The sequence below is a fragment of the Ovis canadensis genome, chromosome 2, assembly GCF_042477335.2.
Source record: "Ovis canadensis isolate MfBH-ARS-UI-01 breed Bighorn chromosome 2, ARS-UI_OviCan_v2, whole genome shotgun sequence".
NCBI classification, from domain to species: domain Eukaryota; kingdom Metazoa; phylum Chordata; class Mammalia; order Artiodactyla; family Bovidae; genus Ovis; species Ovis canadensis.
The window spans coordinates 15,635,260-15,707,348 of NC_091246.1; the positions used below are offsets into that span (position 1 = coordinate 15,635,260).

The window sequence follows — 72,089 nt, forward strand, 5'->3', positions numbered from 1 at the left end:
CAATCTGGGGGAGTGACAAAATTATCTGCTCCAATCCCCCCATTAATGCACACATTAGACTGTTCCTAGTTTCCATTATTGAGCAATGTGCTAATGAACATCCTTTCACAAGCTTGTCACCAGGAAGCAAAGGAAATTGCATTTCACGTATAGTATTTTTTATTTCATATATTCTATTTCATATAAAGAGATATATAAGGGTAAAACTTATTTTCAGTGCTGAGTGAGAAAAGTATGCACCTCAACCCACCCACCCCACCCCACACACACACACACTCCCTGATTTAAAATCATTCTAGACAAAGAAGTCGAAAGAATACCACCATCAGGAGCTGTGGCTGCGTGAACCCAAGACAGCACGGAGAATCATAATAAGTCGTTTCCGTCTCCGCTTGCGAGGGCTCTGTACATTTTGTGTCCCCTTAGTCGTCATTTGGGTGAGTTCTACATATTTATGCTTGTTCTTTTTTTCATCTGTCCTCATAAATCAATCCCTGCAGTCTCCTAATGAAAGCCAGCTTTTCAAACGAAACCGTAGCCGGGTGTTTAACTAACTAAATATTGTTTTTCCCCCAGCACTGACAGAGAGGGGTGGGATGCGGCCTTGATAATTGTCCTCCCTTCCTCCAGCAACTCCAGGAAGCCACGTGCCGCCCCGGCACTGACTGACGGGGCCCCAGGTGGGCGGCAGCCGCCGTGGGTTTGGAGGGAGCGGCCATTGGGAGGTTTTCCTTTGCTGGCTGGACTTCGCCCTCTGCATCCCTGGGGATCCCCAGGATGTCCATAGGTCACCATTCCCTGGGCTACCCTTAATAAAGGAAGAAAAAGTGTGAAGCTGCCCGGAGTGGCACCTAGCTGGCCACATACCCTCGAGGCAGCCTGCTCAGCTCTCCTTCCCTGTCCTTCCCTGTCAACCTCCAGGCCCAGCTGTCACTGGAGAACAGAGGACGTCAGCACTTGCTGCTCGTCTTCCAGCAGCCTCCCACGGTGCCCTCAGGTGGCTACCCGTGTGGCCTAAAGGTAACAAGACTGACCTTGAACTTCATTTTGAACTGCCCTCAATCCTTCAACTGCCCTCACCATCTGCAGCGGGGCTTCTCAAAGTGTTGTCGCTGGAAACTTGTCAGAATTTGCAAATTCTCAGCCCCCACCTCAGAATAATTAGATCAGCCTCTCTGGGGGTGGGGCCCAGCCTTTAAGTGTTTGGAGGAGTCCTCCAGACGATGCTGATGAACACTCAGGTTTGAGAAGCACTGACCTGCATGGTGATTTCCAAGCTCCTAACTCAGACTCCCCAGCCCTCCATGCCCTGGCCCTGCCAGTGTCCCCAGCCCCCATCTCTTACTACTTTCCAGACAGAACTCAATGTCGCACGGGACAAACACACCCAGGTGGGTCTCTTCATATCTGGGCTTGCTGTTCCTTCCACCTACCATGTTCTCACCCATCTGCCTCCACAAAGCAAATCCCAACATTTTTTACATCCCAGTTCTGTGCTCTAGAAAGCCTGCCCTGACCTCTCCAAGAAGACAGGAAAACACCTAACATTTATAAGGTGCTCACTATACGCTGGGTACTGGTCCAAGAATTGGCTTTCATTTCTTTTTATTTTTTAGAACTTGACTTTCAAAAAAAGTTAAGTTTCTGAACTTCCCTGGTTGTCCACTGGTTAAGAATCCTCCCGCCAGTGCAGGGGACACAGGTTCAACCCCTGGTCTGGGAAGATCCTACATGCCATGGGGCAACTAAGCCTGAGAGAGGCAACTACTGAAGCCCAAGGCTAGAGCCTGTGCTTTGCGACGAGAGGCCAGTGCAGTGAGCAAGCCCCTGCTCGTCACAACTAGAGACCGCTTGTGAGCAGCAATGAAGACCCAGCACAGCCGGAAAAGAAAGAGTTAATCATCACAACAAATCTACCAGGAAGATATGATTATGACTCCCATTTTACAGATGAAGAAACAGAGGCCCAGAAAGCTTAAATAATTGGCTCAAGTTAGCTAAGAGGTGAAATTGACATTTGAACCCCCAGCCTTGTGGCTTTGAACCTTTTGCTCTAGTGCCTCCTGTGATATACCCATCCTGGCAGTTTCAGTGGGTCACGCTAGGCCCCCCAGAACACACCTGTCACCCTGCCTCAAAACAGCCCTTCAGGTGTGTGGAGAAAACTCTCAGGTCCCACCCAGAACTGCTCTTCCCCAGGCCAACACCCGCTGTTCCCTCCAGTGGCCTTCACGTGACTTGGCTCTGTAATCACAGCCGCCAGTCGGATCGCACAGCTGGCTCCGGGACCAAGGAAGCTTCCACACTGTCCTCTCACTGGCTGCCTTTGATTTCTCCGATTTCCTGTTTCAAATCACAGGACCCAAGCCTTTGCATCAAGAATGATGACATGACATGCATGCTTTCTGAAAAATCTCATTTTCTAAAGGCATTTCCTATTTATTTCCTTCCTTATTGAGGTCCCTCCCAGCCTGACTTGTATTTAAAAAGAAAAAAAAAAAAAGGGAAGAAAGAGGGGGAAAAAAAAACAAAAGAAATCTGCTTTTCCAAGCTCAGAACTGGCTGGCAGAGTGGCTGCCTAGGTCACCCTATGGATGAGCTGCTCAACCAGTGTTTCCCCAAACCACAGGCCTTGGAATCATCTATGCAAATCCAGCTACCAAAACTCCCTTTAAAAATGCCTCCCTTCACCACCTGAGCGGGCTTTGCGGCAGTCATGTCTCTTGGGGAATTCTCTGGATTGAAAGATCAGCCTTGGAACTGAAAGGACCAATTCTCATCTTTCCTCCACTTAGGAAGCCTAGTTTTCTCATCTTAGGGACCCATTGCTGCATCTTTCAAACACCCCCATGTTTCATTTCAAGGGAGTCTCGGCTTTGGGGTCTGATAAGCCTGCGTTTGAACAAAAGTTCCTTGTTATCTGGGCAACTTTGAAGACAGCATGGAACCTCTCTAATCCAGTTTTATCATCTGTAAAGTGGGGGTAAAGATAATGTTGTAATAGTGTCCTAAAGTGAAGTGAAGCGAAAGTTGCTCAGTTGTGTCTGACTCTGCAACCCCATGGACTAGTCCATGGAATTCTCCAGGCCAGCATACTGGAGTAGGTAGCCTTTCCCTTCTCCAGAGGATCTTCCCAACCCAGCAATCGAACCCAGGTCCCCCACATTGCAGGCAGATTATTTACCCACTGAGCTACAAGCGAAGCCCAATAATGTCCTGTGGCTGCTAAGTCACTTCAGTCGTGTCCGACTCTGTGCGACCCCATAGACTGAAGCCCACCAGGCTCCGCTGTCCCTGGGATTCTCCAGGCAAGAACACTGGAGTGGGTTGCCATTTCCTTCTCCAATGCATGAAAGTGAAAAGTGAAAGTGAAGTCTCTCAGTCGTTTCTGACTCTTAGCGACCCCATGGACTGCAGCCTACCAGGCTCCTCTGTCCATGGGATTTTCCAGGCAAGAGTACTGGAGTGGGGTGCCGTTGCCTTCTCCGAATAATATCCTAGGGCTGTGGTACACAGAAATGTACTCTCTCGCAGTTCTGGAGGCCAAGAGTCCAAAAGCAAGGCGTTAGCAGGCCTGCACTCCCTCTGAAGTCGCCCGGAGGGAGACCCTTGTTTGCTTCTTCCAGCTTCTGGTGATCCAGGTGTTCCTTGCTTTATAGCAGCATCACCCCAACCTCTGCCTCCATCTTCACTTCTCCTTCCCTTCTCTTCTGCCTCTATCCCACCTACCCACTCCCTGTCCTGGGAAGCTGGTCTCCTGAGCTAACTGCTTGCAGCTGGCCCAAGGCCAGTAACAGTCATATTAACAAACTATATGCAGTCATGCTCCAGGAAGCCCTCTTAACATAGACAGACCCATTCAACTCACATCAACAGTCTGGTTGGTATTTCACGGCAGGTGCTTCATTTACCCCCACATTACAGATGGGTCCATGCAGGCTGGGAAAGGTTATATCACTTGCTAGGCCCACTCAGCTGGTGTTAGTGTGTTAGTTGCTTAGTTGTGTCTGCCCTCTTTGTGACCTCATGGACTGTAGCCCGCCAGGCTCCTCTGTCCATGGGATTTCCCAGGCAAGAATACTGGAGCGTGTTGCCATTTCCTCCTTCAGGGGATCTTCCCGACCCAGGGATCAAACCCAGGCCTCCTGCATGGCAGGCAGATTACCGTCTGAGCCACTCAGCTGGTAACCGGTACCAAGTGAAGCTCTCAAATTTCCCTGAACTCTAATGTGTGAGCAAAGGGTGATGCTGAGGATGATGCCCGGCTCTGAGTCGTCTGGAGGTGACAAGAATGCAGGGAGATGATTGCCCAAGAGACACCATCACTGCCAAAGGTCAATATCAGCTTCTGCCTTTGCTGCTTGCCAGAACTTAAGTGTAGACAATGCAGCCATTCGCCCAGGCTGCATTAAGGCACCAGGCCACCTGAACCTTCCATTCATATCTGAATAACTTCATAGTTGATGTCCTTGTTTCAGAGTCTTGCCATGCTCTAAGGAGTCAGGTGGGAAATAATCTCAAAACCACCAGTGCCTGGCCTAGTATCAGTTCAGCTCAGTCGCTCAGTCGTGTCCGACTCTTTGCAACCCCATGAATCGCAGCACGCCAGGCCTCCCTGTCCATCACCAACTCCCGGAGTTCACTCAGACTCACGCCCATCAAGTCAGTGATGCCATCCAGCCATCTCATCCTCTGTCGTCCCTTTCTCCTCCTGCCCCCAATCCCTCCCAGCATAGGTGGCCTGATAAACTTTTGCAGGAGGAAAGGAAGAAGGAAGGTCTGCCTGGGTGGCAGGCCCAGTGCAGTTCAGATGCTCAGTCACAAGCTGTGTGGTATTAGGCATGTACCAAGCCCTCTCTGTGCCTCAACCTGGCAACATGTGGGCAGAGTAGGGTTCAGATAAGATGACTGCTCAGCCTTTCAATCTCATCCATTCTAGGAATCCCAGATTGTAACTCCTCTGTACCATCCAGCTTGTCTGAAGAAGATAAATGGACATGAAATAAAGCTGAGTCATGGAGTCCCAAACCTGTTGGTTTCTTCTGCTTTCTAAGCTGAGTTTTGTTGCTTTGGGCTTCCCAGGTGACTCAGTGGTAAAGAATCTGCCTGCCAAGCAGGAGACATGGGTTCTATCCCTGGGTCGGGAAGATTCCCCCAGGGAAAGAAATGGCAACCCACTCCAGTATTCTTGCCTGGGAAATCCCATGGACAGAGGAGCCTGGTGGGCTACAGTCCACGGGGTTGCAAAGTGTCAGACTTGACTAAGCGACTAAATAACAACAACAGTATATTGCTTTCCATATCAATAAGATGGAAGTAAGGATGTATATTTCCTACTTAGCTTTCCCTGCTTAGCTGCGTGATCTTGATCAAATTATCTAACCTCTTCAAGCCTCAGTTTCCTCATCTACACAAGGAAAAATAGCAATATCTATGTTATTGGGTTCAGCTTCCCAGGTAGATGAGTGGTAAAGAATCCAGAAGATTTGAGATGCAGAAGATTCAGGAGATGCAAGTTCAATCCCTGGGTCAGGAAGATCCCCTAGAGGAGGAAATGGCAACCCATTCCAGTATTCTTTCCAGGATAATCCCATGGACAGAGGAGCCTGGCAGGAGGGTTACTGTCCATGGGGTCACAGAGAGTCAGACACAACTGAACGACTGAGCATGCACATGTTATCCTGTTACTACTGCTGCTGCTGCTGCTAAGACGCTTCAGTTGTGTCCAACTCCGTGCGACCCCATAGACGGAAGCCCACCAGGCTCCCCCGTCCCCAGGATTCTCCAGGCAAGAACACCGGAGCAGGTTGCCATTTCCTTCTCCAATGCAGGAAAGTGAAGTCACTCAGTCGTGTCCGACTCTTAGCGACCCCATGGACTGCAGCCTACTAGGCTCCTCAGTCCATGGGATTTTCCAGGCAAGAGTTACTGTGAGTGTTACATATTCAGAGTCATTGACACAGCGTCAGGTACATGGGAAACACCCAAACAATATCATATCACCCAGGCCACATAGATTGCAACTCAAATGTAGTTCAGCCACCAAATCTTTCTTCAGACCATGTTGCTCGATTTGATCCCCTTCCTCAGTGTCTAAAGCTGGCCTGGGAGCATCCCTCCTGCTACCTTCCTGGTCCTCCCAGGTTGACGCTGAGGCCAGGAAGAGTCTCGAGGAGCTCGAAGCCCAAAGAAGGAGGTGGAGAGGGAGGGCCTGCACGAACCAACTGCCACAAGGGGACATGCCAGCAAGTTCCTTCTAGAAGTGGCTTTGGGCATTAACCTCTGTAATGAGGTAATCGCAGATCACTTGTGTGTGCATCCATGGATGCATGTGTGTGTGCATGTGTGCATGTGTGTGTTGTGTGGAATTTGTGGGGAGCTGCGTGTCCAAGTTGACCCGAGCCTGATGCTTCCTCTTCTGGGCTACATAACCTCTGCTAGTCACTTCCTCTCCCACAGCCTCAACCATCCTCTCATAAGCAGGGAGGGAAACGTTAGGATGATTCAGTGATATAAAGGGAAAGGGAGCTTAGAGTTCAATGAATAACTGCTTTCTCTCCTTAAATCAGGGCAGACTGAGAGTCTTGCAGATTGGGGCTGTGGCAGGGGGTGGGGGGTAGGTGGGGGGCATGTCCCAGACCCCAGAGCACCCCCACAATCCTATCAGCTAGGCTGATTTCCCTAGAGGGTAGGCTTGCTGGTTCATTCATTCTCTTATTCATTCAACAGTTACAATCCCTCCTTGAGTTGGAGGCTCTACATACAGCTGTGATTCACAGACAAACAAGACCTGACTCTCCCTGGAGGAGCCCACTGGCCAGTGGGGAGACGGGCCCATCCATAGATCATGGTTTGGCATCCAGTGACAACCGCAATGGAATCTGAGCGGAGGGCAAAGCACGCAGGAGGGAGAGGCTGGCTCTGGTGGTTGGGGGGGCAATAGGAAAGCCTTTGGAGAAGAGGAAGCCTTGCATCTGGGCCTCCAGGTTGGGGGAGCTCACACAGCAGTGGAGGGGAGGAGAGGATATTCCCAGCAGAGAGGCAGCTCTAACCGTGTGGCAGCCTGGAGGGCTGTGGGGTGTCAACTGAGCGATGGGGACTATTAGTGAGCAAGTGAGGTGAGTTGGGTCAGGAGCAAAAGGGGCCACATGGCCCTTGCCAAGGAATCTGGACAAAGAAAACCAGAGGCATAGAAGGTCTGACTTTGTCCACAGTGCCGTCTACAGGCCTACAGATCAGCATCACCAGGAGCTAGTTAGAAATGCACCTCCTTCAATCCTCATGTCATATACCTGAAACTTACACAGTGCTGCCTGTCAACTATATCAGTAAAATTAGGAAGAAAAAAAGTAATTTTTTTAAAGGAAAAAGAATTACAGATCTCCAGGCCCCACCCTGCATGGACTGAATCAGGAGCTATGGGGGGTAGTACCAAGGCATCTGGATTTTACCAAGGCCTCCAGGTGATCCTGAGGCAAAGTGTAGCCTGAGAACACTAACATCGAACGTAATAAAGATCTGCCTCTCTTCACAGAGCCTCTACTTCGTGGTAGACACTGGGCTAAGTCCTTTATGCACTTATCTGATTTAATCCTCACAACAAGCCTATGAGGTGGGTCTATCATTATCCCCACTTTATAGGAGATAAAACTGAGGCTCACAGAAGTAACTTGCTTGAGGTTGTGAAGCCACTAAGTAGCAAATCTGGGATTTTTAACTCAAACTGTGAGATTCTTAGGCAGCACCCAGAGAAAAGTGGTCCACCTTAGGAGTTTCTGATGCTAGGAGGTGAGAAGGAGCATCAGAGAACCTGAGATTTTCTGGGGCTTAACAACAGGATCCATTGACCTTGATAGATATGGGAAGAGAGCAAGAATAGACAAGGAAGACCCTCAGCTCCCTAGGCTGAGAAATTGAGGGAGTGGAGATACAGGGGCATCAGGGAAGAGATGAGGCTTCCCACTGATCGTGCAGAGCATAAGCGTGAACATGAACGTGAAGTCGCTCAGTCGTGTCCGACTCTTCACGACCCCATGGACTGTAGCCTACCAGGCTCCTCTGTCCACGGGATTTTCCAGGCAAGAGTACTGGAGTGGATTGCCATTTCCTTCCACAAAGGATCTTCCCAACCCAGGGATTGAACCCGGCTCGACATCAAAGATGCAAAATGTTCCCATGAAAACTGGAAAACAGGGGTGTTACCTGCCTCTTGGTGGGTGGTATCACCATAGGTATATTGGATCAGACTGAAAAGAACACTCGGCTCAAATCACTACAATATAGGGGTGTCAAATTTTAGGGGGGCTAAGTCACCCCAAGATTTATGAGTGTATAGGGAAAGGTTAAGGACATTGTTCCCACCATGAGCAGCAGTGAGGGGACCCCCCAAGTCTTTTAGACTCGTCCAGTTCCCCAAGGACACACAGACCTTGATGTGACCTTTCCCTGGGTCTCGAAAAGAGAGGGTGAAAAGCCTGCGCTGCCAGTGACAGAGCAATTAACACGGCAGATTCTAAAGCTTCTGAAATGAGAGGACCCAGGTGCTAAATTCATCTGTTCTAAAGATGAGAAAACAGAAAACCCTCTTTTGGTTCCTATTTGGGTAAAGCTGGACATAAATCATTCTTTGAAAAGGTGTCGTGGGTGCCTTTGGTCCGAGGGGCTCAGGCCCTTTCCAAACAGCGCCTCATTAATCCTAGCAAACACCAGGAGAGAAAGTCCGACAGGCGGCACCTTTTGTGTAACTGAACAGATGAGAGCTGGCCTCCAACTTAAAGACCCGGCCAGGTTCCAGGTGGACCTGGAACAAGACCTTGCTCAATGATGTTATGTTAGTTTAGCTACCCTGCCCTGTGGGGCTGGGGGAGGGAGGAGCTGTCAAGGAGTGAATGTATGTGGTGTGTGTGTGTGCCTGTGTGTACTCTCTGTGTGCTTTTAGCCTTCTTGATTATCTCAGTCCAGGGAAAGTAAGCGAGGCCACAGCAGCTGAAGGCTGGGTGACATGTTACTGGGAAGTTCATATTCCCTTTTGAAAATTCCGGATTTTTACAAAAGTATATATATACATATATAATCCCATTTTCTTGGGGAGCTTGTCCTTGATAAATACCTCTTGTTTATTTTTAGCCCTTCCACATGTGTGGGCTTTATTGCAACGTGTGGTTCTAACCCCCAAAAAGGGGGGGAGAAGGAGACAGGGAAAGGGAGTGAGGGGAAGAGAAAAGCGCAAACCCCAGCAACAGACACCCAAGGGGAGAATTTGCCTCCGCGGGGTCTGTGTGGGGACTGAGTACGGTTTGTTGCTTCAAAGTCAGAAAAAGATCTAAAAGTACCAGGTGTCCTAGAAACGGAAAAAATTTGATGTGATCTGTCCTTTTCTTTTTAATGCAGAAGGGAAAGGAAATAAAAGAGAAAGCGAATGCAAATAACGAGAAAGGGAGAAACAGACAGCGAGAAGGAAGGAAAAAACAAAGAAAAAGAGAGAAAGAAAGAGAAAAAAGGAGAGAGGAAAAGGCCGGCAGAGAGGCGATGGCGAGCGAGCGCCAGCCGCGCGGCGATGCCGCGCGGCGATCCAGCGCTCCCTACCCGGGATCGCCGAGCGCTTTCCGCCGCGGCCGCGGGCTCGGAGCTTTTAAGGGTTTCTAATCCTGGAAGGCTGTCTGACATCACCCCGTTTCTTGTCGGCTGATGTTTCGTACAAGCCTCTCATTTCCTCAGTGTTTTCAGAGCACCAATTACTGCAACAATCTCGTGTTTATGTTTGCTCTCTCTCCTGCCTCGCTGGCCCTCCGCCTGGAGCCTCTGCTGCTCTCCGACGCGGGGAGCCCAAGGGGGCTGGGGGGCGGGGGCGGGTGAGGGGGGAGACCTGGATCGGGCATTGCAGAAAAAGGGAGGGGTCCCCCTTAATTTTTTTTCATTGACTTCAGCACCATGTGATCAGGAAGTCTGGCCTCCCTCCATTTCCCCTCCCGACTAAAGGGAAACATTGTGTAGCAGCCGCCGCGGCCACTGGTGGGATGGCCTTCACCGCCTGACGTAGGGAGATAAAAATAACCGGCATATTTAAGGCAGGAGCAGGAATCCCGGCGCTCACACGCGGCCTGGTCAGTTCCCGAGGCCGGCCGGGCGCAGGGCCTGCGGGGAGGTCCGCGCGCGCTCCTCGCGCAGGGGAGCCGCCGCGAGCGCCATCGCTGGTGACCTGGGGGCCCGGGCCCATCACCCGGGACCGCCGAGCCTCGCAGGGTCCCCGAGAGAGGCCGGCAAGGCGGGCTGGTCGCCGGCAGCCTGGCTTGGGCCGCTGGCCTGGCTTCCTGGAGATGGGAAGATGCTGTGGCAGAGGGAGGGTGACGCGGAGCCTGACGCTGAGCCGGAAGGCACAGACTGAGCTGCCACTAAAACAGCCTGCCAGTCATACACACCATGGTCCACACACCCGCAAGTCCCCCTCTGCAGTCTCTTAAAGGCTGAACTGCTTGTTGCAAAGCAGGACTGGAAACAAACAAGAACCAGCTCAGCAAAGAAAATGGGGCGGATCCTTGCAGAGTTCAGCTATTTCAGAGGAGAATACAGACTTCCCAGGAGAGTGCGACCTAGCCACCCACCCACCTAAGGCCCCTACAGGTTTCCTCAGAACTCCTCACCACTGTCCTCCTTCTGACCTGTCCAGGGACCTAGAAGATTGAGGAAGTGTCGCTACCCCCAGATAAGTCCACATCCTGGGTCTCCCCAGAACAAGCCATGGGGAACAGAACTCTACCCTGTATGGCACCTACCACAAAGGACCCCGTATGGGAGGTTCCATTATCCCTATTTTAAATGAAAGGAAACAGGCTCAGAAGTGAAATGATTGTGCATGTCCCCTTCATGGGGAACACTCCCTGCCACCTCAGTCACCTCCCTCAACTGCATGTACATGGCCACATCGATGTATCATGCTGGAAACCACCTTCCATCTGTTCCTCCTAATCCCTAAAGAAAATTAATACCAAGCAAAACCATGTTAGTGGGCTTTCCACTGACCTGTGAAATCAGTTTTGTCCTTGCGCTGGGCCACAAACAAGTTTTTATTTCTAATTAATAATGGGAAATCTCTCAGCCTTCTGATGTCTAAAGGAGCAAGATATTTCAGAATTTCTGGCAGCTTTTCACCTAACTAAAGATTCTGAAGAAAAATGAAATGATACCCTTTTTTTTTTTTTTTTTTGGCATTACAGAGATAACAAATAGCTATTTTCTGGAAGAGGCAAGCAAGTTTCATTTAGGGGACTTGAGGAATTTGGCCACCCATGGGGATAGAAACCCCACCGTCTGCATAGTCATTGCCAGACTGAATGCCCAGCACACTGCCTGACAAAGTATTCAACCAGAATCCTTGGGCCAAGTGAAAACTGGGTTGTGCAGAAGTGAGGGGAAGCTCCCAGAGACATGCTCGGGTCATATGTGTTGGTCTTACTTGTGGCGACTGTAGAAGCGTGACCACATTTTTTGTAGTAAACCTAGGAGGATGACAGGGTTATTTATCCTTGCTTGGCTATAGAGAAACTGTAGCACAGAGAGAAATTACCCAAAGAAACACTGTTAGAAAGTAGTAGTGCTGAAATTCGAACCTAAGGAATCTGACTGCAGAAGCCAGGCCCTTAACCACTAGGCTAAAGCCAAAGAGGTGCCATGAGACATCAGAGAAAGGGGCCACCAGTTACTAAATAACCCTCTGGCTCAAGTTCCATGCTTGCTCCTGGGTTTATGGGGCTCATACCACATGTTCCAGGCCCTCAGACAGGTGAGTCCGGAAGCAAGGCAGGACCATAGGTTCTGTGTAGACAGTCCTACTTCTCATTGTCTCTACATTTCCCACCTCAACTCTCACAAATGCCTGTTCAACTGTCCCTCCTGAGAGAAGCCTTCTTGGGCCACTGCCAAATGCAGCTAGTCAACTTCCCTTCCCATCCTCCACTGGACATTGCTGATGACTGCATTAAATTACCTGTCACCTGTCACAGCTCCTCGCTCACTGGCCAGCTTTCCCACTGGTTGGAGAGCGCTGGGAGAACAGAATTAAGGTCTGGTTCAGCTCTGTATTCAGACTTGTATCCCAACACAAGTCCAGGGCGTGGTGGCCACTCACTAAATGTTGGCTAACTGGTGCATGAGTATGCATTACGCCTCCACTAGCCTCCTAACAATACAGGCTGCCATCATCGCCGCTCCCAATTTTTTCGACCTCAGCACCCCTCTCTGTTGCACCACGGAATTTGTCACAGTTTGTAATTCAGTCTGTCTCCTTCCCCTCCCCCGAGTAATCCATACATTCAGGAGCCACTTCTGTTTTCCCACCATAGTACTCCCTACATCTATTAAGAGGCCACACACATTGCGGGCACTCAGCAAACACTTGTGAATAAGTGACTGAACCTGCACTCTTTAGAGCGATCCTTACCTTTCCATGTATAATAAGTTTATTCCAGCGTCAATCATAATTGAGCAAAGGCACTTGAAATAATGTCACTGCCCAGATTGTATTCATAAAGTAAGTGCTTTTTGTTCGGTGACCACTTCAAATCCAAGTCTCATCCATATTGATGATAAGACTTAAAAGGGGGGGTTATTGAATGAGGTCCTTCTTCTCACACAATGTGGGCTCCAGTGACCACTATAGTTGGAACTACACACAGACTCCTTTTATGCCCCTCTGTTTTCATTAGCTCGGGTAACTTGCCAAAGAGTGATCCTTTTGGGCTGAAATTTTCCATGCTGGGTCTTGGCAAAAGGTGACTTTTGGGGGAAAGTTTGAATAAAATCCCTTCAGCCATTTTTTAGTTTGATGAGGATTTTTTTTTCTAAATGACATTTTTTTCTTGCTTTTAATTGGAGACATTTTTAGGACACAGGAAACTCCAAACCAGTTGAACTTTGAAAACTTGAAACTCATGTCTAAGCCCATCTAAGGAAACTGTGGGGTGATTTGGGATTCAAATAAAAATTTTTTTAATAAAAAAAAAAAGACTAAGAAGTAATTGAAAAATCTCTTTACAGCCTTAGCAATCAAGACATTTTTTTCCCACTTGGGCTACATAAGTCTTTCTGTGATTCTAGCAAATTGTAAAAGCTCAGAGCTGTTCAGAAGGGATCATAAAATTTGGATTTCAGTTCCTCTGCCATGACAGATGATATTAGGCCCCTTTTCTCTTTTGTCTCAAGAAGCTTCTCATAGTGTCATACTAGGAATATAGGATTTAAACTGTAGTCTCAGAAAACAAAAAAAAACTGAGGTTCCTGGAATGAAAGGACCACTCCTTTGAAGCCAAATCTACAACTCGCTTTCCAAAGCTTTCTTAGACAAATGCTAACCAAAATATTCTATCTTACATTGGACTTTCTCACTACTCACGTCAGTATCAGATTCTTGCTTTCTTATTCACTGGAAACTACCTTAGGCTAGCCATATGCTAGTTCTTACCACAGAATTACTTTCAAAGAACAGCAGTAGGCTGGAAAATCAGGAAGATCAGCGTTTGACTCTCTGCTCTGATATTTACCAAGCAAATACCTTAACCTCTTGAAAACTGAGCTTGCTCGATTGTTGAACAGGGATAATATTTACTCAGTAGTTATCATAAGGATTAATTTAGGTCCAGTGCACCCCATAGTGCATAGTACAGAATATGTGCTCAATAAAAGGCACTCTTTTTGCCCCTCCCCCATCAGCTGTGGATTCACATTTATCTTGTCGTTATATCACCTAGTTGGCATCTCGTGTCTCTGGTTCTCAGTTCATCCTGGTGTCTAGTACAACCTGAAACACATGGTCGTTGTTTAGCAGAGACGTTGTTGTTCAGTCATTCAGTCGTGTCCTACTGTTTGCAACCCCATAGACTGCAGCACACTAGGCTTCCCTGTCTTTCGCCATCTCCCGTGACTTGCTCAAACTCATATCCATCAAGTCGGTGATGCCATCCAACCATCTCATCCTCTGTTGTCCCCTTTGCCTCCTGCCCTCAATCTTTCCCAGCATCAGAGTCTATTCTAATGAGTTGGCTCTTAGTGGTCAAAGTTTTGGAGCTTCAGCATCAGTCCTTCCAATGGATAGTCAGGACTGATATCCTTTCGGATTGACTGGTTTGATCTCCTTGCTGTCCAAGCGACTCTCAAGAATCTTCTCTAACACTACAGTTCAAAAGCATCAATTCTTCAGCAGAGACACACAGGACAAAATCAGTGAAGTGCCGGCTGTTTCCATCAATGCTGTGTATTTCCAACAACACAGGCAAATGCTCTGTCTTTACCTGTTTCCTTGTCTTTCTCTCTTACCAGAAGGATCTCGTCCACCTTTGTAAACCCAGGATGTAGCTGGGTAAGTGGCTGAGTGGATAAACACACCAGTCAAGGCCTCTTGTTTCTTTACAGGATCTGTATCCTGAATCTTGGCCTCCGTTTTCAAGTAATTTTATTTTAGCTCAGGTATTGCCAGACAGCCCGGATTTGTTTGGCCTGCTCACTGACCTTGGTTGTGTATTCCGAATCAGCCGCATCTCAAATGATCCTCTCTCCTTGCAGTTTGATTTAGCAGAGAGCAGGCAGGGAACCTTCCACTGAAGTCCTTTGTTGGGGCTAAAACTGCCCCTGTTTGAATTTCCCTACTCCACAGACATAAAACCACTTCAAAAGAGGAAAGCACTGTAGGAACTCAAAAGAAAAAAGGAGGGGGACTTGCCTGGTGGCCCAGTGGTTAAGAGTGCACCTGTCAGTGCAGGGTCCGCGGGTGTGATCCCTGGTCTGAGAACTAAGATCCCACATGCCCCGGGGCAGCTAAGCCCATATGCCACAACCACTGAGCCCACGCAGCCTAGAGCCTGTGCTCCGTAACAAGAGAAGCCACCCAGAGAGGAGTCCGTGTGAGACAACGAAGGCCCAGCACAGACATAAATAAATACATAAGGTTAAAAGGAAGAAGGAGGGAAAGAGGAGGGGAACGGGGGAGGGCCCAGCTTAAGTCAGCACACCTCCACCACCACCCCAAATAATGTCTATCTGATCACTTGTTTATTTTCTTCTGCAAGATTGGGTGGCCTTCTTGCCTCTTCTTTAATAGTTAATTTTTTTTTAATTAAAGATAATTGCATTCCAACCCTGTGCCATTTCTTTCGGCACATATTGTATTTCATCCTCATCTCATTTTATAGGTGGGAAGTAAGCTCAGAGAGTTTAGGAAACTTGCCTCCAGTCAGACATCAAGATGCCCTGGTGCACTATAAAAGCCTCTCTGCTTTACAAGGTTTCTCCAGTATTATCCACCACTTCACGTCCTTCCCTTGTAACACCCAACCCTACACATGTGCTCGCACACACATGCACATACTCAGTTAATTGTGTTTCATAGAGTCGAAGAAGCCTTGAAACCAACAGGGGAGAAGAGTCCCATTATGCAAAGTGAAAGTGAAATCACTCAGTCATGTCCGACCCTTTGCGACCCCATGGACTGTCGCCTATCTGGCTCCTCCATCCATGGGATTTTCCAGGCAAGAGTGCTGGAGTGGATTGCCATTTCCTTCTCCAGGGGATCTTCCCAACCCAGGAATCGAACCCTATCTCCTGCATTGCAGGCAGACGCTTTACCGTCTGAGCCACCAGGGAAGCCCCATTATGCAAAGGATAACCCCAAATCCACTACAGGATTAACTTTGAGGGTGGAGGGGAATGCAATCAGAAAAGAGTGCATAGAAAGCTTCAGCTGTGGTTTGGTCCAGTTTTACCTCTTAAGCAGGGTGGTATTTATATGGGTGTTTCTTATTGGATTCTATAAATGTTCATTTGTCTTAAATGTATCACAATATGTTTTTTGAAGATTTAAGAAGTATCGCCTGGTGCTTACTCCCAGTTCTGGCCATTCACACACACACACACACACACACACACACACACAGAGTCATACTTAGTACACACTCATCCACTGACAATACACTCAAGCACCTCAAACACTACACGTAAACAGTCACATGTTCACCTACACATGTTCAGTCATAAGAACCCATACATTCAGGTAGACACACCCACACACATACAGAGCCTGCCACCACTACTCCACTCCCTGAGTCAGGCGCAACATGGTCCACACAGGGACCCTGAAACCTGGGGCACAGAAATGACACCAGCTGAGGGATGGGACCACAGGGCAGAGGGCAGGCTGAGGATGCACGAGGCTGCTTTCGGGGGCTGACTCAGCTGATGCCGCCGAGGCCGGTCCCCGGTCCCCGGTCCGCAGGGACCAGCGTGCAGTGTTCTCCCTCTGCAGCTCAGCTGGGAAGGGACAGAGTTAAAGAGCACGGGGAAGGCGCTGGTCTTTCGCAGTTCAGGGTGGGAAGCAGTGACTTGTGTGGGAAACAACCTCCTCGGAAACCATAGCAACACCCATTTGGCGGCTGGGATTGGACCCTGACCAGACATTTATTAAGCAGCCTCATAAGCTGTGGTCTCCAGAAGAACAATACCGAACTGATCAAATGTTAATAGCTTCAATCTGTTCCTCCTCCCCGAACTCCCGCCCCGCCCCCCTCTCTCCTGTCTTTGCCTTTCTGCTTCTCTGGCCTCAGCTGAAAACCACCTCTGCTGCTAGCCAGCCCAGAGCTCCAGTTCAAGGCCAGATCGTGAGGTGCAGGTGACTTAAGCAGGTCAACCAGGGAGAGACCCTGAGGGTCCAAAGAGGTGAGCCGGCCCCAGGAACATCTGATCTAGTCGTTCTCAAAGTGGCCGCCCTTGAGAATTACCTGGGAAACATGTTTCTGAAAAAAGGCCATGTGTGGATGCCACCCTAGTCCAGTTAAATCTGAATCTCTAGAGGGTGGTCATTTGGATTTTGTAAAACCCTCTAGAGAATTCTCATGTGCAGTCAGGGTTCAGAGCCCCTGAACTGCTCTGACTGTGCCCCCCGCTACAACACCAACTGTAGAGGTAGGAGGGGGGAGCCCAGAGAGAGAGAGGGACTGGCCCAAGGCCCCAGGGCTGGGGAGACACCCCTGAGAATGGAGCCCAGACATCCACAGCCAGCTTAGCTGTCTGTCCACTTGCCTGGGCTACAGCATTCCTTGTGAGTCTGAAAAATGTGTCTCTCCCCTTGACTCACCATGAATCCTGCTCTTTTCTGCCTGAAGCTGGAAAATTGGGGGGGGTGGGGTGTGGTACAGGGAGGGGAGGGATAAAATATATCGAAGGAGGATGCAAGGAAATGTAATTTTAACAAAACTATGGGGTCCGGATATTCAAGGAATCCCAACAGCCACACTGATTGCTTTCCAGTGTCTGCCACGGTCACACACAATTTATTCAGCAAATGACCTTCACCCAGACACCCAAGTCCCGGGCCCGAACCCCAGGAGACAGCTTCAACTCACTTAGTTCTGTCACTGCCACCTGCACTTGGCCTCCAAGCCATGAAGAGTTGACCTTGTAAGGCTATAGCCCGCACAGTCCAATTCCCTGGCTGATGCGCCAGTCCATGCCACCTCCAAAGCCCAAAGGCCTCCTAAGCAGTCTCCCTAAATAGGTGTATGTTCTCCAAGCCATCTTCACAGAGCCTTTTAAGTCCTGGAAGATGCTCTGTGTTTAGCCTTTGGGTTTCAGAAGAGTGACCAACCATCCCAGTCCCGTTATACCCAGGACGGAGGGGTTTCCCAGGATACAGGATTTGCAGGGCTAAGATCTGGGGGATGATGAAGAGGGGTGGCTGAGGATGGTTTCCCAGGTCTCTGTCCTGCACTGCCTGTGTGTTTTGGAGCCACAACTTGGAGGGACTGGGATAGGAGGGAGGGTAACAAATTCAGTTGTTGAGCTTGGGAAGTTAGGGCAGTATTCAAGTGGAGTTGTTGACAGCTAGGTTCCTGGTTCTACGGTCTGAAGCTAGAGGTCTTCACAGAAAGATGGAGATTTGGGAGCTATCAGCATAGAAATCGCCACTGTATTATGGGAGTGGATAAGGTGCCCAAGGATCAAATTAAAGACAGCTCACAGGAGAACTTGCATTCCAGCCTTGGGGAGTTCCAGTGTTTAAAAATCCGATAGGCATGAGTGAAAGCCACCAGGAGGCTGAGGAAGGGCAGCCACCATGGCAGGAGGAAAACCAAGAGCTTGTGATGTCTCAAAGCCTGAGAAGTACAGGAGTCCAGAAGGACAGAGCGGTCCATCATGTCCACTGCTGCAGGAAAAGTCAAACCAAATGGCAGGGAAATGCCTACTGACTCAGGAACATGGAGGAAATGATGACCTTCTCAGAAGTGTTGCAATGAGGGTAGAAGCATCAATAGATCAGGCGTGAGTGGAGGGAAGGGAATGGAGGCGGTAGACATAGCATAGGAAACCGATGTGGGGAACTGGCTGGCAAGGAAATTGATGGTGCAGGAGCTGGAGAGAGACATGAGGTGGACGGAGAGTTTGCTTTAAGATGAGTGATCTGATTGTGGCTAAACACTGATGGAGAGGATGCAAGAGAAAGGCTGTCACCACGCCTCGCCTCCGGCTGCACCTGCCCCACCAAGGACTCCTTGCTGCCGGTCTTTTGGGTAATTTTCTTTTGTCCATATCAAAGGGTGACCCCAAGGGGCCTTCCCTGCTCTGTGTTTACGCAGCCCAGTGTGCACACCTCCACCTCTGCACTCAAAGCCAGGTGGTTTCCATGTCGTTGGTTCTCCAAAGACAAGACGCTCGACTCAATTCTTAGCCCACAGCATTGGCTGCCTAGAGGATGTGCTCAGGAAACATTTGTGGAATGAATAAACGAACAAGCCCTGTTAGGAATGAATAATGATGAACTTCAGGGCGCACATGGGTGACCCTGAGGACAGTCTGGGCTGGCACACGGAGGGGTCTCTGTTCTCCAAGAAGTGCAGCCTTGAGAGAATCCAGTTCCCAAGGTCCCCGTTAGGGGCGGGGAGGCTGGGTGGAGTGGACCCCTCTCAGGGCCTGCCTTCCTCCCTTCCATTGTTCCTGACAGCTGCACGTGGAAAGTACAACATCCACCAGGGCCCATGTGTTCCCCCTCCTCCCCGCTCTCAGCAGGAAGGGAACAGATGGGCGTAATTTATGCCCAAGCCCTTCCCTTGGAGCCCTGGCACTGGGAAGAGGGGCTGCAGGGGCCGAGATCCACCCAGGTTCCACAAACTTCTCTCAGAATCTAGACAAGAAGACCGCAGCAGGGGCCAGATGGGGTGGGGTGCAGGAGAGGGCAGGCAGCGGAGGAGGAGGGGAGAAAGAAAGGGGACCTTCATTGTGTGTGACCTTGGCATTCCCACGCAGGAGCCACCAGGGTGCACGTGTCACCTTGGAACAATTCTGCAACAAATGGACTCTTGCACCTGCTTCAAAAGCGAGGAAACTGAGGCTCAGAGAGGCGCAGGAAGGGTGTCAGGTTCACCCAGCTGGAAACTGGCTGCATTGCCAGGATTCCGAAAAGGTCTGTCAGTTTGCAAAAACTGTCCTTGCTACCAGATGCCATGTCTTCAGGCCTCCCTTCACCCTCCCTCTCGTGGGCCATCTGGGTGACAGGCGAAAGGGACCTGGAGACAGAGGCTCCTGTAACTGAGGGGATAAGAGACACTGTAGAAATCACATAGACGAGCAGAAGCCCAGGCTGGAAAGATGAAGGGGCACCTAGAGGGTCAAGTAGCGAGCCCTCTTGGGATGGGCATTCCTTTGGCTGGCCTTTGAGGTCAGTCCACTGCGGGGGGCTGTCCTGCAGCCAACCCTCATGGCTAGGTTGGGATAGAGGTGAGAGTCTGAGGGTTTTTGAGCTCTGAATCCCCAAAACATACCTCCCAAGCCCCCCTTGCCTCCTCACTCAATTCCACCTGAGTCGTCTGCCATAGAACCCACAAATGTGGGAGTCAGTAAACATGGAGTCAGATCCCACATGCCAGCCATGTGCCTGGGGACAAACACGTCACCTCCCTGATTCTCAGTTTCTTTTCTCTTAGAATGCACTTGTGAGAAGGAGACGACGGCAGAACCCAACCTCCAATTAGTCCATTTGACTATTTTGGTGTTATTTGATCCTTTTGCTCCTATTGTATCAGTGGTTACTTGTTAAAAAATGAGAGGCTGTCCCTCAAAGTACAAATTTCCAACCTCTTGAACGAATCAGACTGCCTGCAACTTGGGCCTGCATGGCCCATGGCCACAATTTAGAGGGACAGGCACACCTGAGTTTTCCACTGTGCCCACCATCCCATCTCATGTGCCAGTGGGATGGGGCATTTGCTACCCTTGCCGTCAAAACCATTTGCCAGAGCTCTGAAACTCTTAGCACCTGGACGGCAGAGTGTCCCGCCAATTGTAGCTCATCCGTATGCCCTGGAGCCCAGCACAAGGCCAGCAGATCGCTCAGCCATTCGTTTGCTTAATAAATACCTATGTGCTGAGTTTCTGCTCTGTGCCAGCACCTCATGCAGCGCTGGACCTTGAGCAACACACAAGCCAGATACGAGTCGCATCTCACAAGGATCCATAAGACCGGCTCTGTCATCATCTCCTCCACACAGATGAGAGAGGGAAACTGAGGCACCGAGAAAGGTAGAAACTCACACAAGATTTCATGAAAAAAAAAAGAGGCAGAGGGAGGATTCAAACTCGGTTCAGCTGATTCAGTGTTCTGAACCAGGTCTCTGCAGACTACAGCTTCTGAGCCAAATCTTGCACACCACCTGTTTTTTGCTGTTGTGGCATTTATTCTGGTTTATTTTTTGGCTGTGCTGGAAAGCCTTTGGGGTGTGGGGGCTTCCTTTAGTTGCGGTAAGTGGGGGTAACTCTTCCTTGCAGTGTGCAGGCTTCTCACTGCTGTGGCTTCCCTTGTTGCAGAGCTCGAGCACACACAGCTTCAGTAGTTGGGGCGCACGGCCTTAGTTGCCCCACAGCATGTGAAGTCTTCTGGGACCAGGGATCTAACCCCTGTCCCCTGCATTGGCAGAAGGATTCTTATCCACTGGACCACCAGGGAAGTCCCCATCTGTTTTCATAAATAGAGTTTTGCTGGAGCACAAGCAGGCCTTTTGGATTACCTTGTCTGTAGCTGCTTTCCCAGGATAATGGCAGAGTCGAGCAGGGTGATATGGCCCCTCAAAGTCTAAGATATTCATTACTTTGTTCAGTCACTCAGTCATGTCTGACTCTTTGCAACTCCATGGACTGCAGCACTCCAGGCTTCCCTGTCCTTCCCAGTCTCCCAGAGTTCACTATCTAGCCCTTCACAAAAGAAGTTTGCCAGCCCCTGCTCTGAGCCACTATTCTAAGCATCCTGCCTTCGTAAGAGGGTTGTTGTTCTCATAAAATTATACCGGGGATGGGAGTGGGGGTGTCAGATAATTTTTTTTTAATATATTTTAAAGGCACATGCTAAACAACAAGCTCCTACTGTATAGCACAGGGAACTATATTCAAAATCCTGGGATAAGCCCTAACGCAAAAGAATAGACTAAAGAATGCAGATGTATGTACAACCGAGTCATTTGCTGCACGGCAGAAATTAGCACGACAGTGTAAATCAACTCGACTTGGATAAAAATAAGTAAATAAATGGAAAGGCACGTGCTGTGGTTGAGCAGGGCTCGGCAGCGCCTATGTCAAGTACCCAGGGAAGGCCTTTGAATAAAGGTCGCGGGGCTGGGATCTGAGTGATGGGGAGCCAGTCACACAAAGAAAGAGAAGAGCCTTGCAGGCAGGGATAAGAGCCAGGCAGAGGCTCCAGGGCCTGAACAAGTGTAGAAGGCTCCAGGAACACCAGGAAAGCCGGCATGCCAGACCCCAGAGGGTGAGGAAGAGGGCACATGGGTAGAAAAGGGTCTGGCCCAAAGGACGTCCTAAAAGTGCGTGAACACGTGAGCTAAGCGGGGCCTGGAGGAGCCCAGAAAGCCCCATCTGACATGCTCTGGCTTTTGCTTCCAGATCCTCCCTTTAAACTGGCAGGACCTCCTCTTCATGGGCTGTAAAATGAGTTCTCACTCTGAGCCGCCCTTCTGGGACTGGTGTGGGTCAGAAGCAATAAAGATATGACGGAAAAGCCCTCAGCAACCACACAGGGCTGCCCTGAGACCTGACGGCTGCCCCTGCCCCTGACGTGTGTGCTGAAGCGTGCTGGGACACCCTCTGGACTCCCGAGAGCTGCAGACCGGGAGACCCAGCCTTGTCCCTTCCCAGTCAGGCTGACTCTCAGTATAGCCTTGGCTGACCACCTCCCCTTGACCCCGCCCTCAGCTAAAGGGAAAGGTTTGTGAAAAAGAGAGAGGGCCATTGGAGGGGGCCAAAATGGGGGTGCCTTGTGAAGAAGGCTGAGCACCGAAGAATTGATGCTTTTGAAATGTGGTGTTGGAGAAGACTCTTGAGAGTCCCGTGGACTGCAAGGAGATCCAACCAGTCCATTCTGAAGGAGATCAGCCCTGGGATTTCTTTGGAAGGAATGATGCTAAAGCTGAAACTCCAGTACTTTGGCCACCTCATGCAAAGAGTTGACTCACTGGAAAAGACTCTGATGCTGGGAGGGATTGGGGGCAGGAGGAGAAGGGGACGACCCAGGATGAGATGGCTGGATGGCATCACTGACTCGATGGATGTAAGTCTGAGTGAAATCCGGGAGATGGTGATGGACAGGGAGGCCTGGTGTGCTGCGATTCATGGGGTCGCAAAGAGTTGGACACGACTGAGCGACTGAACTGAACTGAACTGAATAATATGTGACCAGATCAAACCGAGATCTCTGCCATTTACCTAGCTCCTGGGGTTTGCTGGCAAAGGTACTGCTAAGCCCCCATTTCAATGACTGACTTGACAAGGCTATGAGTAGTTAAACACGGATGAATAACCTGAACGATGTCCGGTGAAAAGCCAGTTTGCCACTTCTTAGCTGTGTGACTTGTAGAAAAATCACATCCCGTAGTTACAGCCTCAGTCTCCTCACCTGTCAAGTGGGAATACCACCTTCTTGAAAGAGTTGTTTGGAGGGTTAAATGGAATTGGAGTGATTGTGTGAAGCACCTGGCGAATCTTTGGCTTCACTGTAGCTCTCCAAAATGTCAGCAACTATCCTTAGCCTCTTAGACCCCAGGATCTGGCAACACGCCTGGCACAGCTGGGTGGGGGGATCCTGAACAGTGCGAGACAGAGACGGGGCTTCTGAAGCCCCTGTGTGTCCGATAAATGCAGAATGGGTTGGCTGTCTGGGACACATGGATGAGAAAGTCCAGGGTAACAAATGGCCCTGTGACATAGCCTCATTCATTCATTCACTCAGTAGTAACAATAAGAAAATTGTATTAAAGTATAGTTGATTTACAATGCTTACCCGGCAGGGGCAATATCGTGATTTGAAGGTGATTTTCCCAAAGCAAGGCTCATCGATTTCACTCAACAAAAATTGACAGTGCAGGCCCTATGTGCTGGCCCCTGTAGGAAGACCGGGCATGCGGAAGAGAAGAGGTGTCAGGAAGCTATTAGACCTCCAAGCTGAAGAAGAATAAATGGCACGCAGTGGGCACACAAGTTGAAAGCAATGAGTCATGGCCATTCCCTATGTTTTCTGGGTGCTGATGTAGCTCAGAGTGGTCTTTCCTGCTCATGGGAAAATATCACATCAATCAAAAAGTAGGACAAGGGAAAGACTCAGCTTTTATCCTCCAGACAGGTCTAGATTCAAATGCCAGCTCCTCTGACATCCAACTCTGTGACCTGGGCAAGCCATTCACTCTCTGAACCTCTGATTCCTTAATGAACTCAGCTTTAAATAAGACCTTCTCTGGGCCAGAGGCTGGGAAGGGTGGAACAGGAGGAAGGGAAGCTTGCATTTGTGGATCTGACTCTAGTTATCTTCCACTCCCTTCTCCTCTCTCAATAACAGAACCCCTGACGCTGGCTGAGGACATGGATACCCAGAATAAATTTCAGCCTCTCTTGCTGCTATATTTGGCCAACTGACTAAGCTCTGATCAGTGGAATATAATTGGAAATGTTTTCTGCAGCCTCCAGGAAGTGTGCTGTCCTAATCTCTATCTTTCTTCCTCCCTGCTTTCTGGAATGCAGATATAATGGCTGGAGCTACAACTGGCATCTTGAATCAGGAGGTGGTCTTGAGAACAGCAACAAGACGAGGAGCCTAAGCCCCTGACAGTGTCACATGCTGAGGGCTTTGGAGGAAGGGCAATGTTTCAGACCCTCCAACTGAATCCAATTCTTACTAATGAATCACATTCAGGGGGTCAAGGCACCCGTGTTCTCATGAACAGTGAGCTCTCAAAGGGTAAGCGCTACTCTGTAGGTGGTGGTCTCCATTTCCTGCTGGCTGAGGATCCATCGGCCCTGGCACTGAAGTGCCTTCCATGAGCCCCTCCCTTGCTCCCAGTTCTCCTTCAGTGAGATCATAGGCCTCACAGGATGCCCTTCCCAGCTAACAATGGCTCTACTGCAGAGGTCAAGTGGTTGCAAGATTAAAAATACGGGCACATGTTTATAAATGCACGCAGATGAGAGTATTTCCAAAAGTGGGGTCCGAATTCCTACACAGACCAAGGCCAGCTGGGTGATTCAGCACCAGCGGCCTACAAAGCATTTGTTCAGTGTGTACCAGGGAATGCCTTCTCCAGCCGAGGCACCGTGCCAGGCCCTGCAGGCGGAGGGAAGGAGAGGCCCCATCCCCAAGAACCAGGAGCCAATGGCCAAATGAGGACCTAACATGTTCACATAACACAGTTCATTCATCCCACTCAGTCACTCATTTATTCAGGGACTGTTTCTTGAGCACTTACTATGTACCAGGAAGGGGGCCAAGGAGAAAATAGACACAGAAGGGAATCAGGAATCCAGCATGGGGCTGCCCATTGAACATGAAAACATCCATCCTCACCATCTCTGTCCCACAGAAGCCACATGTGCCCCTACACTCCCTCATTTTTGAAGTTCAAATATTCCTAACAATGAAAAGGACCATGGGGCTTAACAAACAGACTTGAGTTTTTAGGAGCTGACCATGGCTAAGCAGGGGTCAGACGTGCTGGGAAAGGACCAGTGGTTTTCCACAAGGCCAGAGTCGATCTGCATCATGGATCAGCTGCTGCCTCTGGCGGTAAGACCCGCCCTCACCAGCCTCAGTGTGCTCCTCTGTAAAATGGGATGGTAAAGAGATAGCCTTGTCACTGGACACAACCAAGATGGAATCTGGGTTTAGCCACCACCCAGCCAGCTAAGCTGTGTCACCCTGGTGGATTTGTTCAGTGTTTCTCGAGATTTTCCTGGCAGTCCAGTGGTTAGGCCTCTGAGCTGCCACTGCAGGAGTCACAGGTTTGATCCCTGGTTTGGGAACTAAAATCCCACAAGCTGTGAGGCATGATCAAACAAAAACAAAAGCAAAAAAGTTAATGTTTCTATAAAATGGGAACAATATGCTACCCACCTCATTTGGTACTAAGAGGATAAACTGCTCTCTGTTTATGGGAAAAAAATGAAGGATCAGGAGCAGGCAGGAATAGGGAGGGGGTGGGGATAGTGGGAAGAGTCGAAGAGCTCCCATCCAGCATAAAGCTGTGTCCTACGTGTTATCTATTCATGTTTTAAATCTTTTTAAAAATTACTCTCGTAAAGTATGTGTCATACGCAAGCTCCCTCTCCTCTGGGCCTCAGTCTCCCCATTCAGAAAGTGAAGTGGCTAGCCTAGCAGGATTCTGCTGCCTGGCCTCTGTTCAGGAGAAGTCGCCTGGAACATTAAACTGTAGGGTTTTCTGGACTTTCCTCCTAGTGTAACTTCACAGCAGAGTTTTATATTTGCAGGGCATTTCACAGTCAGTCATCTCGAAGCAACGTCAGGTAAACATTTCAGCAGGAAGTGAAAGGAGGGGTGGGCAGGGGGCACGTGACCCAGCCGGGATGAGACAGGCATGGAGCACAGTGTGGCAAGCACGCTGGAGGCTGCATTCCAGCCCTGCTCGCCAGACCAGCCAATCCAAGGGCTCCCACTCTATCCAGAAGTCTCGTTAAGTCCATTTTATAAGTCTTTTTTGACAAGTGAGGCCTTTAAAACATGTTCCTCATTGTGCAGAGGGTGAAGTTCAGTCTAAACGTTTGTCTGCAGGAGACACTGGGAGGACCCAACTGCCTGGGGACCATCATAAACTCTGCTCACACTCTGGGGCCCCAGGAAGGAAGCGCTTCTTCAAGACACCCTGTCAGAGGCTCTGCGAAGAAGAATTAAATACAAAGAATAAAAAACTTGGTGCCCATACACCTCCCAGCTAGCTATACTTTCTATGATCTTTAACCTTTAACAGGTATTTTTATCCTAGTTTATCATCCATACTCACACGGCCGGAGACGGGCTAAGCCAGCATCCATCCTTGGTACCAAAGTCTTAACTCTGTTTCCCACCATTCACTTGCCAGGACACAAGGACGACACACTGCATGCTGGGAGTGGATTCCACAGCAGCCCAGCCTTTCATGAAGAGTCCCGTGGGAGCCTAAATCATTACACTTTGTGTCGGGCCCCAAAGGAGGACCACTCCCCAGAGTGGCCAGTCTGTTGCGTATGGAGAGCAAAGCTGAGTCAAAGTCAATTTCAGCATCCACGGGATGGGGCCGCCCTGCTGGAAGGAGATGCACCTCGTAGCAGTTGGGGACCAGATTTCAAAGGTCTTGCCTGGGAAGATTCTTGGGGCAGATCAGGTGAGACGGTGACCCCTCGGTGACTCCTGAAGACTGCTAGCGTCACAAACATGCACTTGTTAACAGAAGGTCAAGGTGGGGAAGTTCGACCCTGAGGGAAGCAGGGGACAGGACAGGGGAGGGAAAGCCCACTTCCTAAGAGCCAAGAACTGCCTGGAGAGAGACTTCTCACACCCACCAGGGCGAGTCCCCAGTGCCTGCTTTAGAGGTCAAAGTCCGGCCGCCTAGAGCAAGACACACAAGTCCTTCACGGACTGGCCTCTCCTCCCAGACAGCTGCCTTCTGCCCGCTCCTCGCCATCTGTACAGGGCCATTGCTCAGCCATACAGAAAGGCCGAGCACCTCTGATGCTTCAGGCTCTCCTCAGCTTCACGCTGTATGTTTCCAAAGTCGACTTCACCCCCTGACAGACCTCTGCTCATCCCTCGAGGCCAATCCAACCGGCATCTCCGCTGGAGGTCTTTCTAAGTCTCTGGTCGCTCCTGTTACCAGGCGCTGTCTGCTCCTGTGTAAACTCTTAGGCGAGTTGATGGCTCAGTTCCCACCTTTGTAAATCAGAAACAAAATAATAATAATAATAATGTATCTCACTGAGTTGATGTGAAGATTCAGTGACATGAAATAAACCCAATGATGAGACACGGCCTGGCCAACCTCAGTGCTGATCCATCCGGCACTGCCTCTCTGGTACCAAGGAAACTAGTAGGGAACTTTCTAACAGGAGCTGCAACCTCAAAAGCAACCCCCTCAGCCTTTGCCTTTGGTGGGGACTCCTTGTTTCTATCAGAGCTCAAATTAAGCTTTTGGGCTGCAAAGGCATCCTTAGCCATCCTAGCAGAGAAGCCCTCACCTGTCTGAGGTTCCCATTCAGCTGTGTTTGTGCCACTGTGAAGCCCCCAGGCCCCTGTACAGCAACATCTGTTTCCATGCCTCTCTCCCATTGCACCGAGAGGGGGACCGTTTCTGAATCCAAATGCTCTCTGTTTCCGTGATGAAAGAATGCCAACAGGAGGACTGTTTTTTCCCACACCCCTGGAGAAATTCCCTACAGGCGGAACACACGTCCAGTTAGAGAGGAGCAGCAGCAGGTAAACATTTTCTCAGGAAGGAAAAGGAGGAGTGGGCAGGGGGCACAAATAAAATCTGCAATTTTTGCCATAAGCTGTTGTCTGTGGAAGCGGGAAAGAGGCAAGGATTTTGTACACACATTTACTTCACTTTGATCTCAGACTTTCAGAGATTTGCAGCATCGTATTTTGGCAAAAAAACTGAAAGACTCCCATTGGAGGTTTAAACGCCATTCTAAGAGCATACCTCCAGTGACAGGGAGCTTGCTACCTATCAAAATAATCCATTCCACATTTGGTATCTCTGACTACTGGAGTTTCCTTTAATGTTGATCAACCGCTTTTTCCATTAGTCATCCATCTGCCCCTTGAGCCCCATAGAATCCATCTGCTTCCTATTCCCAGGATAGACCTTTCAAGGCAGGGCTCTTATACCCCCAGCCTCATCCTTCCTCCAAAGCAACACCCCAGTTTCCTCTGCCAAGGCTTCAGAGCCCTTCCCAACCTGGTCATCTACTTCCACTTCAATGGATCGCCACCAATTGGTCCCACTCACAATGCAGAACCCAGAGCTGAGGGCAGAACTTGTGGTTGACTCCAGACAGCTCAAAGCAACAATTCTGACTCTCAGAACCAGAGGTCCTTAAAGATCATCCCAGAAAGCCCAGCTCCCCTACCTCACAGATGAGACTGAAGGCCATAGACATGCAGGAATTTACCCCAGGGTTCTGATAGCCCAGGAGAACAATAGAATCACCTCTGTCAACAATAAACAATATCATCACTGTTGTTGTTTGCATTGGCAGACACATCACAGGATGAACTCATATTGGGCTTCAGTCTCAGAATTGTGATGTTTTCTTCAATGATGTCAACATTAATCTTGCAATTCCTTCTAGTAAACAAATCAGTAATAAGAATAATAATAATAAATAAATCATAGATAGGTAGGTAGACAGATGGAGGAAATCTTTAGAAACAAGAAGTAGATTAGTGGTTGCTGGAGAGCTGCAAGGAGGAGAAGATGGGGAGGGATTGCTAATTTGTACAAACTCTCCTTGGGGGGTGATTAAAATGTTCTGAAATCTGATAGAGGATGGTTACACAACTCAGTGAATGTACCAAAAGTCTCTGAATTATGCACTTAGAAAGGGCGAATCTTACAGTATGTGACTTTTATCTCAAAAAAGCTGTGATCATCTGAAAAAATATAGGAATAGTTGATGTCGACTTTCTTCAGCCTTTCCTTAGAGCCTTTAGTCAACAGATCCTCAAAGGATTCCAAGGATTCAGATGACTGATATCACCAGTCAGAACAAACCTTGGAAATTCCTGCTTGGATGTTTTTTAAACTTCTGATTCCAAGTCAGCATTCCAAGAAATGGTCTCCATCACAGTCTGTTTGGGTCTCAGATGTGAACTGCCAGGGTCCAAGTTACGAACACTCCCTGTGTGTTGAAAGCCTTAAATAATCATCTTGCTTAGTCTTCCCAGAAGTCTCTTAGGCAGTGGTTCTCAGACTTGCGAGTGCATCAGAAATGCCCAGAGGGCTGTTGAAATTCAGATTGTTGGTCTCCACCTCAGAGTTTCTGATTCAGTAGGTCCAGGGTGGGACTCAAGTTTCCAGGTGATGCCATTGCTTCTGGTGTGGGAATCACACACGACACTTAATTCTCCTGTTTTACAAATGAGGAAATGGAAGCTCAGGGAGAGTCAGGAAGGTGCCCAGAATCACAGGATGTAGCAGAGACTACGGTGAGCTGCCCCCAAGAACGTTTCTCACATCTCTCCCCTCTTGCTGTTCTCAAGAAACAGTTTGAGGACTTCCCTGGTGGTCCAGTGGTTAAGACTCTGCACTCTCAATGCAGGGGACACAGGTTCGATCCCTGGTTGGGGAACTAAGATCCCACATGCTATAAAGCATGGCCTAAAAAGTAATTAATCAATTAATTTTAAAAAAAAGATAGAGGTTTAAAATGTTGATTATCCTTTTCCAACATTTCTTGCAGCTAGAGTTGGCTAGGTGACATGATTCCCACCAGGGTCCCTCCTTCCTGCACCAAATCCTGGCAGGATGCTGGGAGATTTGTTTTCATGTCATGCTAGAGACATGCTAGAGACATTGAGCAGGAGGACAAAATATCCCCAGGTCCTTGAATATTGGCAGCTGACCCAACAATCCGTACACTACTGTACACTTTTTATTATGTATGAAAAATAAACCCCAATTGGTTTAAGCTACTATTAGTCATACATTCCATTATTTATAGCTATCATCCCTAAAGATACACAAGAATGATCAATATGGGGGCAAGGATGTAAGCCCACCGAACTGCTGACTCATTCATTCCACTGTCCACACTGCCACTAGAGATGGAATTTTTTGGCTCTGAAGTACTCAACACACCTAAGAAATATCTTCACTTCCATCTAATAATGTTCTTCAAAGGGAAGTGGCTTGAGGAATTTGCCTCAATTCTCCAGCAAAGGAATTGGATGTGGTTTGAATCTAACCAATGTCCCATAACTGACCCGAGTAAGGGTGCCTTTAGAACCTTATACTCAAAGTGTGGTCCACCCACCAGCAGCAGCAGCATCACCTTGGTGACAGAAGCCGAATTTCTGCCCCAGTCCCAGTCGTGGGAATCAGAATCTGCACGTTATCCAGATCCCCAGGAGCTTCGTATGCTCACTGAAGACTGAGAAGTAGAGTACTGGCTCAATGGTTCCCAAGACTGAGGGTTAGAATCACCCGGAAATCTACAACCAAATATACAAACCAAAAAAACTGAGTCCCAGACCTCACCCCAGACCTGCTGAATCAAAATTCCACTTCAGTAGGAACCAGAAGCCACATCACTAGATCTTGATACTGTTTTGTTCATGGACCTTTCTGAGAACTTCATTAAAGCTGTACTCTTTCTTGCAGAGAACTGAGTGACTACATATATGCATTCTACTTCCAATTTCAGGAATTCAGTGAAGTCCACCCAGAGTCTTCCTAGGACGTGTGAACTGCAAAAAAAAAAAAAAAAAAAAAAACAGGAGCTCTCTTTACATGTCCAGGCAGTTATGGAAGTGCACTCAGGATCCTAATGAGAAGAGGCAGCCTCGCTCCTGTCAGCTGGACCAGCCCGGTTAGTTCTCACCTGAAGATGGTTTATGTAACCAGCGAGAGCCCAAGGTCACCATTCAGTTAGCAGCTTCTGCAGCGAGCACAGCTTTGTGCTGCTCGGGCTTTCCCATCACCGCAGATTACAGAGCTTTTCATTTCATTTTCACCCAATTAACCTAATTCACATGGAGGATGACTTCCTGCTCAACCACGGCCCATGAGGATGCCACAGAGGCAGGTGCCTTGTTCAATTAAGAGGAGATTTTGAAAAACACATGCACAACACACTCTTCAAAACAAGGTATTCAACAGGCAGGGGCAGAGCACCTCAGCCTCCCCCCACCGACTGGCAGCGCCATCTCCCTCCACCCACACATTTCTATACCACCTTTATTTCCGCATTTTATCATGCAATTGATTACTGGTGTTTTCAGACCTCAGGCTCCTGGAGGCAAATGATGAGTTTTCATCACTCATCATTTATATCGTATATAGTAATATATATCTAGACCTGGTAAAAGTAGGCACAGAAAAGATGATGATTGGGTGGATGAGTAAATAGAGAGATGGAAAGATGGAGGTGCTGATCTTCAAGTATAGTAAACTGAAAAGAACAGGAAGGGTCTAGAAAACTCAAAGACAGGCTCTCCTTTGCTCTAGATAGCCATGAAGTCTCAGTCAATGCATTTAACCTTGAGTCCTGGTTTAATCCCCCGCTTCATGGATCACTGCCTTGCCATGGCAAAGGAGCTTGCTATGAACCATGCAGCGCAGGACTACCCAAGATGGACAGGTCATAGTGGAGAGTTCTGGCAAAATGTGGCCCACTGGAGGAAGCAATGGCAAACCACTCCAGTATTCTTGCCACGAGAGCCCCATGAACAGTATACAAAGGCAGAAAGATATGACACCAGAAGATGAGCTCCCCAGGTCGGAAGGTGTACAGCATGCTACTAGGGAAGAGAGGAGGGCGATTACTAATGGCTGCAGGCTTGGGCGAACTCCGGGAGATGGTGAGGGACAGGGAGGCCTGGGGTGCTGCCATCCATGGGGTTGCAAACAGCTGGACACAATTTAGCAACTGAACAACCACCACAACTTGGTTTACCCTCTACAAGATGGATGGTGCCATTAAGAACACACAACTGGATTTCTGATTTCTGTGTTCAGTTTCTGTGACAACTGAATTAGAGACTATGTGTAAACACGTTTTTGGGGAGAGCAGCCCTCAGACTAGGATGTAGAAAGGGATGGGTCCCAAACTAGCAGAGCTGGGCTCTAGGTCTGGCTTTACCATTGCCGGGTATCTGACTTTGGGCAAGCAGTCTTAAACTCTCTGTGCTTGCTTCCTGTTTTGAGTAATGAGGATGGCAGTGATTCCCTCCCTGGGGCTCTGAAGGAGGCACTAAGACGTGGGCAGAGTGCAGTGCTGGCGCTTTATGCCACATTGCTGGATGGCATCTATGGTCTTGGAGTTGCTGATGGGATGCCAGTGGGATGTGGTTGGATAAGAAAAATTGCCATTTCATTAAATGTGATCACATTGTGCGGGAAAGCATAATCCAACAAGGAGATCTTTAATTAGAGGTGGAGAGGGAACAGGGTGTCCTAGGAGAATTCTCACCATGCAGGACTCACAGCTCAGCACTCTACAGAACATAAAGCTTTCAAAGCCAAGTTTCACAATTTTCCACCACATGAGCAAACTTCATTTGCCTTGATGAGGCAATAACTTCACGCTTTTATGTATTTCCCTTTTCGCCCCTTTTCCTGGCCTCCTCACTCACCCACTGCTTTCCTCACAGCCCCCTGCTTCATTCTGTTCCCTTCCCAGCCCCCGAGGTGCCCAAGCTGCTCAGTGATTTGGGGCCAGAGTCCTGGGTTCAAATCTGTGTGCACGACCTCCCATTTCAGTTCACCTCCCTGGACCTCAGTTCCCTTCGTATCCAGCATCATCCACTCAGCCTCAGGGGCGGGGGCTGCTGTCAGCGGTTAGCAAAACATCACAGCCGCTATGGTGGGTGCTGGGAGATCATAGTTTCTCTCTTCTGTGTGTGTTTGTGTGTGTGTGTGTGTGTGTGTGTGTGTTTACACGGGGATCCAGCTAGAAGAAGCTCCAGTGGATCTGATTCATTTGCTCAGGAAGAAGGGGAAGTGAGAAATCCCCAGACTGAAACCATTCTTGGATGGAAGCCCTCTGCTGCCAAAGCCTATAGAAACATCCTGGTATTTTACAAGCCTCTGGCGCCTTCCACCAGGGCTGGGAGGCTGATTCGGCCGGAAGGGCTAGCAGATCTCCTCTTGACCACCCTGGGGTTCTGCCTCTCTCTCTGCCCAGCTGCTGTCTGTCCAGAGGCAGTTAGGCATCAGCCCAGGAAGGGATATTCTTGGCTCAGAATGCTCCTCCCCAAACACCCAACTCAAGAACCCAAACCATGGGCAAGCTTGTGTTTAGGAAGAGCTCTCACAGCAGAAGAGCAGCGAGGAGGCTTGTGAAGGGGCAAGCCTCTGAAGCCCTATTCTGTGGGGCAGTGGTCAACTGCCCATCCATGTTGCCTGAGTGCCCCCTCATCCCAGTGCAGCTCACGTTAGGCTCACACACATGTGGCTCTGGGCAGTGTCTGCTATCGTCTCCAGCCCCATCAGTTCTCGCAACAGGGAGAGGAGGAGAAACTGCTAAGTAGCCCTGGGAGGCTGAGCTGCTCAGTTCTCCACCTACTACACGCTGGGCTCTTTCGTAGGCACCTCAAGTCACCTCTTCCCTGTGGTGGACCCTACTGGGCTCATTTTACAGATGAAGAAACTGAGGCCCATGGAGGTATAAAGTGCCCAGGTGAACTCAGCTGGACCATAGCAGACTCAGGTTTCAAACATGTATCTGGCTAATATTCTGTGCAGTGGCCTTTCCACTCCCCAGGACATGTCAGACACCCGCATCCTATAATTTTTCAGACTTTCCACCCAAGTTTCTGGGGGCTTCAAGGCCCAGCTTGAAGGGCAAGCAGAAGAGCACAAAGTGTCACACAGCAGAATACACACGCTGGGGGGTGAATCGGGGCTTTCCTTCTGCACAGTCACGGGGCAGGAACACCCACCCTTCGCCTGTATTAGCACTGACCACGGCTCCGGAAGTCATCCCTTAGCAGAATGGGGCACAGAAACCATCCAATCAGTGCCTGGAATACCCCAAAGTTCCAGAGTTCACAAGCTGTCCAAGTTTGTAGCCTCCGGCCTACAAAATACTCTTCACACAGCCAACTTGGGCCAAACTAGCACCTCTCAGAGGCTGCACTTATAGCAGGGCAAAATGACTGATTGAGCAAGTGTGGCTTGGGCCTATAGGCTAAGACTCCAGTCGTAAATAACAAGCTTGAGGGGGGAACAATTTATCAGTAGAATGATAGGAAGCCCATGGGTAAAACCAGAACTGCACTTTCTCACCGTGCAGAGTGGATGTGAAATTTCCCCCCATTTCTCTGTAAATAAGGGGCTGGCACTACCGGTGAAATAATTTACGACCCAATGTGTTCCACTGTAAATGGCTGCTCTGTTTACGGGCTGTAAAAACATCTCTGAACACACTGACCTTCAGCAGGTGAGCCCTGGAGTTTATAGCGCTGAGGAATTGTTTTACTGCTCTCGCAGGGGCCACGGTCATGCTGGACACCTGTTGGGGGTCAGAGGTGGGGGACACGGGCCTCCAGAATCTCAGGAAGACAAAACCCACGGAGGAGCAAGGTGACCCTACGCGAACCAACCAGATAAAACAAACCACCAGTGCCCAGCCAGAGCTTGGCCAGGGGCAGGCATCCAAGTCCAGAGCAAGCCGGTTAAACTGACCTAAGTGGGAATTCCCTGGTGATCCATGGGTTAGGACATGGCACGTTCACTCCCAAGGGCCCAGGTTCAATCCCTGGTCGGGAAACTGAGATCCTGCAGGCCACGTGGCATGGCCAAATAAACAAGCAAATAAATAGACAGACCTAGGCTAAGGAGTGTGGCCTGGAGGGCACTGCTAGAGTTGGAAGGTCCTGTCAGAGGTTTCCCAGGGGGTGCTAGAGGTAAAGAACCCACCTACCAATTCAGGAAACACAGAAGAGATGTGGGTTCAATCCCTGGGTCACAAAGATCCCCTGGAGGAGAGCATGACCACCCACTCTAGTATTCTTGCTTGGAGGATCCCATGGACAGAGGAGCCTGGTGGGCTACAGTCCATAGGGTTGCAAAGAATCGGACAGAACTGAAGCAACTTAGCACGCAGGCACGTCAGAGGTCAAGAGAATGGAATCCTAGACAGGTCCTGAGGAAATGCCATGGGCCAAGCTGGGATAATCTAAGTAAATTGATAATTATGAGGAGCAGGAGCAAGAGAAAGCTTAAAGGTGGTGTATTAGTCAGGATTTCCAGAGAAATAGAGCCAATAAGATGTGAGTGTGTGTGTGTGTGTGTGTGTGTGTGTACACCCCCAGGCTCCTCTGTTCATGGGATTTCCTATCGCAGGGGATCTTCCTGACCCAGGGATTGAACCCACATCTCTTGCGTCTCCTGCATTAGCAGGTGGATTCTTAACCACTGAGCCACTTCGGAAGACCATATATGTATATAATAATATTTATAAAAGGAGATTTATCCTAGGAATTGGGTCATGAAGTTATGGAGGCCAAAAGTTCCACAGTCTACCACCCGCAAACCAGATAATCTCTGTCAGAGGTGCTGAATGCCTGACACCCAGGAGCACTGAGGTCCAAGGGCAGAAGACAGACGCTTTAGCTTAAGTAGAGAAAGAACTTGTCCCTCCCCCCCGCCCCCGCCGTTTTGTTCTGTTGAGGCCCCAGGGGACTGGGTGATGCTCACCAGCACTGATGGAGGATGACCTTTACTCAGGTTACCCATTCAAACGCTCAGCTCTCCTGAAGACACCCTCACAGATACACCCAGAAATCAGGCATTACCAGGTATCTGGGCATCCCTTAGCCCAGTCAAGTTGGCACATCAAATTAACCATCACAGATAGGGGAATTCCCTGGTGGTCCAGTGGTTAGGATGCTGCCCTTCCACTGCAGGGGGCACAGGTTCGATCCCTAGTCGGAGAACTAAGATCTCACAAGATGCATGGTGCAGTCAAGAAATAAAAATAAAAACCATCACAGATGGGAACTACAGCCTGACAGCGAACAAATCTAGATTAGAGGCCAACTGAGAAATGTTTTAGAAAGTATTCATGAGTCAAAGAAGCAGAAATGATGCATGGGTGAACTGAACTGACAGAAAAGAGCAGGTTCAGGGCAAATAAAAATACTTTTTCTTCTTTACCCTTTGGCTTGCTCTGAGAAGGTTTCCTTTTTGCCTATCAATGCCTCCATATGGAGATTTCAGAGGGGCCTCAATGTGAAGCTCACATCCCCAAAGCCAGTCGCCAGACTCTCCGGGAAGATGAAGTACCAGCCTCAGCTGGGTGGATATTCTTTAAGTCTTCACCAGAAAGCTAAGGCAACATTTGGCCAAACCTCTAGCGTTTCACACCATGTTATCAGGCACAGACCCTTTGAGAACAGAGAGATTACACCAGAGACGGAAGATGGCCCAGCTAAAAGCACACTTGGAGGTCTCCGAGCCCTTCAAGGCGGTGATGCAAGCGAGGACTGCGTACAGTTTGTCCACATGAAGAGTCCTGGAAGACGTCTTTCCACTCCACAAGCATCCTGGCCAAATGAGGAAGAGTCAAAAGGGTTGGCTTGAAGTTGCCCAATACTCCAGGCCTCTGGGGAGAAAGAAGGAAGAAGCGGGCCATTGCGTCCAGACCAAGTTAGAAACGTAATGGCCCCCATTCCTGGTGTTTTTAATACTGTGCCTTTGAAGGGAATTTTCATTTTTTAATTGAAAAAAAAAATTACGGTTGATGACCTGCCAGCCCTTCACACATAGAATTATCATCGAACGCCAGAGGCCTCCAGCCTTCTGTAAATAAACAGGTAGAACAGTGTCTGAGAAGACTTTCAGCTTGGGGCTGGTGGGGTTGACGGGGAGTCCTTCATTCCTACTCTCCCGGTATGCATATCACATGCCCACTCATGTGCATCCACAGACACACACACACATGCACACGCTTACACACATGGGACTCCTCAAGCAAGGCTTCTCCAACCATCATAACCCAGCACTGAACACTGGGCCTGGGCTAGTATGGCTACATAACTAACTGGCAAATACATTATTTAATAAATAAGAGTATAAATGAGAGCTAGAAAACAGACTATGAGGAAGAGGGAGAGGAGAGGATACAAAGCAGATGTAGGTTGAAATCTTGCACCCAGAGTGCTCGGCAGTCTATCGGCAAGAGCAAAATTGCATAACGCTTTCAAAACTACAAAGCCCCTCCACAGCCCATGTCTCTCGATTCTCATCCCCCTGCAAGAGGTAAGGTCTTTGTGCTGATGTTATAGAAGAGGAAGCTAAAGTCCAGGAAGGCCTGCCGGTTTGTCCGAGGTGGAAAAGAACAGAGCAAGGAACTGAAACTTCTGAAGTCAAAGCTCCTGGTCTTCAGGCTTGGGACCCCTGGATTAAATCTACACAGTGTAAGCCTGTGACGCCATCACAGTCTAGGAAGACAGGAAAAGCTAACAATGTCCATCTATTCATTCTTTTGTATTGGGCACTTGATACATTCCAGGTTGTTGGAGGAGCTAGAGTCACAATAGATGGGATGGTCCCTGTCCTCCCCAAAGACCGAAGGGTGAAAAAGATAAACAAGATAATTAGAGACTGGGAGGAGTGCCATTAAAGAGAGAAACAAGGCGATGGAATAGAAAGTAATTGTGGGACTTCCCTGGTGGTCCAGTGGTTAAGAATCTGCCTTGCAATGAGGGGACATGGGTTCAGTTCCTGGTCAGGGAACTAAGATCGCACATGCCAAGGGCCAGCTAAGCCCCTGCTCCACAACTACTGAGCCAGCACACTCAGTAAGATCCCACGTGTCACAACTAAGACCCAACAGAGCCAAAATAAATAGTAAATAAATAATATCTTAAAGCTAAAGAAGGTATATATATATATATATATTTTTTTTTAAGAAAAGAAAAAAGTAATTGCGGGAGTTCATTTGGATGGGTAGCTCTAGAAGCTTCGGAGAAATGTTCATATGAACCAAGAGCTAAAGGATGAGAATGAGCCAGTCTTGCTGAGAGCATTCCCGGCAGAGAAAGGGAGCATGTGTCAAGGGCTGGAGGCAGTAAAGAGTCCGTAGAGACCTAGATGAAGAAGGAGGCCAATGTGACAGGAATATGACTCAGAGAAAAGAGTCTTCCATGGATGTAAATGTCAGTATAGACCTGGATGTGGATGGAGACCATTTGGCTTTGCCTGCCCAACTTCCCACTCCCTTCTTCCGGCTTCAGAATATCATTTTCCTTTGAATAATTACTCTTCCACTATTCTCATGCCATGAGGTTGGGTGGGTTGACCCTGCTCCCAGCACCAGAAGTGAGCAGGAAAAGTATGCTTGGATCATGATTCCCTGCCTCCATCTTCTCCGCATCATCCCACCAACTATCCCACCCATCCACCCCACCAGCCTGGACACCATGTTACTCAACTAGACCAGTAAACAGAACTTCCACCAGAACTTCTGGTAAAGAGGTAAGCATGAGTTGGGACTGGGGACCATCACATCACATGGAGGACATGCCTTAGAATAAACCACCCCAGAGCAGAGCTGAGCTGAGAACAAGCCCTGCAGCTATTGTCTGAGCCCCAGGATCCAGCTGCACCTAAACTTTTCACCTATGTGAGTCATTAGATCCATTTTTTTTTTTCTCAACCAAGTTTGAGACAGAGTTTCTCCAACTTACAACTCATGCATGATCCACCCTTACACAGCCATACTGACTGCCAGGTGGCAAACTGACCGAGAAGGGGCAAAAGTAGACCCCTCAGAAGGCCATCTGGGCATCAGGAGAGCAGGATCCAAACTTCCAGCCAACAGCATCCAGATTTTTGGAGCAACTGATTACACTGAAATGTCTGGGCATCTGTATACTGCATCCCGCTCGCAGGTCAGGTTCACCTGATGGATAGAGGCACCCACACTTCACGTGGGTTCCCTCCATCAGCCTGGATCACTCTCATATTCTAGGTCTCAGTTCAAAGGACCCTTTCTCAGACTGGTTTCTACCCAAGGGGACTCTACCACTTCTTTTTTTTTAAAAAAATATAAATATTTATTTATTTATTTTGGCTGTACCAGGTCTTAGTTGCAGCATGGAAACTCTTAGTTTCAACATGTGGGAGCTAGTTCCCTGACCAGGGATCGAACCTGGGTCCCCTGCATTGGGAGCACAGAGTCTTTGCTGCTGGACCACCAGGGAAGTCCCCTCACCGGCTCTTTTCCATCCCATCAATTGGCTCATGGGTTCACAGCATATCGCCATGGTCCATAATTATCTTGCTTATTTATTTGTTTGTCCTTTTGGTCTGTGTCTCCCAGGGAAATGAAGGCAAGCTTGAGGAAGATAGGGACATGTCTCTTCTATTCAGCTCCCCTAGCTATTGTGTCTCTTGCTCCTAAACACAGTTGGAATACAGCAGGTGCTCAATAAATACAGTTTGTCCACCTTTTGACCCCAGACCTACTCTCCTGACAATTACTCCAAAAAGGCTACTCAAAAGAAATCGTTTAATAGAAATACAGATAGTCCTTGCAAACAAAACTGTTTCAAAATCAAGGTCCTTAGGTGGATAGTGCCATAGCCACAAAGTGGTTACTGCAGTCTGAGAGAATTATAAAGATTTAGAAAAATGCCCTCAAATAATATCAAGTGATAAAGGAAGGACTAAAACATTATCTGGATTGTGCTTTTATTTAAAGACAAACACCTACCTGTAATCAAAATCTAAACACACATGGATAAGTACAGGAAGGGAGGGGAGGTACAAAAATAAACAGGTGATGTGGAAGGTGTGTGGATCCAGGTCTTTTTTTTTTTTTTTTAACAGTACTGCTTATCTCCTTCCAAGTGGCTTTAACAGTAAATGGGCAACACGAAATTGTGCAAAACGACCAGATTCAGAATAAAATAGTGTAAGACATGGGGCTGTAGGAATAGTGTCGACCACAAAACTCTTGTGAAGTTTCCATGGGATCCTGGATTTAGAAATACCCAGTACAGATCTGGTATAAATGTTTGTTCCATAAAATTTAGTAATAAAAGAACTACAATAAAAGCATAATGCTGATAAGCATCATCATCTGAAGGTGGGAGGATGGGCTCCACTCCTACCTGTGTGACCTTGGGGGAAATATTTAACATCTAGAAGCCTCCATGTCCCCATGTGTAAAAGGAGATGATGACAGTGCCTACCTTGTCCAGTTCTGTTGAAGCTTCCTTGGATCTGGCAAGAACTCAGAAGAGATCATCACCATCACTCTGTCAGCACTGAGCAGTAAGAGTCCTGGGCAACAGAGTTTCAACCAGGCTTCTATTATTCTGTCCCTTGATCTGGCCGAGGCCCGCAATCCCTTTCTGTTGTTAACTGGGTGCAGAGAAAAAGGCTTCAATGGACACAGACGTGTAGAAAGAAATGAATCACTGACCCTTCAAGAGAGGGGATTTTTTTTTATATTATTCCTATGTCACATCAAAAGGGCACTTGACTCTTATAAAATGCTTTGCAATCACTTATTCGCTGCTCGCTGGGAGTCGAGTGGGGGAAGCCTAAGTCATCTGCCCTCTCTTCTGCAGGCCTGCTGTGCTCCTGAGCTCTGAGATCAGGCGAAGAAGCAGACGCTGTCCATGCCCAAGAGGAGCTGTCTCCCAAGGTACAGAGACGCATCAGGAACCACTGAAGGGGCAGGACTGCTTTGCACATGGCCCATCACTGTCTTGAGAAGCAGACAGAGATCTAATCCATCCCGTGTGCCAACGATTCATCTTCTTAGTGTTGCTTCTAGCTGTCTCTGGCTTTCCCTGTCCTCACCCCAAGCACCTTAGAGCAGTCCCTGGGCCTCCCTGACCTCGTTGGAGGAACAGGTTTACAGTCAAACTGCATCTCTATTTAAATTCTAGCTCCGCCTCTTCCTAGCCGTGACTCTGGGCAAGTTATTTCAACTCCCCAAGGCCGTTCTCTGCTGAGGCTATTACGAGGATTAACTAAGATTTGGGGATGATGCCTAGCACAAGTTCTGGACATAGTATGTGTTCAAAAAGTGATAGTTATTAGTAGCAGCGGTAGCAGTAGTACAAAGACGAGAGAGAGAATATCAGAAGCCAGTTAGGAAGTTATTAAAATAAGAAGACAAAAGAAAGGAAGGGAGAGAAGGGCGGGGGAGGGGGGAAATGTGACCACAAGCTTCCCCAGCATAAACCAGCCGGTCAACCCCCTTCATTTACAGGACGAAGTCCATCCTCTTAACACGCCCCATGTGAGGGGCTCCAGGGTCCAACCTGAGCCTCCCTCCCAGGACACCCTCTTGCTGCTCTCAGCACTTGGACACTCTGCTCCAGCCACACTGAGCCCCTGGATGCTCTTCCAAAGCATCATGATCTCTCATGGCTGGGCTAGGGGGTCTCATCTCTTGCTCCCTCAGAGCCTGTGTATTGCCCTCAGGAGACACGTAGACACTAAGCTTTCAGGGGACGCCTAGCTATCAGTCTACCCCACGAGTTCCTTGAGTCCCCTCTTGCAGACTCTCATCTGATTGATTTCCCTCTCCCAAGTTACCTCTCGCTGAGCTCAACCTGCCTTGGATTGAATGGGTTTATGACAAACCGTGCACTGTACAGCAGAAACAATTCTGGGGGCTTCCCTGGCAGCTCAGAGGAAAAGAATCCATCTCCTGCAATGCAGAAGACACCAGAGATGCAGGTTCAATCTCTGGGTTGGGAAGATCCCTAGAGGAGGAAATGGCAACCCACTCCAGTATTCTTGCCTGGGAAATCCCATGGACAGAGGAGCCTGGCAGGCTATAGTCCATGGGGTCGCAAAGAGTCGGACATGACTGAGCGACGAAACACACACACAAGGAGAGAGTGAACAATTGTCAAGAAGACCCCAGTTTACCTGCTGGGTCGGGAAGACTCCCGGAGAAGGGATAGGCTACCCACTCCAGTATTCTTGGGCTTCCCTGGTGGCTCAGCTGGTAAAGAATCCACCTGCAATGCAGGAAATCTGGGTTCAGTCCCTGGGTTGGGAAGATCCTCTGGAGAAGGGAAAGGCTACCCACTCCAGTATTCTGGCCTGGAGAATTCCATGGATTGTATAGTTCATGTGGTAGCAAAGAGTCAGACACGACCAATCGACTTTCACTCACTCACTCGATCAAAGGCATTTACCAAGGAGCCTTGTTCCTTACAACCAGGCCCAGCTCTGTCCAACAGGGTGAATCAGGTCGTCTGCCTTCTACCCTCTTGGGTGCCCGCAAGGAGCACCCACAGGCCTCAAGCCACCACTCTACCCTGTTGATTTTCCTCACCCGAGCTTGAAGGAAAGCAGAATGAACAGCATGTCTGCACAGGTTAAAGGTCACAATCATGATTTCCCCGTGCTCCAAAGGGCCTTCAACCACTCTTGTCTTTTTCCCAACCACTCTGAGGCTCAGGGATGGAGGAAGGGGATGAAAAAGAAGGAAAGTGAAAGTCACTCAGTTGTGTCCAACTCTTTGCAACCCAATGGACTATACAGTCCTTGGAATTATCTAGGCCAGAATAGTGGAGTGAGTAGCCTTTCCCGTCTCCAGGGGATCTTCCCAACCCAGGGATAGAACCCAGGTCTCCCGCATTACAGGTGGATTCTTTACCAGCTGAGCCACCAGGGAAGCCCAAGAATACTGGAGTGGGTAGCCTATCCCTTCTCTGGAGGATCTTCCCAACCCAGGAATCGAACTGGGGTCTCCAGCATTGAAGGCGGATTCTTTACCAACTGAGCTATCAGAGAAAGAAGGACCAGATATTAAAGGGGCACTCCTCTGAGAAGCAAAAACACAAGTTCCAGAGAGTTGGAATCGAAGACCCATGTCCTGAGAATTACACTATCACAAGAATGCTATTCGCTAGCTCATGACATAAAAACAGATTCATTCCCCCAATTCACATCTTCATTTCTCCCCAGAAATTGATCACAAGTTCAAATCCTTCAGGGCTTGATATGATTATCCCAATCCACCTGCAAAGAAAGATATTTTCCTGAAGATTAGATTTATTGTTATCTTCTATAAATACAGTGCTTTGCAGATAATGAGGTAGGAGCCAGTTAAAGTACACTAGAACACGTACAGGAGAACTGAAGTTTATCACCACTGTTCCTGGGCTGGGTCATAAAGCTGAACAGATGCCCAAATGAACGCCAATAATTATTATGCGTAAATGATCATATATGACTATTTCATACCTCAATGTGAATGTTTGTTTTTTTTAACTATGTAAAGGACAAGATGTGGCCATTAACATTTCCCACTGTGACCAACTCAGTGGACATATCTATTGAAAGCAATGCCATATAAACTTAGATTTTCTAAGACAGTTGGAATAAATCTCTCCTTCCCTGACACATCTCAGAAGACTTGAAAATACTGAAACATGTGCGGTTGCTAAGGTGTTGAGATTCCTATGAGTTTGTGCATATAGAGCAGCCAGAGTGTTTGTCAATTAGAACATGACTCCTCAGAGTCATGCCTCAGAGGCAGCCACCCCACCATCCATTGTGTTCCGAGGGGCTGGCATATGGGAGGGAGGCGACAGGTTCGGATGAATGAATGAATGAGTAGGTGGAGTAGATCATTTCAAACATGAGCCTGCTTATCTCTAGGATTCACTGTGAAAACATAAAGTTGAATTTTAAAAACATATCCTTTCCTGTCCCTGATCCTAGGGTTGCCCCTATACCCATCGGTCAAGCATTCACAGTTTAAAGAACATATATTAATTAGGGTGTTTTCAACAGCAAAGGATAAGCCACCAAATTTAAAGTGGCTTAAAGAATTAGAACAAGTATGGGCATCCCTGGTGGCTCAGTAGCAAAGAATCCACCCACAGTGCAGGCCACATGGGTTCATTCTCTGGGTTGGGAAGATGCCCTGGAGAAAGAAAAGGCAGCCTGCTCCAGTACGCTTGCCTGGGAAATCTCATGGATAGAGGAGCCTGGTGAGCTAAAGCCCATGGGATTGCAAAGAGTTGGACAAGACTTACTGACTAAATCTCAAATACACCAACTGCTGGGGCTTCAAAGGTTGTTACAGAAGAGGCCCTTCCCACCCCCACACACTATTAAGCATGAGTACCCATTAAAGTAAGTTTTCAGTTTCATTATTCAAAGGCAGAGAATCTTATTGAACTCAGAGTAACCACAGTTACTCAGAGTAACCACACAAGGCAGGTGTAGATCAGAGCATGTGTCTTAATGAGGCTCCCCTAAACTTACCGGGCTGTGTCACTGACCTTTCTTATCCGTGGCTTGCGTCACTAGACTAGAGGAATTTACTTCTATGGCTTCTGTTCCAAGGGAGTATTCAAACCAATCACGAGTGAGTCCATTTCCTCACCTGCAGAAGAAAGCAGAGCGTGCTTGCTGCTGCTGCTGCCAAGTCGCTTCAGTCGTGTCCGCTCTGTGCTACCCCATAAACGGCAGCCCATCAGGCTCTGCCATCCCTGGGATTCCAGACAAGAACACTGGAGTGGGTTGCCATTTCCTTCTCCAATGCATGAAAATGAAAAGTGAAAGTGAAGTCACTGAGTTGTGTCCAACTCTCAGCAACCCCACGGACTGCAGCCTACCAGGCTCCTCCGTTCATGGTGTGCTTAGGAGTCTTCAAACATCACTCTGCCTTCAGTATCACAGGACACCAGAAAACCCATTTTCTCATATTTTATTTGAGAATTTTGATACAGAATGCTAGCCCACTGATAAAGACTGATGCTGGGAGGGACTGGGGGAAGGAGGAGAAGGGGACGACAGAGGATGAGATGGCTGGATGGCATCACCGACTCGACGGATGTGAGTTTGAGTGAACTCCGGGAGTTGGTGATGGACAGAGAGGCCTGGCGTGCTGTGATTCATGGGGTCGCAAAGATTTAGACACGACTGAGCAACTGAACTGAACTGAACTGATGACAAACCCATTGTTTCCAATTTAGATAACATGAAGATGAAAGAGGCAGGGGCGAGTTTGAGGTTGATTGGACAACTCCATCAAGGTTCTAGAATTTTCCATGTCAAATACATCAGCTTTGTTCCCAGACTGACTCCCTCTATGGCCACAAAATGGATGCCACCATTTCAGGCATCACAGGAGCAGAGAAATATCCAGAGACAGAACAGAGACTTAATCTTCTCGTTTCCCCTTTTGAAGAGCTGAAGAAACATTTCCAGGGAGCCTCCCAGCAGCTCCCCCATTATTCTATCCCTTAGGCCATTGTAGCTGATGCATCTGCCCTAAAACCCATTGCTGAACAAGCAAAGGGTGATTATGGTAACTAAGTAAATGAATGACGATTCACTTGAGGTAGATACCTTCCACTACCAAACTGAGATTCTGTTAGAAATTTCAGGGAAGTAGGCAAAGTCCAGGAAAGCAATAGGACCTGTACAAAATGTTTCCCATGAACCGGGGCCTTTCCGATTTGAAGCTGACTGGGTTCTAGGCATCTCTTCAGGCAGGGAGGCTATGGAAGGGAAGGGCGTGGGCACTTGGGTCACCCATGTCATCTGCTTCTGGCTCCTCTAAGGGCCTCAGCCGAGTCTGTGGTGGAGGAGTGGAGGGGAGCGCTGGGGTGACAATTTCTGGCAGTGCGGCCACTGCCAGTGGTTCACCTGCTTATAACACTTCCCCAGGCTTCCGCATCTCACAGGATACGTTAGGAAAAAATGCAGTCAGGGTACAAGAGCAAAGGGAGCCACTTAATTGGGTACCTCCAGGACACACGGCATTTTTTTACACACCAAATCATTTAATTCTCACAGTAACTGCCAGTTAAGTTGTCACCAGCATTCTGTCATAAATGAGGAAGCTGAGGCATGATTAAACAACTGCCAACATCCCACAGCCAGAAAGTGGCAGAGCCAGGCCTCAAGCCGCCGGACTCTAAAACCTGCAGCCTCTGAATGCAGACGTGTTACCCTCCAGTGGGGGACAGAGTACCAAGCTGCCAGTGATGAGAAAGAGACACACACAGAAACTGTGAAGTCAGTGTAGGAACATTGCCAGAAAAGCTGAAGAAAGAGTTAACAATGTTCAGGAACCCAGAGCTGGCATCACATTATGACCCCATAAATTGATCATACACACACAAGGTCCAAACAAGGCACCCTCCACTCCCAAAGCCACATCCATGGGTCATCACAAGTGGATTTCATAAGACCCCCTAAACCAGTGTCACTCAAAGAATGGTCCACGGACCCACGATGGGCCATAAACTATTTGTTTCCAACTCAAGATAGATACAGAAAGGAAAGCGAGTAGAAACCTTTATAATGTTTTGACACAGCTGTGATGCTGAAGCCTATAATTAGGAGACTCTCAAGGAACGGGGTCTGTTTGAGTACTGAACGCAGGCTGCATCTCCCACAGGCTACATTCTAGCACCGGCGTGTGATGGATTTTTTAAGTGTTTACCGAAAGTAAATTAATAAATGTTTTTAAAGCCCACTTCTTTACCACAGAGCATTGGAAAAGCGCCGCCCTAATGTTCTCTGGGTAGACATAATTACTCCCATTTTACAGGCGAAAATAATGAGACTCAAAGAGACTGAGTCACTTGCCCAAGGTCAACACCAAGAGGCAGGAAAGACAAACTCTCTCACTCAGCCAACAGATGAGAACCATGAGATTTCTCAGCTCCTGACAAGAGAAAGAGTATTGGCAAGAGGAGCTGTTTAAAGGTAAAGATGGAGGCTTATTTAAAAAAAAAAAAATTTCCTCTACCTCTTCCTTTGCTGAAAGTCCAGCTAAGATGCCTCAGGGAAGAACTGTCTATAGAACAAAAGGGAAATGAGGGTCTTCATTCCTGACAAAGACCAGTCTTTTGCATCCTGATGTGCAGCTGGGCTTACTAATTGTTACTGCACTTCCACAAATCGGGAAGGACTCTTAAAAATCCTCCCAGGCTGGCTCTAGAACTCACCAGCCCCATTACGGACCCTAGGACCAAACCAACTGAACCACCCCCCTCCCCAGAACTTGGCCCTTCCTAGAATGTTCTACCATGACCTCTTCCTGGTCCCCAATTGGAAAAACTCCGCTCTGCCTGAAAGCATTTTTAGAATAGATTATTGTTAGAGCAACACTCTGGGTTTCAAGAACTTTAAGAAGCCTTCAAGGTCATCTTCCTTTTTCATATTTTTTAACTATTAATCTTTACAGACACTATACTTATTGAAAAAAAATTCATGTAACAGGTAAACTTGTGTAGTTCAAACCCGCGTTGGTCAACGATCAAATGTACTTGTGTGTGTATATATAATATATTTTTATTTATAGATCAATAAAATAAAATCTCTATTTTTATATATATTTGCTCTTGTTAGAAACTCTCAATTCCTATTTTCTTGAGTATTTTTATCTTCCATGGATGTTGTTTTTATTTAAGGCTTTTTTAGCATCTATCAAATTTTCTTAGATTTTTAAAATATTTTTTCTCATGGATTTTTTTTTTAATTAAAGTATAGTTGATGCACAGTGTTTCAGGCATACAGCAAAGTGATTCAATATTCCCTGATAGCTCAGTCGGTAAAGAATCTGCCTATAATGCAGGAGACCCTGGTTCGATCCCTGGGTTGGGAAGATCCACTGGAGAAGGGATAGGCTACCCACTCAGTGTTTGGGGGCTTCCCTTGTGGTTCAACTGGTAAAGAATCCACCTGCAATGCAGGAGACCTGGGTTCTATCCCTGGGTTGGGAAGATCTCCTGGAGGAGGGAAAGGCTACCCACTCCAGTAATCTGGCCTGGAGAATCCCATGGACTGTATAGCCCATGGGGTCACAAAGAGTCAAAGATGACTGACAACTTTCACTTCATTTCACTTCATAACATATATATATATATATATATCAGGTTGTTTTTCATTATTCAAGTTCATTTTAAAAGAGGGTATATATAGTGGGGCTGCTCAGATGTCTCCTAAAGATACCCCAAGACAGGGGCAAAAGTAGAGGATCACACTGGGGACTGGAAAACTCTTGCCACCCAGGTACCTCTTGCTCCCTCTCTCGTGGAACCCGCCAAGAGAAGGCAGAGTCCCAGGAAACTCTCTTGCACTTATTATCTCAGCTTCTCTCCACCTGTCTGCCCTAGGCTCCTTTTTCTCCCATGATCCTCTGCTTATCTGTTATTTTCCTGCCAGTCAGAGTCGTCTCCCAGCCTCAACTCTACCTTGTAACTTTGTAAATGCAGTACCAGTGCCAACTAGATTCATCTCTATTCCCAAGTCTAACTTCCTGGAAAAGGACTCCGGTTGGCTGAGCACATCTTTGTAAGCTAGGTTGCTAATCAGTGGTCACCGGCCTGCCTGAGAATCAGCTGTCCTGGGGTCCAAGGTCAGTCTCTGATCTCAACAGCCATCGACAGTAAAGGCCAGGTGTGTGACATGGAAAATGTCTGCTTCTGTGAAGGAAGCTTTAAGAAGGCAAGCCAACACTGCTAGCACGGTCTGTGTAGGAATGAATGAGAAACAAACACATTCCTGTTCATCCTTCAGTTCCCAGCTCTGGTGACACCTTCTCTGGGAGGTCTTCCATGATTTCTCCAGGTTGGCTTTTACTCCTTATGTTCCAGCAATTCAGTGCGAATCCCCCTATAGGAACACTCTCCTTGTTAACTAGAGACTGCTTTCCTGGAGCTCTGCCTTCTCCACCAGACAATGAGGATTCTAAAGATTTGGCTCATAACCTGTGTTTCCTCAATGTGTGGCATGGCGTCCGGTGCTGGGTGAAGAAGCAGCTCAATAAATGAGCCGGGAGTGAATGAATAAATGAACACCTGAATCAGCACCTGAATGAAAGACTAGACGGCAAATCATGCTGTTCAACTTGACACAAGTCCCTCTGCATGTACTCTAGATAAGGGGTGAAGGAAGACGAGCAGGAATTCAGACGTCGGAGCATTCTATGAGGACAGAAAGAAAATGAGCCCCCAAAAGAAGTGATTAAGAAGCAGGCAAACTGCTGGCTGTGTCGCAGCATCTTTTATTTCCGGGCGCTTCATTTCAGGGTTGTTAGATTCCTTGAAATAGCACTTGAGAGTAAAGGATTAAGGCTTGGATTCAGTTTTCCATCTATAAAATGGAGTTAATAGTAGCTGCTATGATGGGTGGCTGAGAGGATAAAAGTGAGGTAACAGGTGAAAAGTGCCCAGCAGATCACCTGGAAGCAGGTATAAAGGGCTCCTGGGTTCTGGGAAGGGTTTTAGACCTGCTGGGAACATCTGGGCAGTCTCTTAACGCAGAAGCTAGCTTATACAGGGACTTTCACACAGAAGCACTGAATCTTGATGAAATTATTCTTCACCATAGGGCTTAGGGCACAGGGGAGCTGACAGCAGGGTGTGCTGCCCAATGCCAGCAGGAGGCTGGCGCAGGCCAATAACAGTGTTACGATGTTAATCATTAAAATGCTCTGTCTGTTTTTGTCTGGGGACCAGTCATGTCGATCTTTGTTCTCCCTCTATTAAGATGAAAGGTGAAGTACTACCAAAGGTGATGACTCCAAGCTGAGCCAAGAGGGTGGCAGGCCTGCCTGGCCACCTGCAGGGCAAGGCTCTGTCTCCCTCAGTCCCCAGCCTTCTTGGGGTTCTTGGAAAGGACAGCTGAGTAGGGAGGAAAAGGAGGAAAGGCAGGTTAGTTCCTCTTCCCAAGAGGCCAGGCTCCACCGAATCAAATGAGAGTCCTCCTTGGCTGGCTGGCAGAAGAGAGCTAAAAAGCAAGAATAAAAAATTTAATACAGTTTAAAATTAAAATAAATTTTACAATTTTTAATTTTTAAAAACAAAAATAAATTTTTTTATTTAAAAAAAACTGAAAGCAGGGTGAAGATCTATACCTAAGAGAAGTGAACCGTATCTTCACGCAAAAACTTGTACACAAACTTTCACAGCAGCATTATTCACAAGAGCCAAAATGTGGAAATAAGCCAAATGCCCATCGACTGATGCGTGGATGACCAACATATAGCATATCCAGATGGTGAAGTATTATTCAACAATGAAAGGAATTCAATACTGACACTACAAGGGTGAAGTTTGAAAATATAACGCCAAGTGCAAGAAGTCAGTCCCCTCTCCCCACAAAAAACGCACGTATGCTATGATTCCATTTATATGAAATGCCCAGAATCAGCAAATCTATAGAGACAGAATGGAGATTAGAGTTGCCAGGGCTGGGAGACAGGGGGCTGGGGAGCAGACCCTAATGGGTACATTAGGACCCTAGTCAGGCACCTGTTGACTGATATTCCCGAGAGGCTCTTCTCCTCTCTTTAAGGGTCTTCCAGCTGGCTCTGAGCTCTGTTTGGCACTGATCTGAGTCAGAAGCTTGGTGAAGGAAGAAAACATGATGCTGTTAGTAAGAGCAGAGGCTTTAGACTGAAGCATATCTGGATTGCAGGCAGACTTACTTCTACTTCTTCCTGGCTAAGTGCCCTGGGGATGGGGCTTCTCACCTCTAAACTCCATTGTCACCCTTTTACAGAAGAGTAATCTGAGGCTCAGACAATTAAAGTCAAGTGCCCACACTGCCAGCTGATGAAAGAACCACTGGAAAACTTGGCTTCCACTGCGGGGGACACAGGTTCATTGCCTGCTTGGGGAACTAAGATCCCATATCACACAGAACGCAGCCCAAAAATATAAATAAATAAACCCAATAAATCTGGCTTCCAGAGCTTATGATCTTTACCACCACACACTACAACATCTCAAGACTCTGAAATTGGACAATAATGTCTGTGCAGTGCATGTTTTGTGAGAGAACTGACCGAGCTACTGCACATAAAGCATCTTGGTGCTTGAAATACAGCGTCCAACAAATGGCACCAAGCCTGCCACCCTTATGCCCCTGGCGTTCAAAGCACATTCTGCTGTTGGAAGGGATTTTTTTTTTTTTTCAGACTTCCAGGTGAAGTGTGTCTGGGGAAAGATGGACAACACTAACTGTCCGGTATTCCCTGAAGTTCCCTTGGGGTCCTGGGACTCCCCCTACAGAACAGACCCGAGAGAGTGGACTCATGCTTTCAAGGGAAACTGCTGCCATCGACTTCAAGGGGCCTGGACCTGACAAGAGCTCTGAGATAGATGGGGGCTTCAGTGGCTAAGAGGAGGAGTGGGGAGGGCTCCCAGGAGGTAAGCTGAGGGTCCAGTCCGCTTGGCCCTGTCAGCAACAATGGTTCTCAAAGGCAACCTGGAGGCCAAAGGAGACTTTCAGTGAGAAACTTTCAAAGGAGCCTAGAACCCCAGCTTGGAAGTGGATGAGAGGGTGTGGCACTTAGTCAAAGGAGAGCTGCATTATCCCCTCTGGGGAGCAGGAGGTAGGAAAGCAGCAGACAGACACCGAAGGAGCCTAAAATCATTTCTAGCACTTACCAGGAAGGAACTGTTCCCAGACTCCATTTCTCCATTTTCGACATGAAGCAAATAATGCTAACCTTACAGAGATCAGAGCACCAGATACATACAGCAAGTATCCAGCACGGGGCAGGTGCATAATAATAATAAAACTCATCTGATTACTTATTTACTGTGCTAAACTTTACAGGTACATTGAATATTCTCATTGAATCCCCACAACCACTCTATGAGGGAGATCTCATTATTAGCTCCATCTCACAGATGAGGAAACAGGCTTAAAGAATTATGAGATTGCATGTTCAAGATCATACAACTAGGGAGCTGTCAAACTGGGATTTGAAACTGGGCAGTGAGATCTCCGAGTCTCCATCAGAACTGGTTCCACTCTCCCTGCCTCTTCTCAAGCGATCACACAATCAACCCAATGCCAGTTCACGATGATGAGGTCATTTGTGGTAACTTGGACAGTGTGGAGGAATGGCTGAGACCATTTATTGACTTCGGACGAGACCAGCTCCTCCTTTATAGAGGTGATGTAGTATTATCTCATCAAATCCTTGCAACAGTTCTGTGTTGTTGTTCAGTTGCTAAGTCATGTCCAACTCTGTGACGCCATGGACTGCAGCACACGAGGCTTCCCTTGTCCTTCACTATCTCCCAGAGTTGGTTCAAACTCATGTCCATTGAGTTGGTGATACTGGCTCTGTGAGAGATGTAATATATTAACTTCACTGTGCAGGTGAGGAAACAGAGGCAGAGCAGTGAAGTGAATCATTCAAGGTTATGGTCAGGCAGTAAGAAGAGAAATGAGAGCCCACTTCAGCCCTAGGTTGGTTTCCAGGGAAATGTTGCTAGATAATAAGTTATCTCACCTCTGGGAGGCCAAGCAGCCTTGTGTCTACACAGGAAAACAAAAGTAGATAAATGCAGGAATTCACAGCCCTATAAAAAATGAATTAAGATAAAATACATGTACCCTTACTACTTAATGAGGGAGGTTTATGAACACAAATGCATGACAATGACTCAGAGGAGCGTAATTATCTTATCATAAGTTAAAGGCAATCAATTTTCATTTCTAAGTAAACATCATATTTCCTTGATCCTAAAACACACCTTTTTTTTTTTTTTTGGTCATTTCTGAAGTCCAGGGATAGGCACGTTGAGTTTGTGTCTTTCTTCCCTCCCCTAAAAGCTGGTATTGAATGGAGACTGGGTCAGAGAACGGATGTTGCCTTAGAATTGAAGTTCTTGCTTCTTGCTTCTGTCCTAGGTGAAGGCCCCCCCTCCCCCGCCTCTCCTCTTGTCTTCCTTTCCTTCTCTCAAGTCAAAAAAAGGAAAAGTGGGCATCCTTGTTAGGAATAAGAGGTAGCTAGAGGAATCATGGGAGAATTAAGTAGTTGGGGATAGCATAAATAGAAGTCTTCTCTCCCCCAGCCCAGGACTCCCCCTATACCCTGATCCATAATGCAAAGACATGGGAATGGTTGGGTGAGCCTGGATCCACCCATCCTAGGCTGGAGGAGTGTGGTCAGTGGAGAGAGGGTCTTTGTGAATTCAGATGCTGCAGACCCCTCAGCAATGCCACAGTAGAACCTGGTCATCAACCTGAGGTTCTGGGTTCCCAGAATGGATGCTTATTCTCCTGCTTCTGATTGGTTCTCTCAACATCCCTGTGGGGAAGGACCCTCCTGCTGGCCCAGGAGAGGTGACGCTGTCCTCCCTGAGGCAGAACAGGCTGTGTGCCCCCTGGGCAAGTCACTTATCTCGTCCCAAATGCCCCTAGCCTCACCCTGCCCCAGGCTCTCTCTCTCTGGATTAACAAGGGGCCTCCTTCAAGGGCCTTCAGTCTCAAATGTGGGGTTGACCGTGATCATGGGCTCTCAAGGTTCTCCTCTCTCCTGAACTCTTAAAATATAAAAGAAAGAAAAGACTCCAAGAAAGTACCCAGTCAGGATTCAGAAGTGCCGGGCTCAGTCCTGACCCTCACTCTTCCTTGTCTGTGAAATGGGCACAGCCCTGGCCTATCTCTGAACCTGATTTCCTACTTCCTTTCCAGCCTGGCATCCAAGGCCTACAGACTGTTACCCCAGAGCTCCCGGCAGCCTCTGCCTGGGCAGGGACTTCCGATAAAGCTCCTGGGCTGTAAGCTTTGTGGGGGCAGCCTCTGGCCTGCCTTGTTAATATGTGTTGAATTGAATCACTCAGAAGCCACACTCTGGCCTCCTTTTAAATACCAGACCCCAAAGACAGGCAGATACAACCTCAGTGCAGGCCTCTTAACAAAACTCTGGCCCAAGGAGCTTTGCCTCCACCCTTGGGTGCAGAGCCAAGTCTCAGCCCAAGCTGTGGGGGACGGTGTGGGGGGAGGGCAGGAAAGGGAGAGCAAGGGGGTGGATGAAGTCCCCAGGAGAGCTCAAGGATAGATCTCACCAAAGCAAATGGCTGGTGGCACCCAAATCTGCTGGAAGCCACTGAACCCGGCCAGCGCTCAACAAGCACACAGCTCCCCAGGGCAGTGTGTGCTGGGTGAGAGCCAGGCTACTGAATTCACTCTGCCGCCTACAACCTGTCTGACCTTGGGCCACAACTTCACCTACCTGTAAAAGGGGAGTAAGTAGTACCTGCCTTCTAGAGCTGTGGAGTGATCAAAACAATGCTAGCACAGAGCTAATTCTATGGTATTGTTCGCTGCTATTACCTGCCCGGAGGCTCACATACACTATTATCTCAGAATCTTCAGGACAAGCCTGGGAAGAAATAATTGTTTTCTAGATGAAAAACCTGAGGCTCAAGTCACACTGCAGCTTTGTAGCAAGGCTGGGATTGAAAGGTTCCCTGTTCTTGCTCATTTCAAGTTCCACGGTACCAGGTCCCTTCCCAGGAGGAGAGAAGAGTAAAGTACAATGTCGTGAGAAAAAGGAAAGAAAAATAATGAAAGGAAATTGATGCCACTGAGAAGGGCTCAAGGTGGGAGAAACTGGCTGGTGGGCAGGCGGTTGGAGCATCTTTTCCCACCGTGAGCACTGCCTCCCATGGAGGATGCTGGCTGCAGGCTGAGGGTCTCTCAAGAGACCCTTTCCCAGCAAGGCTGTCTCTGAGGCTCAGGAAAAATCCTGCTGCCGATGATACCACAGATCAGCATCCACAAGGGAGGAAGGAGAACAGGAGGAATGAGGGCCTGTCCTCAGCCCCTTGGACGGCAAGGAGATCCAACCAGTCCATCCTAAAGGAAATCAATCCTGAATATTCATTGGAAGGACTGATGCTGAAGCTGAAGCTCCAATACTTTGGCCACCTGATGCGAAGAGCCGACTCATTGGGAAAGACCCTGATGCTGGGAAAGATTGAGGGCAGGAGGAGAAGGAGATGACAAATGATGAGATGGAATCACTGATTCAATGGGCATGAATTTGAGCAAACTCCAGGAGATGGTGAAGGACAGGGAAACTGGCGTGTTGCAGTCCATGGGGTTGCAAAGAGTCGGACACAACTGAACAATAGCTACAACAACAAAAGGACCAGCCCCAGGCTGGCCCCAGGCTCCTCGGGTCCCAGACATTTCAACTGGAGAGGGGAATAGGGTGGGGCGGCCACATGGGCGGGGGGACAGGCGGCATCCCTTCCCATCCCAGCCAGCAGCAGGCAGGCCTGTGGGGAGGCGAGCAGGAGTCCAGAGGGCGGGCAGCTGTGACCACAAGCCAGGCATCTTTCTGGCCACAGGGTTTGGCAAAGGGCAACCAGACTGCCTTCTCAGACTGCAAAGAGAAGGCATCTCTTCAGCTCAGAGGAATTCCTGCCTAGAGCCACTGGTCTATTCCCAGACTCGCCAAACACTGGAGCAGGAAGGGGTTTCCTGAGGTCAGCCAACGGGACCTTCTCATGTGTGGGGAGGAGAGGAAGGTCACCCAAGTCGGGAAGGTGTAAATGAGACCAGAACCTGGGTGCTCCAACGCCAACGCCTAGTCCCATGGCCTTTGGGGGAAGTAGCAGAGACTCCGGTCGGGTCTCCACGACTCTGGCTCTGTTCCTGGCTAGCAGTCCTCTAGAAGAGTCCTTCAGCTTGTAGGTTCTATAGTTCTGAGATAGAGGGTGATCGGCATGCACCTGGGTATGCATGTGCATCTATTCATTCAACAGTAAATATTTATCGAGGGCCTTGGGCCAGGCTCCACTTCAGGCCCTGGAGATAAAGCTGTCCACAAAAGAGATGAAGCCCCTCCTCTTGGGGGGCTGACATTCCAGGGAAGAGACTTATAGTCTGCGGGGGTCTATGTAGAAGGACCCTCGTGTATCACTGGTGCCCAGAGGCTGGTAGTTCAGGAACGTCCCATCCATACCATCAAGAGCCACACCCTTCTCCCGGCTTCCTTGTGCATCTCAGCAAACTTGGACAAATCTTGTGAAAGCATTTCCTGGGCGCTCACCCCACACCCTGACCCCCTGCTCCCACAGCACCCCAGACTGCTTCATCTGACAAGCCTTGCAATCATCGATTCTGTTTGCCGACTGTGTGAACAACCTGAAAAGAGCCTGCATCACTGTATCCTCTGGTCTCCAGTGCCTGGGAGACAGGAGTTCCCTGGAACCTCTTGTTGAATATAAGTCTGATTGAATGAAACCATTGATTCTGAGCTCTGATCCCTCATCTGGAAAAAAACCGGCGATCACTATCTGGATGACTCCTGACTGTCCCACAAATCAGATGAGACAGGAGATGAAAGGACCTTGGAACTAGCAGGCTGTTCTGCCAGCGATAGTTCTTATTATCCCCCATAAAAATGGCACCAGTTAAGTGCCTCTCTCTGGGAAAGGACTCAGAGGTGGTGATCTTGGCACTGGCAGGGAGCGTATGCTGGTGCAGGAGTGGCCCATGTGCACACAAGGCCCAGGGATGCTATGAGGAGGACTGGCCACCCAGGCCAGCAGGGCCCTGCTGAGTCAGCCCACGGCAGAGGGCAAAGGGGAGGAAGGGAAAGAGAGCAGGCATCGAGTCCCCACGGCCACCCATCCGTCTGTCTGCTGCAGCCAGTAACCTCCAGCAGGACGGAAGCACTGCCCGGCCGTAAATGACTGCTGGCTCCAGACTGGCCACCCGCCCTGGCTGCCCGCACGGAAGGGCCGGACTTTACCCAGCAAATCGGGAAGGAACTGGAACCTCTGAACTTGGGACTTGGGCTCCGTCGATAAGGCCAGTGGACAAACAGAGGGCAGGGGCTGAGGTTCCCCTTTATACACACAGAAGCCCGGCTCCAGGCTGATACTGCTGAGATCTTTGCCCTTTACTTCAAACAGGAAATCTTAAAATGGAAAATGAGCTGCGTAAGGAAGGGGCGCGGCCACCAGCTCACAGGGAAGACGGAGCAAGTTGTTCCCCATAGAGCTTTGAAAGGGGAGGGATTCAGCCAGCCAGGGGTGTCTGGGGGACAGAGAAAGTGGCGCTGGGCAGGTGAGAGCAGCCTCAGACTGCCTTCCTCTTGGGGTACAAGGCCGCTGGAGGGCCAGGGAGAAGGAGAAGGCTCATCTGAGCCACAGTATACCACCTCTTCCTCATGGGGCTTGTGGGGCTTGAGTTCACCCATAGGAACCTCAGTTTCTCCATCCATAAAGTGGGCTAGTAACACCATCCCCATCAGAGAGCAAACAAAAGGATCTGAATGAAGGCATGAGTGTGTGCTGCAAACTGCAACGGGCTTGACTGGCATCCTGGCAGAGCCCCCCTCCCCCCAACACACACACACCCCTGCACCTCACCAGCCCCCAGAGGTATTTCACAATTGAGAGGGGAAATCCCAAATAATATCTCCTGCTCCCCAAGCCACCCCCATACACCCCCGTGGTAGCAGTTCAAAGAAGAGAAAATTGAGAGAAGATAAATAATTAGAGAACCCCAGCAGTCTCCCTGCTGAGGTTTCCAAGTAATTATTCATCTGTAAATTACCCCCTCTCGCCTTAATTCTATCTCCAGATCCTTTTGACAAGGTAAATTCATTTATTTATATCTCTAGCTATCCTACTTTGGTAAACATTCCAACAAGCTTGGATGGCCCATTAAAGAAACAAAAAGTTGGAAGAAGTAAGGTCGACAGGACAGAGAGAGAGAAATTAACTCGTGGTCATTACTGGCACTTACAGAATTAACCTTGAAGGGTAATTAATGAAGACTCCAAGCCAAGGCAAACCTCATCCCCTGCCAAAAGGGAGCCCGTCACAGCAGGGTGGGAGCTGCCAGAGGCCCCTGTTCCACTTGGCTTATACCTCCCACCAGCCATAGGGCTGGAGGGGAGATGACTGGAAGGTTCCAGGCACTGGTATAGGCTGCACCTTCATTTTCAGGAAGAACACTCCTTATCTCGTGAAGTCACTTCCTTCTCAAGCACCGACCCCCAACCCTGCCAGACCACCCCTCTCCAAGGCCTGGCCATTTCTGGACCTGGCACACCTTAGCTGCTGAATGAATGGGTCAATGTACTGTTCATTCTGGTGTCTGAAGGCATGTCAGATGTGTCCAGTTCCACAGCTGCCCCTCTGATGAAGGCCACCATCCTCCTTTGTCTGGACCAGTCCTCTCAGCCTCCACACAGAATTATCTCTTAAAAAGCAGACCAAAAAAAAATCAAGCAAGGTAATACACGTCAGTTCTGACCACCAAGGAGAAAGTCATGGTTAAGACAGGGATCCCTGGGTGATTCTCTAGTGCTTAGGTCCAGTGGTAAAGAATTCGCCTACTAATGCAGGAGACACAAGAGACTTGGGTTTGACCTCTGGGTAGGGAAGATCCTCTGGAGAAAGATATGGTGACCCACTCCAGTATTCTTGCCTGGAAAATTCCATGGACAGAGGAGTTTGGTGAGCTACAGTCCATGGGGTCACAAAGAATTGGACACAACGGAGCATGCATGAACCATACTGAGTGGTTAGGGCTCAGAGCTTTCACTGCTGGGGCCCAGGTTCAATCCCTAGTCAAGGAAGTATGATCCCACAAGCTGTACTGCCAAAAAAAAGACAAAGATCCCTGGGCTTGAAGTCTGGGCCTGAACAGACCACCTGTGAGGCCTTGGGTAAGTCACTTGACACCTTAGCTTCCTCTTCTGAGAAGGAAATAGCAATAGTATCTATTTCTTTACAGTTGTTGTTTGTGTTATAAGTTACTGAAGGGGTGCCGAGCACTTAATAAATATTAGCTATTAGCAGCAGCACAATTATTATTGTCATCATCATCACTGCTTAAAATGCCTGTTTTCCCACTGTCTTTGGATTAAAAGTCAAGCTCTTTAGCTCAGCACCCAGACCTGCTGGCCTCCCAGCCTCAGTTCTCACTCTTTCCCCACTCTCTAGTCCAGCCAACAGAAATCCTTGTTGTTGTTCAGTCACTAAGTCGTGTCTGACTCTTTGCGACCCCTTGGACTGCGGCACACCAAGCCTCCTTGTCCCTCAAGAAGTCTTTGTAATTTCGCAAATGCTCTTTTCTCTCTCCACATCAGCTCTCTGCCTTGGCTGATTTCTCTGCCTCCCAGGACCCAGACACGCACACATAACAAACCTAGAGAAAGAAAAAGGCTCCATCCCACAAAGAGGCTCCATCCTCAGAGGCTTGCCCAGATTTGGACAGAGAGTATGTGTGAAGCGCAGTTGGACCTTGAAATCAGCCTTTCTATGTTTGTTGTCTTCTAAAGAGAGCTTTCCAGTTGCTTTGAAATATCCAATAATTCTATGAAAAGAGAAGGTAGATATGACCACCTCCACCTGAAAATGAAGGAATTATGGTCCACAGAAAGCCAGTGCCTTGCCCGCGGTCACAACTTAGCAGCTGCAGGACCAGTATTTTCAGTCATCCCAAACAGCGGAATGGGGAGAAAGAACACCCGCCTGAAGGTAGACCTGAGTTTGCATCCCCAGGAAGACCATGAACAAACTATCAGCTTCAAACAAAGCAGAGATAAAAATGATTTTTTTGCAAGATGCTTTGGAAAAATGACTGAAATACCTGCTCTAAGAGAAAAGGGCTCAGCCTCTTGGAAACAAGAGCAGAGGGATGAGACGAGAGGGGGGCTGCACAGAGGGATGTGGAAGTGGCCAGAGAAAAATGGGAGAAGCAGCCTCTGCCTCCATCCCTGGGCTCAAGGACCTTCACAGCCTTCAGTTCACTCTCAAAGGTCAAGGGCAAATGGCGTCCTCAGCAGAGAAGCACGGGGCAATTAAGACCAGAAGTGGAAGCAAGATTGGGGCTGGGAACACCGACCAGCATCCACGAGGAAGCCACAGTGATGCGACTGGGTGCAACCTCCTAGGAGAATGCTAAAGACGGATGCCGCAGGCACACCTGGGCCAGGAGGCAGGAGAGACTTGGAAAGGGCAGGGACCTAAGACACAACAATGATTTGGGGAATTGTTCCCACGACCACCAGCCCAGAAGTAGCAGCTCTATTTAATCAACATTTTCTTTCTTCCAAGTGTTTTCTAAGAGAGTTTTGTTTATTTCACTAAAAGAACAAACGATCCCACCAATGCTATGATTCATGTTAGGGGAAAGTAAGACAAGTTCACTTCACTGTCCACCTAGGACATGGATTTCTCAGGGACAAGGTTTAGATCCAGAGCCTGGCCCAGTTATCTGGCCCCAGCCTCAATATAGTGACTGAATGAAGAAATTAAAGAAGAATGAACTCTAGGATAAAAAGGGGAAGTACCCAGAGAGCCCTTAACTTCATATTCTCTTCATATGAATATTATTGTAGTTACATAATAACAATAATAATCTGATTGTTATTATTATTTTACCTTATTTTCCAAATTACAGAGTAAGCTATTACATGAACAGAAAAACAGTTTTGAGTTAAACTAACCTGAATTAACTCTTGCCTTTTCTGCTTACTCCACTGAGCCTCAATTTTCTTGTCTGTTCAATAAATATTCTTTTTTATTTGGAATCAGCCTTGGGAAGATTCAAGATTATGTATATAAAGGGCCAGCCATATGTTTTTCACTTAAAACATGAAAACTTGTCTTCCAAACCATAAGCCAAGTCCAGCAAAATTCACAAGCACAGCATATATGCTGCATTCTTTGACCACAGAGCAATTCAGTTGAAAATAAATAATGAAAAGATAACAAAGAATCTTATGGTTTTGGAAATTTATGAGCATACTTCTACAGAAGTCAAAGATCAAAGAAAGAATTAAAGTAGAAATTAGAACATAGATAGAACTGGTTGTCAGTGAAAATGTTACATATCAAAATGGATTGAACACAGCTAAATCAACACTCAGTGAGGATATGTAACCTTAAATGATTAGTTGAGCAAAGAAGAAAGGTTGAAATGCCATGAGCTAAATACTTAATTTAAGGATTAAAAAAACAACCACAGGATAAACCCAAGGAGAGCAGACATAAGAAAGAAATGAAAATAAGAGCAGAAACTAATGAAGTAAAAGGTAAAAATAAGCTAGCCCCAACAAAGTCAGAAATTGGTACTTTATAATAAATAAGATTAAGAATAATAAAAGGGGAAAATCATGGATAGGTAGAAATTAAAAAGATGAGTCAAAGCTGATGTTTTTCAGTAGTCACATATGAATGTGAGAGTTGGACTATAAAGAAAGCTGAGAGCCGAAGAATTGATGCTTTTGAACTGTGGTGTTGGAGAAGACTCTTGAGAGTCCCTTGGACTGCAAGGAGATCCAACAAGTCCATCCTAAAGGAAATCAGTCCTGAATATTATTGGAAGGGCTGATGCTGAAGGTGAAACTCCCATATTGGCCACCTGATGAGAAGAACTAACTCATTGGAAAAGACCCTTGGAAAGACTGAAGGCAGAGAGATGACAGAGGATGAGATGGTTGGATGGCATCACCAACTCGACGAACATAAGTTTGAGCAAGCTCCTGGAGTTGGTGATGGACAGGGAATCCTAGCGTGCTGCAGTCCATGGGGTTGCAAAGAGTTGGAAACGACTGAGGGACTGCACTGAACTTAAAAAGACGAGAAATCCTCTAAACAACTTTCTGCCAATAAATGTAAAATTTAAACAAGCTAGAAAACCATAATCAGGGAATTCCAAAGCAGTCCAGTGGTTAGGACTCAGCATGGGTTCCATCCTGGTTGAAGAACTAAGATCCCTCATGCTGCACAGTGTAGCCAAAAAAGAAAAAAAAAGTGCAATCAACCAAAATTGTCTGAAAAATTAGAAAAGCTGCTTTTCCTTTAACCATTAAAGATATTAAATCTATAATTTAAAACCAACCCATAAAGAACTGACAGGCCCACTGGTTGCAAAAGCAAGCTCTAACTTAATACAGAGAACAGGTAATTACAGGAAATTCCCTGGTGGTCCAGTGGTTAGGACTCTGTGCTTCCACTGCAGGGGGCAAGAATTCCATCCCTGGTCAGGGAACTAAGACCCCTGAACAATATATTAGCAAATAAACTCCAAAAATTATAAAGAAAGATCATGCACATGACCAAATGTGGTTTATCTAAGAAATGCTATGTTGGCTTAAAGTGGATATTTATTATGCTGCTGCTTCTGCAGCTAAGTCGCTTCAGTCGTGTCCGACTCTGTGCGACCCCATAGACGGCAGCCCACCAGGCTCCCCTGTCCCTGGGATTCTCCAGACGAGAACACTGGAGTGGGTTGCCATTTCCTTCTCCAATGCATGAAAGTGAAAAGTGAAAGTGAAGTCGCTCAGTTGTGTCCGACTCTTAGCGACCCCATGGACTGCAGCCTACCAGGCTCCTCCGTCCATGGGATTTTTCCAGGTAAGAGTACTGGCGTGGGTGCCATTGATTTATTATGCTACTCATCATCATAATGCATTAAGTGAGAGAAATCACAATATCATATGAGGAGACAGAAAACGCTCTAAAGATTCAACACTAGCAAGTGTTTGGGAAAAAAAAAATTAGCAAACTAGAAATAGAAATTTCCTTAACTTGAAAAAAGTTATTTAACTTGAAAAAAGGATATTTACAAAAATCCAAAATAAATATCATACTTGATGGTAAGTTATTAGAAGAATTTCCTTTACAGTCAGCAAAGAAGCAGCTATTTTGGTTTAAATTTTATTTCTTTTAGAGGTCCTACTTCATGGAATTAGACAATACAAATTTTTTTAAAGTATAAAAATTATCTTTATTCCCAAATTATATGAATACCTACCAAAAAATCAATGAAAACTATGAATTATTAGAAATAACAAGAAACTCAGAAAAATTGTTATCAGACAAACAAAACTCAAAAAATTTCATTTAAAATAATTATACTTTTATAACCCAACAGTCATCAGTTGAAAATACAATTTAAAAAATACAATTTATCATGATAGCAAAAATGATTTAACAAAAAATGTGTAAATCTTTATGAATAAAGCTATAAAACTTATTAGATGACATTTTAAAATATTTAAATGGAAAGAGAGAGTTCATAGATAAGAGATCATGTTCACAGATAGAAAGTTTCCATAGATGGATGTCAAACATCCCCAAACTTATCTACAGATTCAATACAATTGCAATCAAAATACCAGCAGAGCTCTCAAGGGACCTTGAACATCTCATTCGAAATGTATGACCACAAGCAAAAGGCCAACGGTAATCCAGACAATTCTGAAGAATAACAAATATCAAAACTTGCCTTTCCAAATATGAGAGCTTATTATAAAATTATGGCCAATTCATATCGATGTATGGCAAAAACCATCACAATATTGTAAAGTAATTATCCTTCAATTAAGATAAATAAATAAAATTATGAAAGTTAAGATAGGACACTATCCATATGTGGAGAGACAAATATGCCAATTGGGAGATAACAGAGCCTAGAAACAGACCTATGCATTTACAAATACCTAAAATAGGAAAGAATTTCATGGCAGGTCAGCAGACTGACATGGACTATTCAATAAATGGTTATAGAATGATCAGTTATGTATACAGTAGATATAACAAAATTCTTGATCTCTAAGGCGTGCTGCCATTCATGGGGTCGCAAAGAGTCGGACACGACTGAGCGACTGAACTGAACTGAAGTCACCCTTACCAAAAAATCAGTTTCGGGTATTTTAGTGACTAAAATGAAAAGCAAAACTTTAACATGTTTTACCAAAAAAATACAGAATGTATTATTGATGGTTTCAGGGTAGAGAGGGAATTCTTACATCAGAGATACTAAAAAAGCATTAACCTTTATCAAATTGATACGTTCAACAACTTCTGTCCCTCAAAATACAATATAGAAAAGTGAAAAAGCAAAAACTGGGAGAAAATATTTACAACACTAGCCAAGGGATGGTAGTTAGAACATATACAGTACCATTATATGGTAGTTTATGTATCAAAGTTATACAACCACGCTTATCTTTAAATGGCAGATGTCTCTTTCTCTCTGTTTTTCCCAGTTTCTAATTTTCGACAATGAACATGTATGTCTTTTATAATCAAGGAAAGAAAGAATAAATACTTTATTTAACAAGACAGACCCCCTAATTGTGAGGATAAATACCAGGCAGCTGAAAGGAGAAAGAAAAAACAAAACAAAACCCACTAGGTATAAAAATAACTTTCCCTGGGTTTGATCTTCCAGCAACAAGCTACAATCTCAGGAACTCTTTCTCCCCTGAGCTTTTCTGAGTCCCATGCAACAAAATAAGGCAAAATGTGCCCGTTGAATTATATTGTTCTGAGGTAGAAAAGAGAAGCCTTTTGTGCATTTAAAGAAAAAAAAGCATACTGGTCCTCCCAAGTCTTATTTTTAGTTTGACTATAATTCGGTCTCCTAAAGGCTCTGCAGCCAAGTGAACTCAGAAACTTTGTTTTTCTTTCTTGAAGCGTCACTTGTTGCTCTGCTTCTTGTGGAGGCGAGTGCCATGCAGCCTCACTGCAGGCAGGGACTTCCCTGGAGATCAGTGTGCTCCCTGGCATTCATCTGATTTGGCCCCAGCCCCTCGCTGGCCTCCACAATTGCTTCATTATCTCCTGGGAGGAGATTCAGAACTTGGAGCAGAAGGGGATGAGAGCAGCGGAGAAGCTCAGCTGGGATTGTGGTCCCCCTGAGGCAGCCCTCAGAACTCAAGACACCAAGAGGTGCGTGATCTGCCTTTTGTCACCCACAGGGAACCAGGTATGGAACCAAATGCCGCAGGCTGTGACCAGCTGGGCCTCAAGCCTTGCCCTGGCATGCCCAGATGCTGTCTTTTAGCCCCTTGGTAACATCCCACCCACCCAGATGCCAAGAGGCCTTAAAAATCTTCTTGTGGGCAATGTATGGAGAGAGGAGGAAGAGTTGGAGAAGGAAAAGAGAAAGGAGACAAGGAGAGACTTATCTCCGTAATAACAGCCAGTGCCTTCTGCGTGCCAGACTTTACCCCCAGACAATTTACTCTACGGTATATCATTTAATCCTCAAAGCAACACAATGGATTCAGTAATTGGTTTTGTTTGTTTGGTTTTGCCTGTTTTTCAGAGAACAAAACTGAACTTCACAATGTTTATGCGTCTTGCCCATGCTGTCCAGTCACTCAGTCATGTCTAACTTTTTGCGACCCCACGAACTGCAGCATACCAGGCTTCCCTGCCCTTCACTGTCTCCCGTAGCTTGCTCAAACTCATGTCCAATGTGTTGATGATGCCATCCATCTTGCCCATAGTCGTGTGCTATTAAGAGCAGGAAGTAGGACTTGACCTTAACATTATGTGTTTGGGCTTAACCCCTCCCCAAGTACCCATCACAGGTGCCTGGAGAGTTGAGGTTTTTCCTCCAAAACAGAAAAAAAATAAAAAGGTGTATGTGTGGCCAGTTGTGTCTGATTGCGACACCACGGACTATAGCCCACAAGGCTCCTCTGTCCCTGGGATTTCCCAAAAGAATACTGGAGTGAGTTTCCATTTCCTCCTCCAGGGGATCTTCCCAACACAGGGATCAAACGTACATCTCTGGTGTCTCCTGCATTGGCAGGGGGAATCCTTACCACTGAGCCACCTGGAAAGCCCACATGCGGCTTGGCTGCCCCCAAATATTCAGGGGCTCCCTGGTTCCTGAACTTATTTATCAGGATTCCATATCTACCTCCACAGTTTCTCCCCAGGATAACCCCTACCCATCTACCCAAATCCCAGGTCTGTGCAGGATGGCTGGTCCCCATCTCGGGCCTCCACCCTTCCAAGTTCAAGGCTGTCTCTGGTTTTAATTGCCAGGTAGCTTCTCTCCTTTCTCCAGTTTCCTGGAATGACTTCTTTTCAGCCCAGTAAGTCAAGAAGTCATCATGGATTCCATTAAGTGCATTAACTCCTTCATTACCAGCAAATTGTATTAAGCAGCCACAATGTGATGGACCCTGTGATTTAAATCCTGAATAAATACTCCAGTGAAACTCACAGGGAAGTCGAGAAAGGCTGTTCTGAAGAACTGGTGGTTGATCAGGGATCTGAAAGTTGAGCAAGAAAAGTTAAGTAGAGCAATTGCAGGAGGGGGATGTTGCTAAGAGGATCAGACCAAAGGAACCACCATGAAACAATAGACAGACCAGAGGCAAAATGTAAACTAGCTGTGGGAACAGGGCCAAGTTATTCTACCAAACTTTATGAATCTCAGTTACTAAATGATATGTGTGTGTTAGTCGCTCAGTTGCGTCTTGCGACCCCATGGGATGTAGCCCACCAGGCTCCTCTGTCCGTGGAATTCTCCAGGCAAGAATACTGGAGTGGGGTGCCATTGCCTTCTCCAGGGGATCTTCCTGACCCAGGGATGGAACCCGGGTCTCCTGCAATGCAGGCAGATGCTTTACCATCTGAGCCACCAGGAAGCCCCACTAAGTAATAGGGTATCATTATCCAGTCAACTCCAGATCCCCGACATCACTACCATCTGTTATCCCTGCCCAAACCTCCACTGAAGAAAGGGACTTCACTTGTCTTGTGCACTACTGTATCCGCAGCACTGAAAAAAGTGCTAAATTGGGAGTGTTTGTTGAATGAATATCTGAAGGCTTTACTCATCAGCTAGACCAATGATTCTCAAAGCCTGATTCTCTAAGCAGGGGTGGCCTGGATCTTGCTAGAAACACAAATTCTCAGGCCCCATTCTAAGCCTACTAAATCAGGAACTCTAGAGTGGGGGCCAAGGAATTTATATTTTTCACAAGACCTCTCCCCACCCCCACCCCCGCCGTGACTCTGATGCCCCCTTGACCTTGAGTCAAGCTCCTAGAGTGCAAAGCCTGGCTTACTGAGTTCTAAGCACAGTGCTGAGCAAGCTTATCAGCTCTAAAAACTGGTTGTCCTTCCCAGAACTCACATTCCAAGCAAAATTCAAGCCAACCTGAAGGATGTGAGAACCATACCCGCTAAGGGAACAGGGCCTCCTCCCTCCACCAGCCCCCAGAAAGATGCTCCTCCATTTGCCAAGGATGCCCTTCCCTTCTGGGTGCGATCAAAAGAAAGGAAGAAAGTGAAGTCACTCAGTCATGCCCAATTCTTTGCAGCCCCATTGACTGTAGCCTACCAGGCTCCTCCACCCATGGGATTTTCCAGGCAAGAGTACTGGAATGGGCTGCCATTTCCTTCTCCAGGGGATCTTCCCAACCCAGGGATTGAATCCAGGTCTCCTGCATCATAGGAAGTCTCCTTCTGGCTTTCCCAATGATCTAGTGGTTAAGAATCTGCCTGCCAATGCAGGGGATCCAGGTTCAATCCCTGTTACAGGAAGATTCCACGTGCCTCAGGGAAGCTAAGCCCATGTGCCACAACTACTGAGTCCAAGTACCCCAGAAACAAGAAAAGCCACTGCAATGAGAAACCCAGGCACCACAACGAAGAGTAGCCCCCGCTCGGCACAACTAAAGAAAGTCCAAACACAGCAATGAAAACCCAGCACAGTCCAAGACTTAAAATATTTCTATTTTTAAAAGTCTCCTTCTCTGGAAAGACTTTGAAAGCAATTCCTAGAAATGATCGCTTGGTGTGTTCCTGGATTACAAGAGTAGACTCCTCATTATGGCCAAATCCCGTGGTGGCACATGAATTAATTTAGAAGCATGTCCCTTTAGACATGCACCCTCCAACATGGAAGCCACACATGTGGGTACTGAGCACTGCCAATGGGATTAGCATAAATCTAGATGTGCTGTGGGCATAAAATCCACACCTGATTTGAAAAAGGAAAATTGTAGTAGGAATAAAAGAGTGTAAATTATCTCATCGATAATTTTTATAGTGACTGCATGTTGAAATGATAATTTGGGGATATATTGGGTTAAATAAATGTATTCTCAAATTAATTTCACCTGTTTCAGTTTTCAGATGAAGTTATCCTATATGGCTCACTTTTTTTTTTTTTTTGGCTGCTCTCGGTCTTGGATCCACGCTGCTGCCTGCGGGCTTTACTCTAGTTGCAGACAGCGGCAGCTACCCTCTAGTTGCAGAGCAGAGGCTTCTCATTGCAGTGGCTTCTCCTGTTACAGAATATAGACTCTAGGATGTGCAGTCTCAGTAGTTGAGGCACATGGTCTTACTTGCCCTGCAGCATGTGGGATCTTCCCAGAGCAGGGATACAACTCATGTCCCCTGCATTTGGCAGGCAGATTCTTAACCACTGGACCACCAAGGACGTCCTGGCTCACTTTTCTAGCTCTATTGGGCAGTACTCTCTGCTGCTGGTGCTACTGCTAAGTCACTTCAGTCGTGTCCGACTCTGTACGACCCCATAGACAGCAGCCCACCAGGTTCCCCCGTCCCTGGGATTCTCCAGGCAAGAACACTGGAGTGGGTTGCCATTTCCTTCTCCAATGGATGATAGTGAAAAGTGAAAGTGAAGTCTCTCAGTCATGTCCAACTCTTAGCGACCCCATGGACTGCAGCCTACCAGCTCCTCCATCCATGGGATTTGCCAGGCAAGAGTACTGGAGTGGGGTGCCATTGCCTTCTCCAGCAGTACTCTCTAGACATTCAGAATTCCACTGTGGTGAAGGCCAGGGCTCATTCACCTTTGGATCTCGACAACCATCCCCTCTGTGGCATGATCCCCTCTGATCCTTAAGAAATGAGTGTAGAAAAGTGAAAGAATTCAAAACACCTCAAGGCTTAGAAACAACTGTTGATCTCCTTAAACAACGATGCATTGATATCAACATCTGGGACCAATTCAGCTTGTTCCAACTCAAAGTCAAAGAAGGAGGACAAGCTTGGGGAGTTTAAAGGCCCTGGTTTTGGGCTGACCCCTAAGCAGCCAGATGATCTCATGAGCAACTCAGTCTCCTTCTGAACTCCAATAATTGCTGCCTTGCCCATTCCATGAGCTTTATGGGAGCTGAATGAGAAAACGAATGGGAGCCTACTGCAGAGCCTCTCAGCACTGGAGGCGTGTAAGACATTCCCCTCCATGCCTCCAGTTGTTGTCTGGCTTAGATTTTCTAGAAAGCTACAGAGTGTGCAGACATCGTGTTCCCAGGATTTATGGCTGGGTTTACAATGTTTTGGGTGAGGCCAGAAGCTTTACATGCACTATTTTTCTTTGTTTTAAAACTAAAATGCTTTCTCTCAAAGAGAAGAATTCAAGAAGGAAGAGGAGACTACCAAGGTGGGAAAATCTCTGGCTCCCTTCCACTTGATTACCCAGACAGCGTATTTTGGTCTATGCCTAGGGAACTGGAAGGAAAGTTGTCTTCTTCAAGGAGCAGGCTTATCTCACACTAGCCTCTCGAGTATCAGGAAATCCAACAGTTTAGGAACTTCTCTGGTGGTCCAATGGCCAAGAACCCACCTTGTAATGTAGGGGTCGTGGATTCAACCCCTGGTTAGGGAACTAAGATGCCATATGCCGAGGAGCAATTAACCGCTAGTGTGACAACTCCTGAACCCGGGCACCACAACCAGTCCATGTACCACAGTGAAAGATCCCACACGACACAACTAAGACCAGTGCAGCAAAATGAATACATATTTGTAAAAATTCAACAGTCTAATTCTATAGTTGTGGTTGGTACAACTGCCGTCAACCTTCATGATTCTCAAATTATTCCTCCTTATTTATGAATTCACCTAGCTACTAAAATTGATCTAGAACCCCCAAATCAAGGCTCACAGGAACTATAGAGATATATTCACAGATAACTGCAGAGCAGCAAAAAATTTGAGTTCCCTGATATATATGGTTGTGGGCTATCCTGGGTCCCCCCCCCCCCCCCCCGCCGATTCATAAACTGAAGCCCTAATCTGGGAATGTGACTCATTTTGTGACTATTATTTGCAGATTAGGCCTGTAAGAGGTAGTTAAGTTAAAATGAGGTCGTTAGGGTGGCTCCTAATTCAATCTGACTGGTGTCCTCATATGAACGGGTTCAGGACACATAGACCGACACAGAGGTCATGTGAGGTTGCAGCAAAAAGGCGACCATCTACAAACCAAGGACAGTGGCCTTAGGAGAAACCAAACCTGCCAACACCTTGATCTCAGACTTCCAGCTCCAGGACCGTGAGAAAATGAAACTCTGTTGTTTGAGCCACCCCGTCTTTGCTTGCTGTTGTTATGGCGGCCCTAGCAAACTATTACACAAACATTCCCAGCTGGGGTCGTGTGTCAGCTCTCAGACTGTAAACAAGTATCCTTTTCATGGTCTGTTTAGCCACGTTTTTTTCACATTTTTTTCTGTGCTTTGGGTTATGATGTTGTGCTTATGATTTCACTGTTTAAAATGAGCCCTAAGAGCAGTGCTGAAGTGCTATCTGATGTTCCAAAGCACAGAAAGCTGTGGTGATGTGCCTTATGGAGAAAATACAAGTTAGATAAACTTCATCCAGGCGTGATTTATGGTGCTTTTGGCTGCGAGTTCGATGTTAATGAATCAGCACTAAATATTAAGTAAGGTGTTTCTGAAGAGAAACACATTACATCAAGGTTGTATATTGATCGATTGATGAAAATGTTGTGACCAGAGGCTTGAAAGAACCGAACCCTGTATTTCCCATAGGAGCAACAGCACAGTTCAGTTCAGTTCAGTCGCTCAGTCGTGTTCGACTCTTTGCGACCCCATGAATCGCAGCATGCCAGGCCTCCCTGTCCATCACCAACTCCCAGAGTTCACTCAGACTCACATCCATTGAGTCAATGATGCCATCCAGCCGTCTCATCCTCTGTCGTCCCCTTCTCCTCTTGCCCCCAATCTTTCCCAGCATCAGGGTCTTTTCCAATGAGTCAACTCTTCACAGCAGGTGGCCAAATATTGGAGTTTCAGCCTCAGCATCAGTCCTTCCAATGAACACCTAGGACTGGTCTCCTTTAGGATGGACTGGTTGGATCTCCTTGCAGTCCAAGGGACTCTCAAGAGTCTTCTCCAACACCACAGTTCAAAAGCATCAATTCTTCAGCACTCAGCCTTCTTCACAGTCCAACTCTCACATCCACACATGACCACTGGAAAAACCATAGCCTTGACTAGAATGACCATTGTTGGCAAAGTAATATCTCTGCTTTTTAATATGCTATCTAGGTTGGTCATAACTTTCCTTCCAAGGAGCAAGCGTCTTTTAATTCATGACTGCAGTCACCCTCTGCAGTGATTTTGGAGGGCAAAAAAAAACAGTCTGACACTGTTTCCACTGTTTCCCCATCTATTTCCCATGAAGTGATGGGACCGGATGCCATGATCTTAGTTTTCTGAATGTACAACAGTCACTAATTCAGTTTTCATGGTGACTTTATAGACCATTAACAGAGCAAATAATGAAAATCAACTGGATCCAGCAATTCCACTTCTGGGCATTTATCCAAAGGAAACAAAATCACTATCTCAAGAATATATTTTCATCTCTATGTTCATTGCAGCATTATTTACAAGAGCCAAGATATGAAAACAACATGCCCATCAATAGACTGATGGATTAAAAAGATGTGAGATGTATATATAATGGAATATTATTCAGCCATATAAAAGAAGGAAGTCCTTCCATGTGCTACAACATGAATGGACTTTGAGGGCATTGTGCTAAGTGAAGTAAGTCAGAGAAAGATAAATACCATATGATCTCACTTATATGCTGAATCTTAAAAAGACCAAATTCATTGAAACAGAGAACAGATTGGTGGTTACCAGAGGCAGGGGAAGGGAATGGGAAAAACAAATGAAGGTGGTCAACGGTACAAACTTCCAGTGATATGATGTTATGTACAACAAGACGATTATAGTTAACAATACTATATTGCCTATTTGAAAACTGCAAACAAAATAAATCTTTTTTAACATTTTTTATCTTATTTATTTTGGCTGTGGTTTGTGGCTTGTGACATCTTAGTTTCCCAATCAGGGATCGAATCCAGGCCCTTGGCAATGAGAGCACAGAGTAATAACCACTAGACCACCAGGAAATTCCCAAGAGTAGATCTTAAAAGTTCTTATCATAAGAAAAAAAAAAATTATAACTGTGTGGTGATGAATGTTGGCTAAATTTATTGTGGTAATCATTTCACAATATGTACATATATCAAATCATTATGTTACACACCTAAAACTAATACAAGGCTATATATGTCGATTATACTCAATAATTTTAAAAAATGTTTTAATCAGCTATACATGTCTTTAAGTAAGTGATTTCTGAATTCTGCTCTTTTGATGCTTTTTTTTTTTCTGTGTATCGACCTCTCTGGTCTCATCTCTTTTGAACTGACAATTACCAGCATATAACTCAGTGAAGTTCA

The 72,089-nt window shown here is 47.4% G+C and overlaps 2 non-coding genes across 2 annotated transcripts; one reads left to right on the forward strand and one right to left on the reverse strand.

Moving 5' to 3' along the window:
- Positions 1-29,570: 29,570 nt before the first annotated feature.
- Positions 29,571-29,643, forward strand: TRNAE-CUC (transfer RNA glutamic acid (anticodon CUC)). The gene has a single exon. It is a non-coding gene; the product is annotated as a tRNA-Glu (tRNA).
- Positions 29,644-39,150: 9,507 nt separating this feature from the next.
- TRNAG-CCC (transfer RNA glycine (anticodon CCC)) lies at positions 39,151-39,223 on the reverse strand. Its single transcript has one exon. It is a non-coding gene; the product is annotated as a tRNA-Gly (tRNA).
- Between the last annotated feature and the right edge of the window lie 32,866 nt (positions 39,224-72,089).